Source organism: Pelodiscus sinensis, chromosome 7, assembly GCF_049634645.1.
Source record: "Pelodiscus sinensis isolate JC-2024 chromosome 7, ASM4963464v1, whole genome shotgun sequence".
NCBI classification, from domain to species: Eukaryota; Metazoa; Chordata; order Testudines; family Trionychidae; genus Pelodiscus; species Pelodiscus sinensis.
Genome location: NC_134717.1, coordinates 36,101,521 through 36,173,609, shown reverse-complemented (window position 1 = coordinate 36,173,609; position 72,089 = coordinate 36,101,521). Strand labels below are relative to the sequence as shown.

The 72,089-nt window shown below is 39.9% G+C and overlaps 1 pseudogene; it reads right to left on the bottom strand.

Annotated features, from left to right (window-relative positions):
• Positions 1 to 12,701: 12,701 nt before the first annotated feature.
• LOC112543754 (uncharacterized) lies at positions 12,702 to 62,009 on the bottom strand (annotated as a pseudogene).
• Between the last annotated feature and the right edge of the window lie 10,080 nt (positions 62,010 to 72,089).

Sequence of the window (72,089 nt, the reverse complement as noted above, 5' to 3'; positions counted from 1 at the left end):
TCATTTTGTGTTCTCTAAATACATTTCAGTTGTGTCCTTTACTTTCATGTGTCTAACTTGGGCAAAACTTGTAGCTGATAATTGTCAAAGTTCACAATTGCAATATTTTTATTCTTGGTCGGAAAGGGGAAAAAATGAGGGATTTTTCATGTCTCTCAGATATACTGGCCTATTCTCCAAATGACAGGTTCCTGACTGATCAACTATACCACCTGCTACTAAAGCTCAGTAATATTAGTCTGTGGAATGGTTTCATTCTCATCTCACACCTCAGAGATCTTGAGCTCAACCCCAGGCATCCCTTGTGTGTTTAAATCAGCTTAACGGCTCATACAGTGTGCTGATTTCCTTGTAGGCCTCTGTTTTCTCAAAAAGTGATCACCTTTTGCCAATGCCCTCAGGATTAAACAGGGCAGCCTGGTTTTCCTTTTCTGCATTGGCTATACCTTTGTAGTCAATAAAAGACTAACTAGAAAAGAATCAGCTGATGAGAGAATCAATCTTCTGGAAGCCTCCCCACAGTTTTCTCATCATTTTTGTGCCGTCTGTCATCTCAGATTGTAAAATGGAAACCAAAACTCAGTATGTGGGAAGACTTTTAGTGCTCCTTGTTAACAAAAACAGTAAGACCAGGGGTTTTGATCTTATGAGTGTATAGGTAAACAGTAAGCTGTAAGTGTGCACTCTTGAAGTGGCTTTTCCATGTTTCTAATGGAGGTTTGCAAAGAATTATCAAAGAAGTATCACAAAGGTCTCATAACATACTGTAGTGAAGATATCCATTCTGAGTAGGTCAGGTTAAATCTGAAGTTCTTCAGTATGACAATGCCAGGGTATTTTACAGTACAGCCATACAATTTACTGCTGTATAAATAGAAAAAATGTACAATATGTGTTAACTTTTTTCCTTTTAGCTGCTTGCTGTATTATGAGAAAAGTCTATCTTGACAACTATTATTTAACAAATTTTGAAATCTTTGAATAGCATTCTACACCAAGTTGGATTTTAATGATAGATGAGTCAATTTCATAAGATTTTTACAGTCCATTTCAGATTTTTTTAAATATGAATACTTTGCAATTCATTTGCATCTCCAAGTAGCTTCTAAACATTAATTTAATTTCACAACCCCAATCCAGAAGACAGGTAATTTTTCAGGTGAGTCAATTAAAGAACCAAAACCAGCAGCAGCCAATTAAGCTTCTATCAAAGTCAGTGATAGCCTTTCCATTCACTTTGAGGAAAATTAGGTAGGGTCCTTAGAGACTTTTCCAAAGTCACACAGCATATTAGTAGGGTTTGGGAATAGATTGCATATCTGATTCATAGTCTTTGCTTTTAATCAGAAGATCGTACCGGGCCTCAGTGTTTTAGGTAACCATCCAAACATTTTGATGCTAATGTGTTACCTTAGTCTGGCTAGGTTATAAGATCAAGCTATGTTGTCAAGTCATAGGTACTTCCTGTATTTATCTGTAATGTAAATCCACGAAGAACGTATTTTTTCATCACTGATAAAAGTGAATAGCAAAAGGACATGAAGTTTGTTTTCTGGATTCAGCTCAAATTTTGGATTAAGTTTTTAGTGGGTTACCTTCAGACGTGAATTCTGAATTCTAGATCTGAACATCCCAACTTTGAGGAAATTTTAATCTGGATATAAATTTTGTGGGATTGGTGATGATTCCCCAATTACTGTTTGCAGTTCAGATTTGGTCCAGGTAAATCATATAACATAATTTTCCAGTTGTGTTCCCTTGTGTTTCCTTGTGCTTGAAATATACGTGGCTCTAAATTGTGTTTTAACAATTGGGGTAAACTTAAATCTGGAAATAACATTTTGTTCCTTGTCTCACTGATCCAGACAAGTGATGCCAAGGTAAATTAGCCTCCTTGAATCACAACATATGAGAAGTTGGTTAGATAAGGAAACTTACTGTTTCACTGAGGATATTTAGTTCCAGAGGGTATGTCTACACTACCCCGCTAGTTCGAACTAGCGGGGTAATGTATGCATACCGCACTTGCTAATGAAGCCCGGGATTTGAATTTCCCGGGCTTCATTAGCATAAGCGGGGAGCCGCCATTTTTAAATCCCCGCTGCTTCGAACCCCGTGTAGCGCGGCTACACGGGGCTCGAACTAGGTAGTTCGGACTAGGGTGCCTATTCCGAACTACCGGTACACCTCGTTTCACGAGGAGTAACGGTAGTTCGGAATAGGACCCTAGTCCGAACTACCTAGTTCGAGCCCCGTGTAGCCGCGCTACACGGGGTTCGAAGCAGCGGGGATTTAAAAATGGCGGCTCCCCGCTTATGCTAATGAAGCCCGGGAAATTCAAATCCCGGGCTTCATTAGCAAGTGCGGTATGCATACATTACCCCGCTAGTTCGAACTAGCGGGGTAGTGTACACATACCCTGAGAGTCACAATTTCAAAGGTATGTAGCAACCAAAGATGCAAATAGGTGTCTAGTGGGATTTTCAGAAGTATTTACACAACTAATTTACATTGGAATGACTGCTGTAAATTGAGCAAATAGAAGACTCCTTCTTATAAAAGCTGTCTTTCTGCCTTAATGTAAGCTTGGCATCCTTTTCAGGCAATATTTATATTAGGCAATACCTAGATCTATCTATGACTCAGCACAGCACCATAAAAACATAGACTTAAAATATTAAAAATAATTCAAATTCATTAGATACAATTGAGAAGATTGTATACATTTATTTTTGGAGGCAGGATTTATGTGTGGGGGGATGACTACGACAACAATGCAAGATTCTTTCCCTTAGTGGTGTCTTGATTATCCAGCTGCCTAGACAGAAGAGTACAGAAAACTAAGGCAGAAACAAAACACACCCATAGATCTTGCAGCATATACCTCCAGATTTCACTAAAAATGTTTATATCCTTTGCAGCTCACAGTTGATTGCACCAAGACTATCCTCATCTACTCTTCTAATAAGGGAATTGTACTTGAAAACTATTCTTTGGGTGTGTCTAGACCACATCCTCTTTTGACAGAGGAATGTAAATTAGACAGTTTGAAATTGCAAATGATGCCAGGATTTGAATTTCCTGAACTTCATTTGCATATTAGCGTCATGGTGCCATTTTGAAAAAGTGCTATTTCGAAAGTGAAACCGTAGTCTAGACACAGTTTCACTTTCGAAAGAGTGCCATGATGCAAATATGCAAATTAAGCATGGGAAATTCAAATCCTGGCTTCATTTGCAATTTTAAAGTGTCTAATTTACATCCCTCTGTCAAAAGAGGGATGTGGTCTAGATGTACCCTTGGACTGAAAATGTACATATCTTCTCACCTGTGCTCAATACACGCTTATTGTGCCTATCTAGCAGATCCAAACTCCAAAACCCTTGTTTCCACACTTGATTATAATTTAAACATTTCAAATTATGTTGATCCCTTTTACTGTTGCCATGGGAAAACTGATGTTTATAGTATTAAAATTCATCAGGAAAAATAACCAACCAACCAAAACAGGATAAAACAAAACAAATAAGATACAAGATAATGGGGTTTAGGGCAACTGGAAAAGACAAAACATAAATTTCTTCTTTGAGTATGTGTCAGTGTGGTTCCCACTGTGCATATGCCTTACTATGTGCATGATCAGATTTTTTTATTAGCTGTGCCTAGGATGCTGCGTGCATCCTATGCCATTTCACGCTCTTATTTTTGCTATCAGTTTCTCCCTACCATCCATAGCAGTCATACGGAGCTGAACAAGTGTCTGATCACTATCTTCTTAGGAGACCTTAAACTTCATCAGTCTATTTGGTGGGAAAAAAATTATCTTCACAATTTTATAAGAATATAAGAATGGCCATACTGGGTCAGACCAAAGGCTAATGTAGCTTAGTATCCTGTCTGCCAACAGTGGCCAATGCCAGGTGCACCAGAGAGAATGAACAAAAATAGGCAATCATCAAGCGATCCCTCTCTTGTCATCCATTTCCAGCCCCTGACAAACAGAGGCTAGGGACACCATTCCTACCTGTTCTGGCTAGTAACTATTGATGGACCTAACCTTCATGAATTTCTCTAGTTCTTTTTTGAACCCTGTTAAAGTCCTGGTCTTCACAACATCAAAGTGACACAACCTTAAAAATAGAGGGGAAGGAGGAGAAGAAGAAATGGATCAATGACTCTCCTGCCAACTATCATGGCTTATGGGATATCCAGACTCAACTCCTAGGGTTCATGCCCTATCCATCTTGTTGCTTTTTAATCCCCACCAAGAAGAGCTACCGCCAATGCTGCTTCTGCTTTAAAAAATGCCACTTTCCAGGGAGGTGTTTTTTGTGAGGCATCAGAATCCTTAAATCCAATTACATGTGGCTCCAGCTATGTCTAGTTGTCCCTGGGTAGGGTGACCACCCATCCCTTAATTTAAGGGACCATCTCTTTTTTTATTTGGCCTTTAGGGAGACCACACATCCGTTATGTTATGGGAACATTCTTGTCCATTTAAAACATTACATTGAAGTTTATGATAATTTAATTGAATATTTGAGGGCAGTAGAAATATATACTTGGGAAAAATAATGCATGCTGCGTTAAGGGAAATAATGCATTCTGTTTGTCGGTTTCCCTCAAATGCTCTTTAAAATAAAGTATAGTCCTTTATTTTTCATGCAATTTTCTCTTATTTCCATTCAACAAAGATGCTTATCCTACCCCTTGTGGTCCATTGTGTCTGAAAGTGAAAGTTATGATCAGAGTGAGGCTCCTAAACTAGTAACAGTCAGCAGTCATTACACTCCAGGGTTGGGCAGTGGGGAGAAGTTGAAGAAGATGTCAACAGGTGATACAAGTGACAAAAATGTATAATTTTAACAGTCCTTGTACTAATGCCTCTGTATCAACAGTCCCAGCATGTCCACTTTGGCATAAAAACTCCAATGCCAATAACTTTGGCTCCTACACTAGCTGCCTCAACACTAGCCTCAACTCCTCATAGCTCCAAGGAAACCTTGCTCATAACTATAAGGCAGAGTTGGAGACTTGGCATTGATTCTGGTACTGATATTTGATGGAGTGAAGCACAAACTTCTGATACGTTGCAGAGGTATTTGTGTCTCTTTCAGAGACATTCTTGGTACTGAGAAGGCCCTGGTTCCATACTAGTCCTCAGAGTCATCCTTCAAAGAGGAGACAGATTCATTTTTGCCATCACCAACATATTCCTTCTTGACAAAATTACCTGCTCTTCTGATATGGAAGAAGGACTCCAAACAGGATATGGGGGAGATCTGTTTTAAGTGCCAGGCCAAGTGATGATGAAGTGGCACAGAGCCAGTCAATCTCAACAAGCCTAATACCAATGTAGCCATGTGTCTTACATCTTGGTCATGTCAGCTTTACTGGGAACTATCCTCCCATGGGCCTTGAAAAGGGAGATCATACTCTCCTATAGCTTCACTGGCTAGGCCACCCACACCCATAACTGGAAGTGGGCCCACAGGATGTGGCAGTAACAGAACGACAACAGCAACATCAATCTCTTCCTAAGGAATGCTTCTTATCTCTGGATGAAGTGGTAATACTGGCACTTTCTCTGGTCTAGTTTCTAGAGACCCTGGACACGGCAACTCTGTTCACAGTAACAGAGTCTCAGAAACCCTTTTGACAATCTGAGCAAGACAACACTGGGCTGTATTGTTCATCCTATTAATGAAGGGAATCTAGAACTGGCCTCAGGGTTATGGCAGATACTGGTCATTCTTCCTCCCACCCCAAGTACATGGAGAAAATGTATCTGGTGTCAACACCTGCTTTCAGAAGTTTTGTAAGTTGTATGCTGACCTAAATTCATATCTGCAGTACTAGAAGGAAATTAACCTCATAAAAGTTGTTCCTAGGGAGAGGGACACAAAGAAGTTTGACCTGTTTAGCTAAAACACGTGTTCATCAGCCTGTTTGCAGCTGGGGATGGTAAACAACTGGGCATTGTTTGCCAGGTATCATTGCTTTACATGAGGGAGTCACCTTCCCTCCCCCACCTCCCCGTTCTCCACCCCGTAAGAATTCTGAAGCTGGGATGAAATAAAAGAAATAAAAGAAATAATTAAGCAGGGGCAGATGGTTGCAAACACATTGTTGCAGTAATCACGGAGACATCTGATACAGCCATGAGGTCAAAAGCCATGGTCTCTTGGGGTGTGTCTAGACTACATGCCTCCTTCGACGGAGGCATGTAGATTAGCCAGATTGGAAGAGGGAAATGAAGCCGCGATTAAAATAATCGCGGCTTCATTTAAATTTAAATGGCTGCCCCGATCTGCCGATCAGCTGTTTGTCGGCAGATCGGGGGAGTCTGGACGCGATGCCCCGACAAAGAAGCCTTTCTTCATCGACACAGGTAAGCCTGGTTTCACGAGGCTTACCTGTGTCGATGAAGAAAGGCTTCTTTGTCGGGGCATCGCGTCCAGACTCCCCCGATCTGCCGACAAACAGCTGATCGGCAGATCGGGGCAGCCATTTAAATTTAAATGAAGCCGCGATTATTTTAATCGCGGCTTCATTTCCCTCTTCCGATCTGGCTAATCTACATGCCTCCGTCGAAGGAGGCATGTAGTCTAGACACACCCTTGGTTCCATGTGAAGTACAGGGCACAAAGGAAGAACTCCCCTTTGAGCAAGCCACCCTCCAAATATCAACCCTAGCAAAACCAGAGGACTCTTTCTTACTCCTGGAATATCCATAAAGGAAGAACCATTAGGAGGCACCCATCATCTGCCAGCTGTGAGGCAGCAGATTTGACAGAAATGTCCAGAGTCACACCAGAAGTGATCTGGAGCCTATCCCTACTTTGGGGAACTGGATCTGGAGACCCCAACAAATGGGCTTTAGAAATTCTTGCTTATGGCTGTGCCAGACAGTTCCCTTCACTACCCCCAACCAGCCCCTCTTCCCGCTCCCTGTAAATGAAGCCTTTTAGATCCTCAAAAGTAAGTTGGGAGCCCCTGGCAACAGCAGGCCCCAGCTCCCACAAAGCAGTCAATAAATACCATTTTCTGTAGGGCCACCTACTATAGACATTGAATTGTGAAGGAACAGAGGGAGAGTTGTGGTGGCTGAACCCTGTATGCCCAAGAGCATAAGGAGGTCCTGGGCACATGCATCACATCATTGACCACTGCTATTGAAACATATGTGGTCTTACACATGTGAGGCACATGTACGTCTACATTACTGTACTTTAGAGAACCACAGTTATTGAAGTGTCAGGCACAATTCAGTTTTTCTTATTCTGGGATTGTGAGCCCCAAGTATCTTCGCCCTACCCAGATCAAAGCAGGCCATCTCTAGTGCCTATATGCTTTGGAAAATTCCATTAGGTGCCTTATCGTCATCTTTAGACATCAAATACCTTTTAATAATCAGCCCCCATTCCCAGAAAACTTAACAGTTTCTGAAAAGGAATTATTTATTTTCTTCTTTCTTTTTCGCCAGCTCATTTGTCACTATGAATATTTTTCTCCGCTTTGTTTCAGAAACACTCTATGGCTGTAATAGCTGGACTATCCATGTATGAATTCATCCTAAAGGTTAAAATGTTAGTGGACAGTCTGTCATTGTTGACCTTCTCAGCTATATACATTTTCTGCCAGATTAATCTCTGCTTTAGGTGTGGAGAAATTGGAGAGGGTCCAGAGAAGAGCAACAGGAATGATTAAAGGTCTAGAAAACTTGACCTGTGAGGGAAGACTGAAAGAACTGGGCTTGTTTAGTTTAGAAAAGAGAAGACACAGAGGAGACATTATAGCAGTTTTCAGGTATCTAAAATGATGTTACAAGGAGGAGTGAGAAAAATTGTTCTCCTTGGCCTCTGATGACAGGACGAGAAGCAATCGTCTTAAATTGCAGCCAGGGAGATTTAGGTTGGACATCAAGAAAAACTTCATAACTATCAGGATGGTTGAATACTGGAATAAATTGCCAAGGGAGATTGTGGAATCTCCATCACTGGAGATATATAAGAGCAAGTTGGATGGACATTTATCAGGGATGATCTAGACTATGCTTGGTCCTGCGGTGAGGGCAGGGGACTTGATGACCTCTCGAGGTTCCTTCCAGTTCTAGTATTCTATGATTCTATGATTCTATAAATAGGAATGGCATCTTCTTTCTTCAACGTGAGTAGTGCCTTATTGTACCTGAGCTCAATTTGATTCTGTTTCTCTAAATCATTTTCCTTCAGGCATAGCTTCACTGAACAGGAGACTGAAAAATTCAGGGTTCTTGTCAAACCACACGAGGTGCAGTCCAGCTAAAAAATGAAAAATGTAGATACTCTGAGCTGTCATGAGAACAGTCATTCTTGAGAGACAGCCATTATTTGTTGTCAGATTGGAGTACCACAGGAAAGTCTGTCTCTCCCAGTTACATATCTAGAGAATTAGCTTTTATTATTTTCTTCCTTCCATGTAGTAAACAGTAACCGAAAGAAAATTCCAGGAGGCCTACTGTCCTTCTAATACCCCAAGGTTGTGGATTTTAAAATCAGGTTATACAAATACTTGTCAGGGATGGTGTAGCTCAGAAGTGAGGCTGGGGGTTGGATATGCCCCCCAGCTTTCCTGGATCCAGCCTCTGAGGCTCAGGGCTCCTTTCCCGAGGGCCATATTAGTGAGAGTTTGGTTGCTTCTCACTTGTGTGCGACCCCCAACTGATTTTTCAGTGAGTCAGCAGCCCCCAACCCAAAATAGGTGCCATGCTCCTGGCTTAGATGATGCTTAGTCCTAACATGAGCGTAGGTACTCGATTAAATGATCTCTCAAGGTCCCTTCTAGGCCTATGATTCTATGACATCTAAGTTACCCACAAATCACTCCTTCGAATCTTCAAACGCTAGCATCCAATTAAATGAAAAAGAAATGTTTACAGGTCCTAATTGCACATTGAATGTAGTGTCCAATTTGAAACAGACTACAGTGGAAGATTATATTGTGAGTCTTTTATATTGCATGCAAATTAGTGACCCACAAAAAAATACACAATCTCTAGGCATAGTTCAATTAATCTAGATTAGAAATGTATTCCTCAACATCCAATTCATTCATTTATTGGAGGTTATTTCTAGTATGACTGTCATTCCCTTAATTCATCACAGAGTAGCTGTCCAGGTGTATTCATTTCATTCTGGTCTCCTTTGGCAGAAGGGCATAGAATTAGGAGTGCAACAAACAGGTCATTTCTACACAGGAGAGAAAAATGAATAATGTGAAGAAACAACTGAATGGAGAAAGATTAGCATTTACTGTGTTACAGTCAGTCCGGATTGTAGAAAATAGTGGTGTATCTGTCAATCACTGGCTTGGCTAAAATGTTGTTTGCATCAACATCTGCCAGCATCATGTGGAACCTTTTTGGAACATTATGTAAAGTCTAGAAATCATTGCTTTGAAAGTGCCTTTTTCATCTGAGTATTTTCCACATAACTATAAAAGGAAAACTCAAAAAATGGAATGCACTAAGGATGGAGAAACTGAATGTAAAAAAGAGTCTAGGGAACACAGTATCTGGCATAAAATGAATTGTGGATTATAAAACTATGTCAAGGAGAATTTAAAAAAAAATGAAGTTACATGTAAATGAGAGAACATACAGAGTGTACCTTCAATGATAGCTGCTGATGCTGAATCCAGTCCTGCACCATGGAGGCAGGAAGGAACAGACTCTTAGTAAACAAATCATCCTGTAGTTCTTCTGTTCTATTCTCAGACAACTTGATATTAGACGGAATAGTGATCAAGAGTATCCTTGGTCAATATGCTTAACATTTTCCACTTTGGGGATGGTTTGCTGAGTAGGAAATGTGTTCTGTTATGTTACCATTCCTTGAGCTAACAGGAGAGAAAAAATGTTGTATCTCCTTTTTTTATGCAAATTTAACATGAAGTGTTCCTTAAAATCATAGTTATTTTTTCAAAGCAAACACATGCGGGAGGTTTCGACATACATAGAAAAACCTGTTTAATATCACTACAAATTTGCATTCTCCATTGATTCTTAAAAAGCATCAGCATTAGGAGGACATCCATCCACTGCCTCGTATTCTTTCTTATACTGAGACCTGTGAGAAGAGGGAAAGCATTTTTGTAGGCAGTAAGGAAGGTGTGCATGGGTAGGATAAAGAAATGTGTTCAATTCTTCTTTCCCTCTATATTGCATTAACACACTCCCTCCTTTCTCTTTCATCACTACCTTTTCCTATTTAGACTGACCATCTGGGAGATAAAGAGTCGAGTGTGAAAAAATGGTATTTCTGTCTTCTACCTCTTTTATGGTTTTTGTCCCAGTCCTGGTTCTTTCACTGCCCTTTACTCTCTGTTGCTGAGCAACCTGTTCTTTCCTAATTTCTTTTTGTTGCCCTGTATTCTGTCCCCAGTTATAGTTCTGTGTCTTCTTTTTGTTCCTATCCTCTGTCCTCTTTCTGGGGTTTTGTCATCCTCTGTTCTTTCATTTCTCCCTTTTAAAAATTCCTTTCAATTGTTCTTGGTTGTTTTACTTGTTATTTAGCTTTTTTCTCCTCACTGTCTTCTCCTGTTTAAGTCTGCACCCTGTTTCCTGCTAGTTCTCCCCCTCTGCTTTGCTTTGTTTACTCTCTGCAATGAATATTGCAAATGAAGAAGGGTGACACCGCAGGATGACTGGAAGGAAAGAGGAGAGAAGAAAAGAAGGCGAGAACATAAGAGTGGCCACGTAGTTGAGTCCTCTATGGAGGAATGCCTCTTGGATAGAAAAAGAGAAGGGGGAGGGGGGAGAAAAGGCCTGGAAGAAGAGATGTAGCCAAGAATCTTCTTCCTCTTGCTGCTTTCTCTGGGTAGCTACCAGCAACTTGGAGCAAGAGTAAAATAACACAAATGTAGAATTCATTCAGGTTCGTTTGGTAAGGTGATTTTTTTCTGAAGGACAGCACTTGCTCTACACTGGTCATTCTGCAAGATCATTTGAATTTTTTCTCAATTTCTGAGAAATTGTGTGTTGATCTCATAGTTATTCAGTGACTGTTATTTTTTCTATGTTTTACCTTTTGTGTTAATTTATTTTAAAACGTAATAAAATAAATGATAAAATGTTAGAAAGTGCTGAAATGGGGAGAAAATAGAAAATTTCAATTTTATTAGATTCTTCTTTTTTTGTCTTTGGCTGGACGCAGCTTTTCTAGATACATCTTTCTGTGTTCTCAAACACGAGTGGACGAGATGCTCAAAGATGCATAGGGAAATTTGGGTTTCATCTGCCATTGAAAACATTCCCTTAGGTATGTTGACTACAGATGGCATTTGCTACACACTGGAGAATAAGGTGTACGGCTCAATCCTCCATTGTCCAAGATAGACTAAATTTTGTTTATTGTATTTGGTTCTAAAATTTGTATTTTTACAAAATGACTCAAGGCTCCTGGCCGCAATTTAAAACAAATGACTGTAGAAAACAAAAGCTTCCCTTCAAATAGAGTTGCACGCTTTTATTTATTAGTATTACAGCATCATAGAGTGACCCAACTAAAACTAAAGTTTCTTTTTGCTAGGTCTGCACAAATACATGTAAATGGTTGGTCTCTGTCCTGAAGATCTTACTATCTTAACAAGCAGGATAAAAAAAGATAACAGCCAAGTGTAGACAGAGATGTTATGAGACTTGTCCAGTGTCACTCAGCCAGTCAGCGATAGAGCCAGGAATAAAATCCATGTCTCCAATCCATGGCAACACTCTTCCTCCCAACTTTTAATATAATAGGTCTTCTCTTTTCCATTATGTGGATATAAACTGCTATAAAGTGTGTAATACTATTTACAGTCTTTTGCGATAAAAGGCACTACATATATTAATGAAATGCATGCTATTTACTATTAATAATAACAAAGCTACAGTTTTATTATAAGAAAAGCAATCAAAAATATGAGAGAAGGAAAAATGTGGGACTACTCTGTAAAATGAGCAAAAAAATTTAAACCTATATCTTTGGTTTTCATAAACTTTTAAATAATGCTCTATTAACCATTGCTCTATCCTAAAATCTTTGATGAAAAACTTTACTTATGCTTTCTCTGGGGAATTTACTTTCTCTAATAGAGTAATTGTACATAAAAGTTCACTGTGGCTGCAAATTTCATGTTAGTTTGGCATGCTGGCATACAGCAAACATCTGTACGTAGCACATGTCCAGTGTTTGTGAGTTTATAATGTAACAGTTTTTGAGCTGGATGGAGTGCCAGATGTGTTTGTAGTATTTTATTAGGTAATGCTCTCCTACTCTTGTGGCTAGTTTAAAAAGAGGGTGTAACACCATACTACTGACTAAGAAGGGAGGGTCTCCTTTAGCTCAAGTGGTAAAAATCTGTTCTTTTGGAGCCAGAGTTTATGAGTTTTGTTAGTCAAGCCACACACATTTGGTTAACTGGTGACCACATATGTATGCATTCAGTCCTTGATTGTTACATATTAATAAGCTTTTCCTCTTGAAGATTTACTTTGTTCTGTTTTTATTTCTATAAAATTATCCATGTTCCCAGAAACTCATAAGCATACACAAACTAGAGCCACTTCACCTACTCTCAGAGAGATGACAAGCTTATTTTCAAGTGTACAGTTCTGCTACAGCTGCTGTACAAAAGATCATATTTATAAAGCAGATCTCTTATCTGAAGGAGTAGCTTCATTATTCTACCTCATTGCCTGATAGCCCCGACTTGGAGAGCTGCCTGAATGGTAACCACAAAGCTGTTCCATTATTTAACTCTAAGCTGCTCTCCATGACTCTCCCTGGGTAGATTTCATCTTTTTCCTCTGTGTAGGAGTTTTCAGTTTGTTCATAGCTGAAGAGAAAAATAAGAGGAAGAGAAAATGAAATAACCTGGTTGGCCCAATCTTGGGCCCTCCTGCAAAGCCATTCATTTGTGGCCCCCTTATCTAGTGAAGGTGATAGTTACCACGGTCACATTCTTTGTTGCTTGATGATCATTTATTTGGAAAAATAAGTCAATGCTGGCCTCAAAGTAGTTGTATAGAATTCAAAATGTATGTGTCATTAAATTTCATGTGGAAATATCTGAATTTTTTATTTTTCATGGTTGCACTTTTTTACTTTCTGTGAAATTTCCAGGAAATGGCTGTTTTTCATTTTCTAAGAAAGTTAAAAATAGGATTTTTGCATGATTTTCAGTGATATTTTCTTTCAAACTCACCTACTTTAAACTCAGAGCTGAATCTGTTCAAAAAGAAACAGTTCTTCTAACATGAACAAATTTATATTGTTATGAGTAAATTTACACCTGAATTTACATTTAGTTATGAGTAAATCTTCATCTGAAATACATCAATCACTGCTGCTTCATAATCAGGTAGCAGGATTTGAAAACCTGACATTCTACAATGGTACAGGTCATTTCTTACTAAAATTACCACCATCACAGATGCCCACGGTTGGAAAGGATTCGCTAAGAAATTATCACAAATTCATGGTTGTTGTTTTTTTAAATTTCCAATTTAGGACTTAATTGGATGTCAGAACTAATATTATTTTGCAAAGTGTTAGAATAAATGTCATAAAAGTGCCTGTACAGCCTGATTTATCATGTATATCAGCTCAGGACCAATCCTTACATTATGTATCTAAGGGTATGTCTACACTTGCTCCCTAGTCCGAACTAGGGATGCAAATGTAGCATACCAAAGTTGCTAATGAAGCTCAGGATTTAAATGTCCCGTGCTTGATTATCAGATTTGTGTCCGGTCGCCATTTTAAAAATCCACTACTCCGAATTAACTCGCCGCGTGTAGATGCGGTATTCCGAAAGAAACCCCTTCTGTTGGATTAACTGTTACTCCTTGTGAAATGAGGAGTAACAGTTTATTGGAGGGGAGGAGTTTCTTTCGGAATACCGCATCTACACGTGGCGAGTTAATTTGGAGTAGTGGATTTTTAAAATGGTGACTGGACGCGAATATGCTAATCAATCACAGGATATTTCAATCCTGCGCTTCATTAGCAACTTCGGTATGCTACATTTGCATTCCTAGTTCAGACTGGGGAGCAAGTGTAGACATACCCGAAGTGATTATACTCAAAATCTCAGGAACTGTTAATGTGAATAATAAAATGCTCTTCTGTGAGAGGTGGCTGATACTTATCAACAGACCATTGTCCTGTTAAAACTAATTGCTGTACATTTTATACTTGAACTGTAATTTATAAGCTTATCTTCTGCAACATTGACATAGGAGGCTAAAGTCTTCATTGTAACACCTCAGTCCAAGCATAGATGCAGAACTAGGGGAGCTTGGGAGATAGCAGCACCCACTGGCTTGAAATGGCTTCATTACAGGGTTTACCATTTGATTCAATGGCTCCTAGAGCCCCCACTATACAAATTGTTCCAGGGTTCCTGAGAAATGTCCACTCTTTCCTTTTACTGGTTTGTGGCTGACAAGAGAAACCCAGCCTTCATTTCCTCACAACAGCAAAGACTTGATTCTCTTCAAAGAGGGGAAAGTTCCATTTCTCACTTTGGCAGAGCAGTCCAAAAATAAGGAGGTAATGATAGTGGTCTCATAGAAAGTAAAAGCATCAAGAATTCTCTGACTAAATTTACATATAGTGGGGTATATATGTAAATAATGTATTAACATTCTGGGAATGGTGTGGCAGCTGAGCACTCCGCTTTCAACCTAACTTCTAGATTGTATGTAAATTTAAGGCCAGCAGTCTAACAGCAGTAGTAGGGTTTTACTTCATTCCAAGACTCCATGCAACCTCAGGGAAACTGGATAAGAGCTAAGACTAGCATAACAGCTCCCACCAGATTCAGAAGACTTTCCACCATAGAGAAGTTCTTGAGAGGTTCTATGTCTGTGTGTTTTGTTTGACTTAAACAAGCATGGCTCTTTCATAAATCTCACAATCCCTAATACATACATAATGCATTGCCTAATTTCATTTTTGGTTTAAATTTTAGAAATTACAGATTACATTCAAATGAATTTTAAAATGATAGCAAAAGTAAGAAGTAGGAATTCAAAGACTATTTCCATAGAATTGGGGAAATAAACAAGCAGTTCTGTGGCACCTTAGAAATGAACAAATACAATACATCATGAACTTTCATGGGTGAAACCTACTTCATCAGAGTGGAGCTATGTACCATAAATGACATGATAGTGGAAACTGCTGCTATACTTGCTTAATAGTTCTATTCTAAACCTCAGCTTTCAGTTGCTCATATGTTCCTGAATGTTTGATGCATGGAGGTGAGATTTTCCTGGATTGGACTCAGCCTAAGATGAATACATTTGGATAAGTTGAGCATCAGTTGCCCTAGGCTGAGAGTGGAGGGGGTCCGTGCTCCAGCAATATGTAGTGGGGCTTCCACCATCAAATTGTGGTAGAAGCCCAATACTGTGGAACCCTCAATATCACAAGTTTAAATAGGACCTTATCAGTGAATTATCATTTCATCTGCAGTGGACCTGTTGGCATTTAAACAGATGCTATTTCTGTATAAGCTAATTGTGCTGAGTACAGGAGAAACCTGTTTTTTTAAAAGTTGTTTTTCATATGGAGGAGCGGACCCTTCTAAACTGTATTGAATCAGTATTGTACAGGAGTTACAGATTTTAAGAGACTTTGGCCCCTATTCTACAATGACGTGTCTAGCTGTAAGCATGCAATTGATTTCATAGCACAGAGCGAGAGCTTAAGTTTTTGCAAGAATGAGTGTGGGGGAGGAATAGTGGTGTAAAGAGGGGTTTAATTTGATTTCATTATGAAACTTAGTGAGGAAAATTTCAAAATAAATAACTATTTTACCTGTAACTAAAATCATTTATTTTATAACAATGTATATTTCCCTAACCTGTAAACTTATAGAACAGATTGCTCAAACTCTCCAGCCTTCATCTTTTGGTACTCAATTTCCATTTTCTAAAAAGATATGCACAGCTTGTTGCAGCTGGAGAAAACAATTAAATGTTTTCTGTGATTGGATCCCAAAGCTGAATATATGTTGTCTGCATTGAATTCAAGCTTCTGTATCCTAAAGAAGAGGGTGAGTGAGAACCCAAATTTCTTTCCAAGTCATAGCGTCATCTTATGTAACTATCTGTACAATATTGCTTTTAAATTCAGAATTAGCTTCAGGTTATACATTTAAAAAGTTTTTAATAATTAGAGAATTTTTGAAGGAAATCATTACATGAGTTAGTGTAGCATACATAAATTAGAGTATGTATATTAGAGCATTGTTCTGCTGAAAGCGACTGAATGGCTGGTGTCAGGGGACTCTGATTCAAAGACAGTCACGGACCTCGTTAAAGCCAACGAGTGTGCCAAACACATTTTTAGACTCATCAGAAGATTTTACTGCTCCCGTGAGACTCCATAAGTGGGGCTTTTGGCAAGTTATCTGTGTTTTGTGTTTGTTTTCCATAATGCAAAAGTTTTAATAAAATGCTTCAATTTAAAACTATCTCTGTTTGGGAGTGTAACATTTGATCAGACCTGATCCTGAACCCCTATAAAAATTAATGGCAACCCTGCTCTTTACTTCAGGGGGCGTTGGATGAAGCTCAGAGTAAGTACAACATTGATTTGCGTGTTAGTAAGTAAAATTTAAACTTGCTAAATCTTGAAATGAGTGCTCATGCTTTAGATGAGTCAGTTTGTCTTTGAAATTAGCTTGGAGTTTTCTCTCAAGTGTAGGCTAGCAATTTTGAAGTACTTTTATAATAATTCTTCATAGGGAAGGATTCAGAATTTCACTATAAACTACATAGAGACAAACAATTATACAGAAAAGTGTTGTTTAAAAGGTTAAAGGAAATTGAAATGTTGTAAGGATGCATGTTAAAATTCATTAACATAATGATGGCTTACTTAACACTGTTTATATCAAAATTAATAAAGTGTATGGATTTCTAAAGATGAAATGTAGATGGAATAAATCTGGTAGACATTATTTTAAAATAATTTGTATTTAGTTGGATTACATTACAAGGACTGGTGCTTTGTTAAAATAAGCAAACAAAAAAGTATTCAATCTTCTCTCTCTTTTTCTCCCTCGTTATTCAGCTGATTAGACCCCTAGTCTAAGATTCTATATTTCTCTAGATTTGAAATAAGAGAAACCCATCATATTTCATTGCTGCCTGTACAAATTTCTCATATTTTGAATGACCACAAAACCTAGAAATAAATTCTCAAATGGCAAAAACTGTTTGAGTGTCACAAGTTGTCTTGTTTTAATTTTCTAAACTGAAGAGCTACAATTATCTATACTGACCATTTTTGACTGTTCAGTTAAGCTGTCTCTAACAGCTAGAGAACATGATCTGAATCTGAAAATGTGTTTTACCCAAAGGATTCGGCTTCTTCTCTTTTTTTTGCTACTGTAAGCATCTTACAGCCACTGTAAGAATGCCATTCTTGCTTTGGAAGGGTGGATCCATTAATTCAGTAACAATGTACAGTAAAACTCCAATAGTCCGGCACTCCTGATAGTCCGGCATCAAAATGGCAAGAGCCTAGTGAGTGAGCTTCGGCAAAAAATGAGTCACAAGGTAACAGCGGCAGCAACTGAACTGAGCGAAAAGGGTAAAAAAGGGTTAAAAAATCTAAAACATTACAGTATACTGTATACAGTTGTGACGGGGCACTTGTGCCCCGCACTGGGAGCGTGCCGGGAGGCGCCGGGCGGGGTGACAGGGCACTCGCACCCCGCACTGAGAGCGCGCCGGGAGGCGCCGAGCAGCCACACCGGGGGGCGGAGAACACGACCCAGCCCGCCGCGGTGAGCTCCCAGAACGCGCCGGCAGCCGGCGCGGGGAGCGTCGGGGGGCAGCGGGCGCCGAGCAGCAGGGCCCTAGAGGGAGGGGCCGGGGAGGCGCAGGGGTATGACGTCACGGGGGAAGGGTGGCTGGGAGGCGTCGCTCGGGAAGTGACGCAGAGGGGGAAAGGAGCCGGCGGGGGATTTAAACTCGGGGCTGGCGCGGTACAGGAGAGAACGGTGGACGGAGCAAGGGAAGGAGAAACGGAGGGAGAGGTGAGGCAGGAGAGGTCAAGGGAAGTGGGCCGGGAGGCCTGGTGGAGTAGGAAGCGGCCCAGGGCAGGGTCGTGGAGCCCGTGAGCGGGTGTGTTTTGGGGCATTCCCCCATCCGCTAGGGAGGGACCACGGGTCCCTGCCTTTAGGGCCCTGGGCCGGGGTTCGGAGAGGGGGCGGGCCCGAACCCCCCTACTCCGCCAGCAGGCCGATCCGGCTCGGGTGTAAACGCGAACTTGCGTAATAAAAAGGGCCACCGGCCTGGATGGTGGCTACCCAGGCTTAACCCTCTGTGGTCAGTTTAGCTCTTATTGGACTCCGAGGAATGAACTAGTTTACAACAGTATGTACAATAAAAAGGGTTAAGAACACTTTATATACAGTATATACTATATACAGTATATACATAACCAGTATATACTATATACAGTATATACAGTATATACATAATTTATAGTTCCTCCTGATACTCCGGCATATTTTATAATCCGGCACCACATAGGTCCCATAGGTTCCAGATTATCGGAAGTCTACTGTAGTTCTTTGGTTTCCGTGTTATGGAGGGATTAGTCATATGTTTTGATTCCTGGGTTGACTCTGCCTCTAGCTCCTTGCACAGAGTCCCTACAGAATTTTCTCTGCCTGCAAAGGTACAGCACACTCAAATCATAAGAACATAAGAATTGCCATACTGGGTCAGACCAAAGGTCCATCTAGCCCAGTATCCTGTCTGCTGACAGTGGCCAGTGCCAGGTACTCCAGAGGGGTGGACCGAAGACAATGATCAAGCAATTTGTCTCCTGCCATCCCTCTCCAACCTTTGACAAACAGGCTAGGGGCACCATTCCTTACCCCCTGGCTAATAGCCTTTTATGGACCTAACCTCCATGAATTTATCTAGCTCTTTTTAAAACTCTGTTATAGTTATAGCCTTTACAGCCTCCTCTGGAATGGAGTTCCACAGGTTGACTGTACTCAGTATTCAAGTTGTGGGCATACTATAGTTTTATATAGGGGCAATACGATATTCTTTGATTTATTTTCTATCTATTTTTTAGTAATTCCTAGCATCCTGTTTGCTTTTTTGACTGCCGCTGCACACTGCATGGACATTTCAGAGAACTATCCACAATAACTCCAAGATCTCTTTCCGGATTAGTTGTTGTTAAATTAGCCCCCATCATATTGTATGTATAGTTGGGATTATTTTTTCCAATGTGCATTACTTTACACTTATCCACATTAAATTTCATTTGCCATTTTGTTGTCCAGTCACTCAGTTTGGTGAGATCTTTTTGAAGTTCTTCACGGTCTGCTTTGGTCTTGACTATCTTGCACAGTTTAGTATCGTCCACAAACTTTGCCACCTCACTGCTTACCCCTTTCTCTAGATCATTTATGAATAAGTTGAATAGGATTGGTCCTAGGATTGACCCTTGGGGAACACCACTAGTTACCCCTCTCCATTCTGAAAATTTACCATTTATTCCTACCCTTTGTTTCCTGTCTTTTAACCAATTCTCAATCCATGAAAGGATCTTCCCCTTATCCCATGACAACCTAATTTACATAAGAGCCTTTGGTGAGGGACTTTGTCAAAGGCTTTCTGGAAATCTAAATAAACTATATCTACTGGATCCCCCTTGTCCACATGTTTGTTAACCCCTTCAAAGAACTCTAATAGATTAGTAAGACATGATTTCCCTTTACAGAAACCATGTTGACTTTTGCACAACAAATTATGTTCTTCTACGTGTCTGACAATTTTATTCTTTATTATTGTTTCAATTAATTTGCCCAGTACTGACGTTAGACTTACTGGTCTGTAATTGCTGGGGTCGCCTATGGAGCCCATTTTAAATATTGGCATTATGTTAGCTGTCTTGAAGTCCTTGGGTACAGAAGCTGATTTAAAGGATAGGTTACACACCACAATTAAGAGTTCCACAATTTCACATTTGAGTTCTTTCAGAACCCGTGGGTGAATGCCATCCAGTCCTGGTGATTTGTTACTGTTACATTTTTCCTATTTGTTCCAAAACCTCCTCTGAGGAACTATCCTGGACTGAAGTATCATTAGATTCATCACCCACAAAGGATGGTGCAGGTTTGGGAATCAGCCATGAAGACTGAAGCAAAGAAATCATTTAGTCTCTCCTTAATTACTTTATCATCCTTGATTGCTCCTTTTGTATCTCGATAATCCAGGGGCCCCACTGATTTTTTTAGTAGGCTTCCTGCTTCTAATGTACTTAAAAACGTTTTGCTATTACTTTTTGAGTTTTGGGCTAGCTGTTCCTCAAAATCTTTTTTGGCTTTACTTATTACATTTTTACACTTAATTTGGTATGTTTATGTTCCTTTCTATTTACCTCACTAGGATTGGACTTCCACTTTTTAAAAGATGCCTTTTTTATCTCTCATTGCTTCTTTATGTGGTTGTTAATCCAGGGTGGCTCTTTTTTAGGTCTCTTACTAAGTTTTTAAATTTGGGGTATATATTTAAGTTGGGCCTCTATTATGGTCTCTTTAAAAAGTTTCCATGCAGCTTGTAGGGATTTTACTCTAGTCACTGTATCTTTTAATTTCTGTTTAACTAACCTGCTCATTTTTGCATAATTCCCCTTTTTGAAATTAAATGCCGGAGTGTTGGACTGCTGAGGTGTTCTTCCCACCATAGGAATGTTAAATGTTATTATATTATGGTCACCACTATGATTATTTTTTTCTTTTCCCCTTATTTCAAGGATCCTACTCCTCCACCCTCAGCTCTCAGCAGTTTTAGTGCAAGGTTACTGGTATTTTGTGGGCCACAAAATTTACCTCTTTTAATTTTGGTAACTTTTATCAAACTTTCCCCTCAGATTAGCCCTAACAGGTGCCATTGTTGATCTTCCAAGGTTCAAATTAGCATGTCTAATGAAGACACGCTAATTTGAACTGAGAAGGGCACTCTGGTCAATGCTAGTAGTCCTGCTTCCACAAGGAATAAGAAAAATCAAAGGGATACTGTTCTCCCTTCAACTTCCTGCAATGTGGACAGTGCCAAAAGTCAGGATAAGAAACTTCAACTTCAGCTACACAAATAACGTAGCTGAAGTTGCGTATCGTAATTTGACATTATCCTGTAGTGCTGACATATCCATAATGGCCCATAAGCCCCATAAAAGAATGGTAAAAGTAGAGTAGGTTTTATACACTGTACTTTATTTATTTATTTATTTAAATATGTTTGCCCCTCCTTTCTATTTAGAATATTCAAGGTGGCTTACAAGAACAAACAAAAAAAATATAAATATATATAAAAATTTAAAACATGAGAACTTTAAAATATATGAGACCTCAGAGGGACATAACCAGCTAAAAACATATAGAGAGGAGGAACACACACATACAGACTCAAACATTAATAAAAGCATGAGTAAAAAGCACTTAGCACTCTCGGCTGAGTGTATTGTAGGAAAAAAGTATTCCTTCTGCTCACCCAGCCTTGGTGCTGCTGTGCTTAAGTTGCTGGCCTTGCAAACAGAACAGCATCGCGGATTTGCAGAGGCTACAGACAAATAGGTACCCAATAAGATACAGCACTGGGCCTCTTCTCCCATTTCCATATTTAACTTGTATGAAAGAATTAGGGAGTCAAAGGAATCCCTCTAATTACAAGAACATGCAATCACTTCATCTTAACTTGTTACTTGGAGGAAATCACAGTCATCTTGTGATTATTTGGTATATCATCCTATCCAACAAATGATCTGATTTGTACTTCAAAATTAATTTTTTATTTTGTTCCGATGCATTATTTATTTATTTAAAATGTAGACATCTGCAATCAATTTTTTCCCCTCCAGTCTCTAAATTTGGAATCTGCTGATAGTTACTGGAAGCTGTTTGGGGATTGGAACACTCAGCACTATTGTATTGTGATCAATAATTAAATTTAGTGCTGACATGCATCTAGTTTATGCAGCAGCCTCTGACAATCTCATCTCACAAAATTAATCCTATCCAATTTATTTAATAGAAGACTTGAACAATAAAATAATTCAGATGAGTATGAATGCAGGATTATTTCTGGTCAATACGACTCTATTATAAATTGGGTCCACATAGTCATTAGTAAATTAACTGTCAAATCTGAAAACAGCTTTTTTTTTTAGTTTTGCTTTTGTTTTTGTTTAAAGGTAATTATTGGTACTGAAGACAAGAAGGCACTTAACCCTGCTGTGCAGTTGTTCTTACCACAGTGGGTTTTTTTTTATTTCAGGCTATAACTAACCCATCAAAGCTGTAGAGGGAAAATAATTAGTGATATTAAATGGATGAAATATTAACCATTACAAAGCCAAGGCCACTTTGAGTAAGAGAAACTAGCTAATTAGAGAACTGTTATAAATCTTTCATATGTTGTTTATGCCAGTGATTCACAAAAGTGGGCCCTGGGCCCAATTTGGCAAAGCCGCTAGAAGGCTTCCAAAGCTTTGTTTACCTAAAGGGTCCACAGCCATGCAATCTCACAGCTCCCATTGGCTTTGGTTCACCATTTCCAGCCAAGGGTTGCTGTGGGAAGCAACACGGCCCCCTTTAGGTAAACAAAGCAGCACGGCTCCATTAGTGGCTTTCCCAAAGTGCTTCTGCAGTCCTCTTTGAGAAACACTGGTCTACGCTGTGAGCTAAGACTGTGATTTCTCTGCTCATGAGCATATACTTGCACTAGCTTGTATTGACCTAATTCTAGAATAAATAGCAGTGAAGCCACAGGGTTGTGGCAGAAGAGGCACAGCTTAGCCATCCTGAATATGGATGTAAGTGAGTAGTGCGCCAGGGCTGTGAGTTACCCCCTCTTCAGCTCTGCATTTTAAATGTAGTAAAAGGTGTCTGGCTTTTACTACATTTTAAATGCAGGAGCCACAGTGGTCCTGGCTCGCAGTTCTCTGGGACTTCCACTGGTGAGGCTCTGCGGTTTAAAAGTAGTACGAACCAGGTTGCCTGCACACCAGGCTTGCACTACATTTAAACTGAAGAGTCTCAGGAGGGGTAGCTCCTAGACCAGCACGTGCTGGGACAGAGCACCTTCCCTTATCAACTAATTGTTTATTCAATACAAATAACATCCTTAAGTCTGAGTACAAACCCTCCTTATATTGCTGGGTACATACTTAACATATTTAAGCCAAATTACTGCTCCACTGCAGATTATACTCATACTAGTGCAATGAAAGCTAGAGTCATTGTACATGACCAAGACAATCCTGACCCCAGTTGATAATGTAGACACAGCCTACATTATATATTTGCAGAAATATTTTTTCATCTAAATATTATCACCAGGTCTACTAAAATAAAAAATCCCACAGAAAAAATGTACAGGGAATAAACTGCAACTTCTGTTTAAAAAGGCAAAATACACATTGTAATTAAATTTGCTCTTTAGTATGTCTGGGCAAAATATTCCCAAAACTTCTTGGAGTCTTTCATTTCCCTGATACTATTATTTTAGTGAGTAATACTTCTCTGAGACCATCATGAAGTTCTTTAAAACTCTTGTGAATATGTTGTGAAACTGGATCTCCCCCCCACACACACTTTATTTCTAAAATAGTTCAACAAGTCATTCAGATTATTTCTATTAACATTTTCCATAGTTAGTTTAAATCACATTTATACAAAATGTTGCAGTGACTTACAAAACTGAAGAAAAGATTCTTTTTTATGTCAGTCTTCGTTCATTAAAAAGAGAGAGATCTCACTAGAAGCTTTGTTTACCACTATTGTGCTGATTCTGACCAGCACTAGTTTATTAAGCCTATGGGTTATTGTTGCTTAATTAAATATCCTAATTAGGCGTATTAGTTGATGGTATTATGCTACTAAGTAACATAACCATTTCATGGTTTCCTTCTCTGATCTCTTCCAGGATTATTTGCAGTAGAGAAATTGTCAACTCTCTCTTAACCAATTGGAAGTGTCCACCAACCCACTAACAATGCATTACGTGGGCAGATGGATACATGTGATCTGGTTGTTTTTGTGTTTTGTGCCAGTGAACATTCTGAAAACAATCCAAGACTGAAATGACTTGTCTTTTTCTTCTCTAGAATACCAGACATAAAAATGCGTCCTGTTGTTGAACTGAATGATTTCCAAATGTGCAATAAGTCAAACAATCTTAATTTCTAACCACTCTGTCAAAAGATAAGTGAAAGCATCAGAACTTGCTCCCTGTTCTTAATGGTTAAAATATCCTCACTGCCTTAGAGAACACCAGCAGGTTACATATGACTTTGGAAATGTTATACAAGCTATAAACTGAGAGTGTATGCCCTGCCCTGTAGGTTGTCAAATTTCAATAGCATTTTTTAAATAAAAACAATTGTGCTTTCAAGTCTGAAATTGATATGATTTGTCTGTAGATATAGTCATATCAACTACATATTAGATCCTTTCTATTAACTACACAGCCTATTGAAATCAATACAATGAAAATGCATCTTAACTTGTTAGATGGCTGGCCATTTGTTATTTGCAAGGAGGTTATACATGAACTAGAATGAAATATAGGGAAAGCTATTTATTATTTACATGTTGGTATGGCAGAGTACATTGAAATATTGTAAAAGCATTTACAAAAAGATTAAGGGTGAGCAAGTAAAATATATCTTAATTGGAATCTGTTGTTGTGCTTTGCATGTATATTATTAAACTTGCCATTTCTCAGTAATTAAATGGAGAAAATTTTTGTTTTAAACCTCACTATTTGTGTCCAAGTATTTTCTCACCTTCACAGAGTAGCTAATTTAAAAACGTTATTAGTGACAAATATGAATTTAGTCAGAAAACCAAGATGTGAATTTTTAACATGTTTCTCAAAAGGTGCACTCTTCAAATTATTACTGTGAAAGTAATTTATTCCAGCCAAACACCCTTCCTACATATTGTTAACAGTAGTCTGCACTCCAACACATTTAACAGCTTTTTAATTCAGTAGTTATTTCTTTTTAGGTGAGCCATTTCTTCGTCATTCCATAGTTAGTGATAAATGGTGCCAGAACATATGATAAATTCAACCACAAAGAACTATGTTAAAGTAATCTTAAAATGTAACTTAAAAGAAAGCAACATTTAGTATGTTCAGCATATCCTTTGGAAAGTTCACAGGGTAAGAAGAGCATCTTGCTAAATATAAAATGTGAAATTGATTTGGAAAGAATTTTTTGGGATACAGTTTTTTTTTCTTCTGTGATTACTGTTAGTAATGGCCAGCGTTTGTAAATTGGCATAATTAGTGACACTGGCTGAATTGAAAACCATTGTAAGAGGTTTACAAACCAGTTTCCTTCCTGTTTTAATTATGGGTTTAACAATTAGAAGGTATTTATTATTTAAAATCTTACATTAAACCTAACCATAGTAAATTGCCTCAGAAAGAGATATTAGTAATGCGACAAGATGGTGCCTGGTGGGTAATGAAACTTAACCCCAAAAGAGACACAAACTTCTGAGAAATCTAATTTGTGTGTAATCTCTAGGGGTATGTCTACAGTACAGCGCTAATTCGAACTAAGCTAATTCGAACTAATGCATCCAGACTAAAATACTAGTTCGAATTAGCGTTTTACTAATTTGAACTAGCATGTCCACATTAAGTGGACCCTGAACCGGGGTTAAGGATGGCCAGAAGCAGTCCCGGCAGGGCATTAGATGAGGACTTAGAGCTTGGAGCTGCTGCCTCAGGCTAGCTGAGGGCTGTGCTTAAAGGGATCCGACCCCCACCCCGGACAGACAGTTCTCAAGGGTGCCCCGCTTGCAAAGCAGTCCTGGCTTGGAGTGCTCTGAGTGCCCACACTGGGCACATCACAGCACTCGGCCATCAGACCGGCTGCACTTGCCGCAGGCTGCCATCTGGGGAGACGGGGCAATTGGGGGGCTGCAGGAGAGCTTCCACCCCCAGAAGCCCACAGAGCCAGCCCAGTCCTCCCCATCGGGGGCTCGTACCCCATTCCTCCCTCACCTCCTTCCACTTACCTTTCTCTAGCCCCCCTTCCTGATGTGCAAAATAAAGAAAACGTGTGGTCAAAAATAGAATCTCTCTTTATTGAACAAAACTCGGGGAGACTGGGAAAAGGAGGTGGGAGAGGGGAAGAGAGAGAGTGGGAGAGGGGAGGGCAACTAAAATGATCAGAGGTTTGGAACAGGTCCCATATGAAGAGAGGCTAAAGAGACTGGGACATTTCAGTTTAGAAAAGAGGAGACTGAGGGGGGATAGGATAGAGGTCTATAAAAACATGAGTGGGCTGGAGAGGGTGCATCAAGAAAAGTTCTTCATTAGTTCCCATAATAGAAGGACTAGAGGACACCAAAGGAAAGGAATGGGAAGCAGGCTTCAAACTAGTAACAGAAAGTTCTTCTTCACAAAGCAAAGAGTCAACTTGTGGAACTCCTTGCTGCAGGAGGCTGTGAAGGCTACAACTAGAACAGAGTTTAAAGAGAAGTGAGATAAAGTCATGGAGGTTGGCTCCATTGAGTGGTATTAGCCAGGGGGTAGGAGTGGTGTCCCTGCCCAAAGTTTGTGGAAGGCTGGAGAGGGATGGCACGAGACAAATGGCTTGGTCACTGTCTTCGGTCCATCCCCTCCAGGGTCCCTAGGGTTGGCCGCTGTCGGCAGACAGGCTACTGGGCTAGATGGACTTTGGTCTGACCCAGTACGGCCATTGTAAGCTCAGGGCTCAGGGTCGGGGGTCTCAGTGGACCACCTTGATTTTCATGCACACCTGCTCCTGGGTGGCCAGGCTAGCAGCTCTCCTGCCCTAGCCGGCCACTTTCCTGTGCCTAGTGCGGAGGTCGTGGATGAGGTCCACGATGTCCGCACTAGACCAGGCGGGTGCCCGCCTCTTGCGGTCCCGGGCAAGCTCCCGGGAGCCGCCAGCCTGGTCCCGGGAAGAGGGGGAGGGCTGGGGGGCATCGGGTGGCTGGCTCGAGCCGTGCCAGGTGCAGGGTCTGCTAGGTTGGTGCTGGCAGGCTTGCACCTGGCACGGTCATCGTAGCCAGCCCGTACCCCTTTAAGGGGTCTGGGGCTGGGAGGGGGGCAATAGAGTTTCCCTGGTGTTGGCCAGAGTGGCCACCAGGGAAAGCTGGGGAGGCCTAGCCTCCCACTAGTTCGAATTAAGGGGCTACACACCCCTTAATTTGAACTAGTAAATTCGAACTAGGCTTAGTCCTCGTAGAATGAGGTTTACCTAGTCCGAACTAAGCGCTCCGCTAGTTCGAATTAAGTTCGAACTAGCGGAGCGCTAGTGTAGCGCCTATCAAAGTTAATTCGAACTAACGTCTGTTAGTTCGAATTAACTTTGTAGTATAGACATATCCTAGAAGACCAGGGAATAATAATAATAAAAAATTCTTACACTGATCAATAGACTGTAGCTGTCACATAGACTTATGGGGATTATAGTGCAATAAGGTTATTATGAGGTAGTAATAGATGTGTCTATCAACATTACCAATAAAAAAAAATTACCGGTCAGTATTCCATTCAATAAATTAAGAGGATCAAATATAACCATGACAACTGTGGGTAACTATTGACTTTGTAATGGTGACCACTATGACTGCTCATTCAGATGTCTTTGGACTCATGGTAATACCTAAGATGAGCTTTTCAAAGTTCCCACAATGTTTATGTTACAAAATTTAGACTCCCTTGGATTATGAAACTCTTAGCCATTTGTCAATGTGTGTGAGAAGTTACACATCCCTCTACACTCTAAATTAAAGTAGGTTTTTTTTAACTTATGCCTTCTTCTAGCTCCTTATCATATAAGTTATAGTGACTAAACTCCTTTACACCATTTTACATATACGCATGATGTGCAAAGAGGGAGACAGGCTTAACTGACACCCACTATATATCTTTAACTAGAATGCCTGACAAAGGAATATGAGTCCCATCTATGAATGAACATTAACAGTCTACCTACGTGTTCATCAGTCACTATTAAAAAGGTCAACATTTATCAACAGTTATCACAATTATTTTCATTTCAAAATTTTAGGAAAACACTATAATCTCTCAATTAGTACAGTGTGGTGACTTGCTAAATACTGATTTTAATGGTGCCCAGTATATAAGGCTTGGGCCTTTTGTCTGTGTCACATTTTGAGAATACAGTGGAGTTTTATTAAAGTAAAAAGCAGTTTTTACTTGTAAGTGTGATTTCAGACAGACAGCATATTTCTTCCTAGACTCTTTTTACTTTCAGCTAATTCCTAAAGACTGTTGCTTACTCAGCTTCTGAATTTAAAAAATCACATTATTATGTGTGAAGTATATCACAATCTTACTCTCACCAGTGCTCCTGAAGCTAAACCTTTTTAATTACAGAGTTTTATTTGGTATGGTGAAGGGTAAACTTCAGGGTAATGGGTAACTTAGTTTTCATAATTAGACATGGACCTTTACATTAGGTTTAAATCCATTCAATAGTCATTTGAAGTTGTTTTATAAGATGTTATTCAGTAGCTTATGCAAAATGCATTGGTGGTTTTAGGCTGGTATCTAACAAACATGTCCACTTGAAAAAGGAGACCTCAATCACAGGAAAACTTGTAGGCAATATCAAATAGGAATGAGTACTTATGATGGCTGAAATGCTTTCTCAGAAATAGAGTGATGGGAGTTCCAGATTAGTGGAAGGATTAATGCTATATACTGATTACATATTAAATTGACCATCACTTTGTTGCATAAATTGCAAGGTTCGTCTCCTGGAGGCTAGTCTAATTTGCCCACAGAAGAGAGTCACACTTTTAGGCTGGGTCCAACTCAGTTTTATTAGTTGCAAACAATGTTCGGCCAAGGAGCTCAGTGCTCAAAGCAAAGCCGACGACGGGCGTTGGCTAAGCATCTTTTTATACTTTCTTTAACTTTCTTATCTAACTTGGCATGTCTTGATTTGTTAGCTTAGCTTCATGTTGCAGCGTTATTGGTTAGCATACTTCAACTTTATTCCACTCAGTAACAACCACCAGTATAGCTTACTTAGGCAATTAGCAAATTCCCTGACTCATGTAGTACGTGCAGCCTAGTCCTTGAGAAATGGGTTTGAACAGCTAGTTCCTTTTTTACTACAAATCCCCCCCTCACGATGCTTTCTTTCAACTATACTCTGTCTGTTTCTTCTCTTGCCAATCGTTGATAGTGCACAATCATTTCGCTATTTACAACAAATAGTACAGTTCGGCGTACAAGAGCGGTTATACAGGGTATTATACAAGGCAATAAGCGTAATATTATTATAACAAAGCAAACCACTAAAAAAAACTTCTTTAACTCCTCTAAAATTTGGTAACCAGGAAGTTAGCCAGCTTCCACCCCAATCCCAGCCCTTCCAGGTTTGGACTGGCACATGGGCCACACGCCGAATATCTGTTGCTAATTCTTTAATTACCTTGCCATTATCATCTATCTGTAAGCAACAATCGGTCCAATTAAATTTTTGACACAGCCCCCCCTCAGCTGCTAATAGATAATCGAGACCCATTCGGTTCTGGAGGACGGTTGTCCGTAATTGGGTAAGCTCGTCAACTACTAACTCTAAAGCATCAGCCGTGCGATTTGCAAATATCTCTACCACCGCATGGAGTCGGATTATCCTGTTGGTTAAGTAAGTGGGTTCCTGTCTGACTACGTTGGATTCCCAAATAGCGGGTCCATAATATTTTATAATTCTTTCTGCCGGCCATTCGTCTTTCCCCCATCGTTGGGTAGCGGATAGATCAGAGGCGGTAAGAGACCTCTTGATTCGCTTATACATGCGATGCAAGAGGTGAGCTTTCTTGGGGAGTAAACTAAAGGGAGGTCAGAGAATAGCAAGATAACATACACCTGTCCAATTTGCAGGCAACTGAGTATATGCATACGTCCCACACACCCAGTAGTGGCCTGTTATTGCGGGCCATGGACTGCTTCTACTACCGTCTGCAAATTTACTGAAAAACCCTTAGAAGGGGCAGAAGGGTAGTTCTGCCCCCATTGTTTGGGTGCCATTTAGAAAACAGGTTTTTCTGCCGGTATTGTTTAAGGCAACACAGTAGTAGGGGTGGTTTGGGTTCCCTGGCATGGGCAGCGGAGTGCAATGTATGGGAGACCCAGATCTCCCATAGTTGAAGAAAGAGAAGAAATCTCTGTACAGGAGACAGTACCTGCGGTTTGGAGTATGATAATTATGCCAGGCCCATCTATCTAAAAAGTAATTCTTGCAAGTGCTGTTTCCTACAAAATGTGTGGCACTGGATGATTTATTTCTTGGGAAGCACCATTCGCCTATCTGGGTTTGAACTTTCCATGACGGAGTTTCGCGGGCTAGCTGGTCATCTTTCCAGCTAGTATTACTTAGATGTACTCTGTATGCTAGATCTATCATGGTGGTCAAATTTAATGGTTGGGGTATCCATTGCCCGAGATGACCCTGATCCCTAGCCTGCACACATACCCAGCAATGGGACAGATTAAAATACTTTGCTATATTTTCAGCTAGGAACAAGACACTGTTTTCGGACTCTTGTCCTGAGGTGCAGTTTAGGATTTGAATGAGGGCGGCGGACCGATATATTAGGGCTGATTTAAGGTTCATGTTTCTTTTTACTAATTGTCAGCTTTAACCCTTCCCCCAGTGTGCTGATCCAATGGTCAGCTTCTTGTTCTGAGGAGTGGCCAGCCTCCGGAGTGACCACTTCCTGGGAGTTGTTGTCTTGCTTCTTTGACAAATATTTCTTGATTCGCGAACAATGAGACCACTTATCTCTACCTGCTAGTTTCACCGCCGAATGGGTTGTTAGCAGTACTTGGTAAGGTCCCTCCCACTTTTCCGTTAGTGGATCCCTTTTCCATTTCTGGACTAGCACTTGATCCCCTGGCTGGAAGGCATGAATTGGAGTGTTCAATGGCAAGCTTTGGAACGGTACGGCAAACCTGTGGAGAGATGACAAAACAGACTGCAAGGCAATAACATGTTCCCTGAGTTCAGTTTTCCCTAAATCAACAGTTATTTGTTCTCTCCACCCTGCTGGCAAGACTCTGGGAGGCATTCCAAACATAATTCAAAGGGGGACAATTTTATCCCTCTACGTAGCATACTACGGATGCTAGTTAAAGCCAGTGGGAGCACATGTGGCCATTTTAAATGTGTTTCAATACAGATCTTGGTTAACATTGTTTTTAAGGTTCTATTCATGCGCTTCACCTGAACTCTGTGGTCTCCATGGTGTATGGAGTTTCCACTTAATGTCTAAAGCTTTGGCTACTTCCTGCACTACCTTCCCTACAAAATGACTACCTTGATCTGACTCAATTGACTCTGGCAGCAAAAATCATGGTATCAGGTCCTGCAGTAGGATACGTGCTACTGTCGATGCTGTAGCTGTCCTGGTGGGATATGCCTCCCCCATCCTGTTAGCTGATCCACTAACACCAGTAAATATTGGTATCGTCCGGACTTCGGAAGTTCAGCAAAGTCAATCTGCCATGCTTGGCCAGGGTAATAAGCCCATTGTCTTCCTCCCATGGGAGTGGGGGGTCATGGTGGCTTAGGGTTTACCTTCTGACAGGTTGGACACTGCGCCGCTATTCGCTGTGCTTCTAGGTACAATCCTGGTTCTACCACCTGCTGCACTAGCAAGTCTCCCATTGCCATGCCCCCCATGTGGGTGGAGGCATGTAGATGTAGGAGCACTTCTATCAGCAAGGGTCGCGGTACCATAACTTTTCCTCCCGGCGCTATCCACCAGCCATTCTTATTCTTTACTGTGTTGTTCTCCTTTGCTGCAGCATCGTCTGTGGGGGAGTAATGTACTATGCAGTCTTCAAGGGAGAATGTAACTTCGTGTGCGGAGCCCTGAAATCCTACATCACCTCCCATTAGTGCTGCTTCTTTGGCGGCTGCATCTGCCTTTGCATTTCCCTTCTTCTGGCGTTCATCAGCAGCTCTTCCGTGTGCCTTCACATGGACCACCGCTACTTCTCTAGGCAGTCTGAGAGCTTCCAACAGCTTTACAATTTGTGGTCCGTTTGCTATTTTCTGCCCTGCAGCTGTAATGAAACCACGCTCCTTCCATAGTAATCCATGGGCATGCACGGTGGCGAAGGCATAGCGAGAGTCAGTGAAGATGTTCACCCTTTTGTCTCTTCCCATTTCTAGGGCACGGGTTAGGGCTGTTAGTTCTGCTGCTTGTACTGACCAGTTTGCAGGAAGCTTTTCTTTCCACACTGTCTCTGTTAAGGTTACCACTGCGCAGCCCATGTGCCTAGTTCCCTTTATCATACTGCTGGAGCCGTCTACAAAAAATTCTTCCTCTGGATTTTCAAGTGGATCGTCCTTCAGATCTGGCCGAATCAGCACGGTTTGAGATAGCACTTCCAAACAATCATGACATGGTGGTCCCAGTTTGGGCAACAAGGTGGCTGGGTTTAGAGCAGTGGTGTGTTTGAAAGTAAGCCCGGGATTAGACAATAGGAAAATTTCATACCTAGACTGTCTGGATGGGTTCTAAAACTTCCCCCCTTCTCCTCCAAGAATTTGGGGTACCCCGTGCGGGGTATGTATTTCCATATCAGTTCCCATTACGATCTTTTGGGCTTCTTCTACAATGGTAGCAGTAGCTGCAACAGCTCTTAGGCACGCCTGCCACCCCTTTGCTACCCCTTTGCCACCGGGTCTAATACTTTTGAATAGTAGCCTACCGGTTTCCAAGTGAGTCCTACTGGCTGGGTAAGGACCCCTGAAGCTATACCTTTATTCTCATGCACATAGAGTCTATAGGGCTTATGCCCATTGGGGATCATCAAGGCCGGGGGCTGTATTAAAGCAGTTTTTAGTAATTTGAAAGCATGTTGATGTTCTTTAGTCCATTTCCAATTTGTGAGACCTTCCTTAGGCTATGTCTAGACTGCAAGCCTCTTTTGAAAGAGAGCGTCTAGACTGCATGCGGAATTTCGAAAAAGCAAGCCGCTTTTTCGAAAGAAAGCACCCAGTGAGTCTGGATGCTCTCTTTGTAAAAAGCCTGTTTGCTTTCAAGAACGCCTTCTTTCGAAAGAGCACTTTCGAAAGAAGGCGTTCTTCCTCGTGGAATTAGGTGTACCACCGTCGAAAGAAAAGCCGTATTCTTTCGATTTAATTTTGAAAGAACGTGGCTGCAGTCTAGACGCAGGTGAAGTTTTTTCGAAAAAAGGCTACTTTTTCCGAAAAAAACCCTGAGTCTGGACACAGCCTTAGTGAGAGATTCATACAAAGGTTTGGCTTTACCCTCATAGTCAGGAATCCACATTCTACAGAATCCAGTTAAGCCTAGGAAAGCTTGTAGTTCTTTTGGAGTGGTTGGGACAGGCATGTCCTATATTGCTTGGATTCGATCTCTGCTTAAAGCCCGTACTCCCTTTTCAATCTCATAGTCTAAGAAAGTGACCTTTGGCTGACATATTTGGGCTTTCTTTTGTGAAACTTTATATCCCTTCTTTCCTAGGGCATTCAACAGAGACTCCGTTGCCCTTTTTCCCTTTTGCATATCAGGACTGGCAATCAACAAATCATCAACATACTGGAGCAGAGCTACCTCAGGGTGTTGTTTTTTCCAATCCTCTAAGTCCTTTTGTAATGTCGTCCCAAAGATATGGGGCAAAACAGTCCATAGTAGCTGGGTTTTGTGATGGGTGTCCGGATCTTCCCATTCAAAAGCAAATAACTTCCAACTGTCTTTATGTAAGGGTATTGAAAAGAAAGCATCTTTCAAATCTTACACTGTGAACACCCTTGCCTCCGCTGGAACTTGTGTCAAGATTGTATGCGGGTTAGGGACCATAGGGTGATCTACAAGAACTTTCTTATTTACTGCCCTTAAGTCCTGCACGATATGAGATGCCGTCTGGTTTGAGCACCCCTAAGATAGGGGTGTTGAAAGGAGAGGAGCCTTCTACTAATCAGCCATATCTTTTGAATTGTTCGATTAATGGCTTTAAGCCTATCCGGCTGGCTTTCTTCAGGGGATATTGCTTTACACGCACAGGGCCTTCTCCTTCAATGAGAGGAATTCTTACTGGAGTCACAAACTTTGCTCAGGCAGGGGTCTCATCTGCCCATATACATGGATTGATGCCTTCTAAGACCTCAGTCCCTTTTGCCTCTAACAGCGTCTCAGCTGCACAGAGGGCTATCTGGTAATTTGAGCTCTGTTTCACCGGCAGCTGCACTACAATCTGATCACCACGGAAGAAAATTTCAGCCTGCAGCTTAGTTAGCATATCTCGCCCTAGTAAGGCAACTGGGCATGCAGATGAAACAACAAAGGCATGCTCCAGCATATTATTTCCAATCTTCGTGAGGAGGGGTCTACATACGGGTAGCATGCTTCTTCTTCCCTCAATTCCTTCCACTATCACATGCTTTCTACTTTTCTTAACTGAGGGTTTTTTTTTTCTCCATCTTGCTGATCATACGGAGGAGGGGAATGCGTGGGAGAGGATCGTGGAGTTAGTACTAACAAGTTGTCATTATTATTTCCTCCCCCCTCATGCTGCCTTATTACTGGGGCTCTCCTCTGTCTGCCTTGAGTCATTTAAAACTTTGGGGCCCGAGTTACTTTTGCCTCCCAGCGTTCTTGCTTTTCCAGCCATTACTTTACACGTTCCCATTCTACACTTCAGCAGCTATTTTGGTCGATCCTGGGCGTGGAATAACCAATAATCAATATATGGGAACTGATCCTAGTGTCTATCCCGAGTCACAACTTCATATATTAAGGATACTAATTTCTTATCAAAAGACCTGGTGTCTGGCCATTCTACTCTAAAAGTTGGCCATTCGTGTTGACAAAATTTAATTAACTCATCTTTTGCCATTTTTACTCTATAGTCACTTTTAAATTTACTAAAATTCTGTAACATGCATCCCAATGGGGTTGTGGAGTTTTCTATCCGGGAACTTCCCGAACCCATATCTATGTATTTATTACGCACACACACACACGCAACAAGCTTTTACCATGGCTCCGTGTGTCAATGGAATGACACCACGCCAGCTTTTAACGTCCGAACTCAGAGGGTCTAGCGCATGGCTGCCTCACTAGAGACACCGGTGTGCCCTTGTGGAACCGTGACACTTAAGACAGGTCTATTAGACAGCAACAAATATAGACAAACAGGGGGCTTGGAGACTCGCTGGGTCACAAGGTTCAGCTGACCCCCCTTGCAATCAAGATATCCTGGTCATCGGGTATCCCCTTGCAGGATTCTTGGGGTGGCTGGAGTCAGCTTAAGTCTCAGACCTGGTCAGCGACAGTCATTCCTCACATAAACTTTTGGTTTCACAATTTAGGTTTCCAACAAATCATTAATATCAAAAACAGAAGTACTCCTACTAAAAACAAAAGCAATCCCTGGGGTTGTTCTAATTCCCCATAATTTCCCCACACAGTCCACGGATTCATGGTGTTCCCTAAGGGGCTTACAGAGGTTTCTACCATTCGGGTGCGACCCGACTCCACAATACCGTGTTTCTTCGATGTTCAGACTTAGTCTGAACGCAAGAGTCCTCGAAGGACAATACCGTGTTTCTTCGATGTTCAGACCTAGTCTGAATGCAAGAGTCCTCTAAGGACAGTCCTCGAAGGACTAACACTACCAAAAACACAGGGAATAGGTATACTCACTCCGTCTACGCCCCGGCGCCTTCTCTTCGGACCTCACAGCCTAGTTGACTCGTTCAATAGAGACTCCTTTAACTTTCCGGATGTCCCGACTCACGCTTTCAGTGCCGTGACGGACTCAAACAGTCCGGTGCGCACTTCACGGTCACCTACGACGGTCTTGTCGTCCGACTCCGGAGTAGTCCAAGGGAAGTCCCTTCGTGGTCGCCAAATTTGTTGCGTAAATTGCAAGGTTCGTCCCCTGGAGGCTAGTCTAATTTGCCCACAGAAGAGAGTCACACTTTTAGGCTGGGTCCAACTCAATTTTATTGGTTGCAAACAATGTTTGGCCAAGGAGCTCAGTGCTCAAAGCAAAGCCGACGACGGGCGTTGGCTAAGCATCTTTTTATACTTTCTTTAACTTTCTTGTCTAACTTGGCATGTCTTGATTTGTTAGCTTAGCTTCGTGTTGCAGCGTTATTGGTTAGCATACTTCAACTTTATTCCACTCAGTAACAACCACCAGTATACCTTACTTAGGCAATTAGCAAATTTCCTGACTCATGTAGTACGTGCAGCCTAGTCCTTGAGAAATGGGTTTGAACAGCTAGTTCCTCTTTTACTACAACTTTGAAGGGTTTTTTGGAGTTGGGGTGTTTAGGATACACATTCATTATCAACAATGTTAACATGAAAAATTAAAAATTAGTAATATAAAGTGGGTGAGGTAATAACTTTTTTTGGATCAAATTCTATTGGTGAGAGAAACAAGTTTTTGACAAAGCTCTTCTTCAGAAAGCTTGTACCTTAGCTACCTTCTTTACTCTTCTGGGGCCAAATGACTACAATAACATTGGATAGATAGTCTTGTATAGCACAATTGTTATGTTATATCTGGAGAATATTTTTTTAATTAAAAGAGTGTTTTTAAAATATGTTTCTATTAAAATGACTTGAACAGCAAACCGTTTTTAACCAAATTGACATAAGAATTGGAAATATTTTGTAATCATGTAAGCAAACTGGTAGAAGATTGAAAAATCTCCTTCAGTACACTCATGTCAATCTTTCTTGCTCAAGAAATCAATGGGATAATAGACAAAGACAATTTTCTGTGATTTGGAATTTTGATAGAGTGCATTTTCTTCTTTGAAAACTGGGTTTTCAGTGTATAGCCAGGGAAAAGAAATATTACCACTTCTTGGGTAGTTTAAAATATTGTCTGTCTTAAACTTAGAATAGGATCCTTTACTTTGAGCAAATGTTGAATGGCTTTCTGCAATAGTAGTAAAATTCATCCAACCTTGCACAAGCCCTAAGTGTCTTAATCCTCCCCCCCCCCCCCTGCATTTAATCCCCAGGTTAAGGGGTTTTATTTGGCAGGGGCCCCTGTGCAGGGCCTCTACACACAGCAAATTTCATCCTATATTAGCAACAAGTTATTCAATGCATTCAGTAATACGATGCACTAATGTGTAGTTAACATACCAGCATGTAATTTTGTGTCAGAGCTGAATCTAGAGCCCAAACAAAAGCCCACTGCCTAGCCCGTATGCTATTAAAACACAGAGAGGTTAGAAAGGAGGAATATTCCTTTTACCCTACAAAAGAACAGCCAAAGGAGCCAGTCTTGAGAAAAATAGTTCCAACGACTGGGTGAGCCTAGTTTGGCCTTTATGTGCAATCATATCAATGAGAAGGAAGATTGCATGATTCCCACAATGACAGATCTGCTTCTTTCCTACTTTCTGCCAAGCTGTACATCCACAAAGAAGGATTCAGTAACACATAGAACATGAGAATTCATCTTGAATTCACACTTGTCCTTTCTGTGCATGAGATCACCCTGGCTTGGCTACCTAGAGGACCTCTCCAACTCAGGGAGATGGGGCAGCTTTTGCTGCTAATACAAAGTTTGCTTAATGGCAAACAGTGTTGAGTTCAGAAATGTTTCTGCATCCTGAAATACCAAAATCTGAATGAAAAAGAGGATTACTGATCAGATCAGAAAAGTCACTGCATCAAAGTTTAAACTTTGGCCATTGGAGAGAAAATATTGCTTTGGCTATATTGAATGTGTTAGCAATATAACCTTGTATTCTGAACAAATGTTACCCAAATCTTCTGCTGGGGAAAATTTTGTTCTTAAATTGTAAGTTCTTAGGGCAGGGATTGTATTTCACTGTGTTTGTAAAATGCCCAGCACAGTGGGGCCCCAACCAGGTTGAGGCCTCTAGATGTTAACACTATATAATAAAAAGTTTGGCATTTTAATGATCATTACCACCCACCTTTTATAATAATGTAAGCTCATTTGTAGCATTTTGACTTCACTTGTAATGTTCACAAGAGATTAAGACAGTTGGTGTATGTCCACACTGCCTCTGGGAATGAGCCTTTCATCCCTGGTTCACAGACTTATGGCAGTAGAGTTTGCTCTGTAGACAGTGTGGCTCTGGCTGCAGCTTGTTGGTGAAGCTTGAGTGGTGATTTTACTGAAACTTAATGGGACACAGATGCCATGTTTCCTGCTACATTTTGAAAATGTGACTGAAGCTGCTAAATCACTTGGGTAAATTTTCCAAAAGCACATAAGAATAATAAGTATACCACCTGTGTGATCTTCGTTTTCATTTTATATCTGGTTTGTGGCAAAAGCCTTACAGTCCTTAGTCTGTTACCCATTTTATAGACCTCCACCCACCTTCCGAACATCTTAGTAAATTAGTAGATGTCCTGTAAGAGCCTCTTAACCAGTGATCTACCTAGGAGAGAATAGAATGAATGTAGCCGCTTGTGATATGAATGATGCAAAGTGTGCCTATATGTTATATGACCACTGTATAAATTCTTGTAATAGAGAAATTTCTAGAAATCACAAGTATTGCTTGAAGCCTAACACAGGTGTCTGTGTCATGAGAAACAGAGCTGTGGTGGCATTATGTTGGCAATCTCAATAGAGAGATCTTGGGAGTCCTGGGCAAGCAGAGTGACCTATGCGCTCAACTTTAGAAAGAGCTGCCTTCAAGGTGGAGGCATGTTAGTAGAGTCTAAGGGGATCTTGTGCTGCCACTCACTGAGCTGTACATGTTATGTCAATAATCAGAGAGCTTCAGTCTCTATGATTGTCAACCTGACACCTCTCATCATCATCAAAATTCACACAGAACATTATTTTTGCCATAACATGAATTTTCTGCAGTTCTGTGCTCATGAGCTGTGTGCTGGGAATACAAGAGGATGTGCAGATTTTAAAACATATTATTGAAAGGAAATAAATTCTTCTTAACTTTCAGAAAGTTAGTAAATTTTGGACAGAATGAGGCCAAAATTTCCATCTACTGTAGCTCTCTAACTGGACAGATACACCCCACAATATATTTTTTTTCCTATTCAAGATTTATTTTTGAATTCTTATTACTTATTACTGTGTCTCCTCTTGGTAAGTTTTTTTCACTAAGAGAAACTGTGCAAGAAATGTCTACCTAAGTTCTTTTAGTCTCCAATTCTCCCTCACTTTAAGTTCATGCCCCCTTATTATTCTATTTAACACTAGCTCAGATAGCCTGCAGCAACCCTCTTCTGTGTTCCCTTCAGGATTGCTTACACCTTAATCGAGATCCCTTTTAAACTCCTTCTCTTTCCATCTGCCACAGAATTTCCCATACCTTTATAAATAACTAAGATTTCCCAACCCCAATCTCACTCTGGAAAATTGCTCCCTTTTGTTGCCCTCTTGGCATCTTTAAACTATTCTTTTTCCAGTGCAAGTGTGGCCACACTTACTCACATCATCCCACATGTGATCTTTTTGCTTGTTCCTTATGGAGGGGCTTTTTTTGTCTTATGCTGGTTTTCTGACTCAGAATTTGACTTGTTTTTTTCCCCACTGTTGTGAAGCACTGGAATATGTGTAGAACTGTAATGTACGCACATCCGCTACTTAGTGTGGTCTCTTGATCCTGCTTCTACTGCATTTTGTATTGAGGAGGATTTATTTTGATGTGATATTTTGTCATCTCTTACCTAATTATTATATATTACAATGGTGGCTATAAGCCTGTTTTGATTCCCTCAGACTCCTACTCAGTCTTATGCCATTGTGACCTGCATTTCTCTTCACCTTTGTATTGACTGACTTCCTCGCCTCATTTTTGTATCAGCAAAAAATGAATCACCTTTCTACACAGTTCTTCTCCTTGTCATTGACATATAAAAGAAGGAAACCATTCTAAATTTTGATGCTTATGGCAGCATTGCACTTATCAACTCCCTACATTCCCACAAGTAACCTTTGTCTTAGATATCCAGGCCAGTTCTCTAGTGCCATAGTTGCTGACCTTTATAGAGCAGACTTTTCTGCAGCAGTGTATTGGAAGCATTCCTCAAGTCCAGATTATTTGTGTGTACAGATTCTCTCATCAACATTTTTTGTTACTTTAACAAAAAATGGTTATAATTTCCTTTTCTCATTATTCCATTCTGAAAATCATTTGGAAAGGCATATATTTTCCTTTTCTCTTTTCTCTAGACCTGGTGGTTGTGTAGTAACCTGATAATCTGGGGTGGCAACAAATATCACAGAACTATTTGCCATATGAGCCAATTTGGTCCCATCTCTTTAAGAGTTGCCACTAATCTTTGCTGTGCCGTGTCATAATATCCAATACTCTGCCGCCTATGCTAATATGCCTTAAAGGCATGCACTGGCAGTGGAAAGCACTTTGTCTTAACTTGATTGCCAAACACCAACGTTAGATATGTCTTTAGTGCACATTATCACATTGCCCAAAGTATCTTACATTTTAATTATCATTACCAAACAATTAGAGAAAACTGTAAGCTTGTTTGTTGATTTTGATTTCACTCCTGATATGAATTACCTGCAGTGCTGTGGTTTGACATCTAGTAATTCCCAGCGAACTCTATTACATTTCTAAAGAATCCCCTATGGATTACATTCTCTAGGACTTTTAAATATGGGTATGCCAGGAAGCATGAATCCGTGATTTGTCCCAATATGATACGAGAAGCTAACTGAGAAAGGTTAGCTATGAACGAATAGGACCTTGTCTTTCTGGAAATAGGAGACCCCTTTATACTTTTACAGTTGCTGTATTATCTGATTTTAAAATAACATATAATAGTTTAACACCTGTTCTTGTGTTAAATCTGTGTGGCATATAGTGTCATAATGTGTGGTACCAAGATTCTTTGATTATGTGTTAACACGCCATATGCTCAATTTATATAGTCTTCTTCACACGGCACTCTAGTGCATGTTTGCTGTAAAAAATAATATATAAAACTTTTCAATATATAAACAAAATCTATTCCAAACCATCTTTTTCTTCTCTCCCTAGCAGATCTCTTTTCTCTCTTACTTATGAAGAGCTAGGTACTAGACTTGCTCCTGTCTATGTGGGAAGCAAACTTTAGTTTCCCGAGTCTTTTGTGTAAAGCCTTCACCACTCCTAACCCATTGCCTACAGATATCACTGGTAGAGATGTTGCAATATGCTTGTGACTTCACCTGAGGGGTATATAACATCAAACTTTATTTTTGTTAAATACCGGGTTTTTTTTTTTTGCTCTCGGGATGCTTAAACAATTTTGCTATTTGAAGAAACAAAACATATCATGGACACAGCACACTTGTTTAGACAAGTTGAAAAAAAAAAAGCTTGGTTCTCTTTGTTCTAAATTATTGTTAAAAGAAAAGGCCCAATACTAAAGATGTGTGGTGATTTTTTTCTTTTCACAGCTTTCTTTCTACATTGGTTTTTTTTCATAAATAGGGTCTAGAGTATTAAAACTTGAACACAAAATCCCCACTAAAATTGACTGCATTGAGATTCTCTTGGAAAAGGCTTTCCTTTAAAATAAGACATTGATATTCAAAATATTCTTTGCTCATTTGACTAATGAGCCTTTTGTTAGTTTCATGTGCTAAAGACAGTGGCTCTTCAACTGCTTATTAAAAAGGTCTGACTGACTGACTTACACATTAATGATAGAGAGGAAAGTCTCCTTTCAAGAGACATGCCTGTGAAGAAGAAACTAGACATCAAATCCTTATGCTGGTGTTAAAGCATTTTCTGAAAAAAATCATGTGAGGTTCTGTAGTGTGGAGATGGCTATGGGCCTTTGAAAAAAAATTCTAAGATCTGCGAGACTGATTTTTTTTTTTTTTAGCTGTCACAATTTTTCTAAAGATTTCCAGCGGACACAGAACAGGATTTGGTGGAAATGTATCAATAGGATTAGAGTAATAAAATAAACCGAGGCTCTATAATCTTTAAAAATGGGGGGAAGGAATCATGTGTGGAATCTAATCGCTTCCACATAAAAATGCAGTGAAAGAACAAGAGTGCAAAAGCTGCCAAAGTCAAATACTGTATCAGTTTTATACTAGTTTCACTAAAACAACCAATTTTTCTAATGTTTCTCAAATATCATAACATATATAGGTAATTTTTAAACTAAATGCATTCCTTTAGTTTATATAAAAACAAAAGGATTCATGATTCCGAAGGCTTTGGCATTTAACTTAAACCAGTCCTAAATAGTTTAGACTCCTCAAATATCAGCATAACAATAACCTCTATTTTGGAACTTTGGAATAAAACTATCATTATTTTTAAAACAATTCTTTTGTACTAACTTCATTCTACACATGTTTAAAGCAGTTAACAGTGATTTATAATCCTTCATGATTGTCACAACATGTCTATTTAATATATAGGGAATATTATGGAAAATCTCAAATGCTGTGAATTTAGAAAGGGTTATCATTCCGAAACATGCAGGTGTTTTAGCTAGTCCAGAATGTAGTGTCCAATTTAAGTGGCTCAAGATACTGTGCTTGTTAAGGTTGTGTAAAAGATTTGCATTTTCTGCAGTAGCTAGAGAAAGGAGACTGAATGTACCATTATAATGTTCTGACACTGCTGCAGGTACCCCGGCAGGCAAATTAACATATGTCACCATAGCATTAGCATTATATGCTCTGCATTGTCGTCTTTTCACGTTGGGGTGGCTATTATGCTATTCAAAGCCCTAATCAACTGAGACCCAGCTATCTGAGAGATCACCTTTCCCTCTGTGTCTCATTCCCACAGTGGCTCTTCATATATTGAATCACTCATGTCTTCAGGACTCTGAGTTAAGCTCTCCAAACCCCGTAGCAAAGTATTTTCATGGGAGAACCATGAATGAGGAAAGAATGTGCTCCCTCCAGATATCTAGGAGATCCTATGTATAAAAGCCCATTTATTAATGAATAAATACATTTATTTAGGTTGATTTATGAATTAATGTCACCAGAAGGAATAATTGGGTACGTGTGTGGGGAGGGTTTAAGTTAGATTAGGTTAATTTTTAGTTTTATTGTTTTATGAATGGTTAGGACTTTTTTCATTATATTATTCTGAAAGGGTGGAAATTAGCCCTCTCCAGAGGATACCCACCAGATCTATTTTCCTATTAATTCCCCCTTAAGCCTTTTAACTTAAGTGGTGCAAAAGGCCAGTGGACTTTACACAGAGATATATTTTATCCTATAAGTTTGTTTGCAATTATGTATTTTTTCAAATGCTTTTAATAATGGTCACACGCATAAACTAACTCCCAAATTGCCTAAGATTATGCACCTGATATTTTATGCTGAAATAGGGATTTAGTCTGACAGATTTTTAGGCCCCTGAATTTGAATTGTTTGACCTAAATGTTCATCTAGACTCATCTAGTTCCCTTTTCCGCCACAGGACTGCATTGCTCATTGAAGTCCAGGAGTGTTGTAGCCTTGTAAGGCTATGTCTACACTGCACAGTTATTTCAGAATAAACTATTCTGAAATAGTTATTCCGAAATAGCTTATTTTGAAATAGCACGTCTATACTACAGGGAAGCCTCAGAATTAGTCAGAGGCAGGTTTCCTTAATGTAGATGTGCTATCTTGATTTACAGCCCCACGAGAAATAACTTAGAATGGCCCTGGTGAAGGGCTATTTCAAAATAGCAGATATGGAACATCTATACACACCTTATTTCGAAATAGCTATTTTGGAATAGGTGTTATTCTTCTTAGAATGAGGTTTAAAGAAGTCAGAATAAGCTGTCCGTTATTTCAGAATTATATCAAAATAACAGAATTGCTGTGTAGATGCTCGCATAGTTATTTGGAAATAATGGCCGTGCTGTATAGACACCTTAAATGAGACTTGAATAGGCCTTTATGTTTAATTAAAGACTTTTCATTTGTGTACAGCCCACCCATTAATACAAGCTGTTTTTTTAAAAATAGTGTTCATCTTTAAACTAAAAGTGCTTTTGCTATTTAGAACATGGAAAATGTGTGATCTAGTATGAAAAATCAGTCAGGTATTTTTAAAAATTGAACTGAAATCTCCAGGTAGTTAAATCAACATGTGAATGAAAGGAGACATTGGTGACATAGGTGTGAGCATAGGGAAGGTGTGAAGGGAAGGCAATCAACCAAATATCTGACTTTCAGTGTCATTTACAAAAGTTACAGTAGTCTGGAGGATTATGGCACACTGGTTTTACCTTATTACTTTTTAGATTTCACTTTGAGTTTACAGGCCTCTATATTCACTAGTCAGTGTTGAGTTGCACCCCCCCTTTACCCTTGTCAGTGCCCCCTCATCATCCCCCAGAGCCCTTGGGCACAGGACTGGCAGCCTGTTGGGACCCAGGGATGAGCAGTTCATGAGGGGCTGGCAGCCTAGTAGGGTTCAGGGAGGCTGGCGGTGGGGCAGAGTTAGGGGGTAGAGTAGAGAGATGTGGGGCTGAGATGGGGATCACAGGGATAAAGGGTCAATGGCCAGGAGCCCATGCAGCAGATCCATGCATCTGGGATGCCCAATATCTGGGGGTGCTAGAGCATCCGCCACACCTCTATGTCATGAGTAGTGATATTTATATAGTATTTTAACTGAAAATGGTGTCCAATGGTAATAATGTGATGATGGGCTTCCTTTGCCTGAACATCTGGATTCCTTAACAGAAATAACCCAATTTATAGCACACTGGCAACATGCTGTATTTAAATCCCAAAGTGGGAATCAAGTCTGGAAATCCCTGCCAACAATACAAAATACATAGCCGCTTCATTAAAAAAAAAAAAAAAAAAAAAAACACAGCCAAATCTTAAGATGAAAACAAAGTCTTAAGGATGCTCTTTTTTGTACTTCTGTATAGTCTCAGGTATGATTTATATTACAATACTTTGTGTATTGCTTCTCATAAAACAATACAGAAAAGAGACAGAATCACCAGGGAGGTGAAAGGGGCTGCCTGAGGTCACCCCAGACCCGCTTCGGAACTGCCCCACTCCTGATCCTTCCACCCTCCAGGCACCCTTTAGGAAGGGTAGGGAGTATGAAGTTCCCCACTCTGATAGGTACAGGAAAATTGCTGTTGTTACCCTTTGTCAGGGAATGAGAGGAAAGTGCACAGGTTGCTGCATTCCTCACTCTATCTGGGGAGCTCATTCTATCTGGGGCAGATGAATCTGGATCTCCTCCAGCCAGGGGGCATGCACCTGCCATGGAGCTGCAGCTGCTGTGTAGGAGTGCTTTTCACCTGGACCCAAGCTTCTGCAGTGAGAGAGGACTAGGGTTCTCCTCTCTCCCCTAAACAGCCTGCATACTGAACCGCTCCTCCCCACTCCATCCCAGAGTAATGATTTAAGTGAAGCATGTAGATTTTCATTTTATTTTCCAAAAAACAAAACTTAAGTACCTGAGCAGTGCTGGGTATATCTTTTAGTAATGCATAAAGATTGAGATGGTCACTTAATCTACAAAGTCTGGAGGTACTGCCAAAATGTTTTCAATACACTGTTATTAATAAGAGGATCAATCTGCATGTGGTGCTCAGCAGCTGTTGAGCATAGGGATGTAAGCAACAAGTTGACTACTGACTTGACTAGATGCTTCCCTGCCTTTCTGTCTCTATCAGAGAGAGGCAGCAAGGGAGGAGAGCAGGAACTGGTACTGGAGGGGAGCCATCTTAAAAGCCAATTCACCCCCATCACCATCTCGGGGAAGGGGCAGGGAAGGCAGAGGTGTAGTGGGGACCTGGCACAAGCCAGGAATCAGCTGATTCCTGGCTCATGCCCAGTCCTCTCCACTGCACTTGTGCTTTTTAAATGTATTAAGAGCTGTCAAAATCTTAATACATTTAAAAAGCTGAAGCACAGCTGGGGGGGACCAATAGCAAATTAGGAATCAGCTGTCCCAGTTTATGCCTGGTCCCTCCTGCTGCACTTGTGCTTCTGAAATGTATTGACAGCCTTGTGGCTGCAGTTTCCCCCTTATCAACTAATTGACTAGTCAATGGAAATTCCATTATCTAAATAAATGCCATTTAACATCACTAGTTGAGCATCCACAACTATAGTGGCAGCTACTGCTGCTCAACACTTGTTTGGCATAGGTCAGGATTTGACCTAAGAAGTTTTATTTTCTACTTAGTCATATTGGCTACGTCGAGACTGCAGCTCTTGTCCGGGATACTGGAGGCATCCCAGTAAAGCAATGCCACATCCAAGGAACCTGTGCGCTTTTCCAAAAAAATTTCGGAAAAGTGGATGTGCTCTTTTGCCATCCCTGTAAACCTCATTCTATGAGGAAGAAGGAATGTGTCGAAAGAGCAGGTTTTTCTGAAATTTGGTGCCATGTAGACACACCAGATTTCCAGAAAAGCCTTTCAATAGAAAAGTGGAAAAAGATACACAAATTGCAAATCGCAATTTGTGTATCTTTTTCCAACTTACCTTTGTAGTATAGACATAGCCATTGGCATGGTACGTTGTTTTTCATAGCAAGATAGACTTTAATTTTCTAACTTCTACTTTTTGAGAGTGCTGGAAAGAGCTCTGAGCTATAGATTTGAACAATGGTTTACAAATCCTTCCAGTCTTCTGTGCTTTAGATCCAAGATTTTAATGCCCTTTATCCACTTGGCAATAATAAAGGCCAAATCAAGGATTGTACTACTATCTGCTTCAAAGTGGGGAACTAGCAAAGGTGCCAGTGCATCACAGTAATTGCCAGCCTTTTATTTTGTTCAATGGTTTTTGTTGTTTTTTTTTTATTTGGTCAGGATATTGTGTGTTTATGTGTAATCCAAGGCTTCAGCATGATAGAGATAGAGGAGAAAGGAGCTTCAAAGGAACTCTAAGAACCCAAAAGAGGAAGGACTGCTGTGCTTATTTTATCTTTAAGCATCAGAAATATTCTAATTAAGCTCTTCCTGAGTTCATCTGAGTTTGGTACAGCTTACCCACAACATGGGTTTTCTTAGGTCTTGAGACTCATTTTTAATTATACTGCTTCTAGAGAGATGTCGGAGGAGAACCACTGAAAACAAACAATGTTGTATCATAGAATCATAGAACTGGAAGGGACCTCGAGAGGTCATAGAATCCAGTCCCCAGCCCTCATGGCAGGACTGTCTGGATCACCCCTGATAGATGTCTCTCCAACCTCCTCTTAAATATCTCCAGTGACGGAGATTCCACAACCTCTGTAGGCTATGGAGATTCCACAAAGTCCCTATTCCAGTATTTAACCACCCTGACAATTAGGAAGTTTTTTCTAATGTCCAACCTAAACCTCCCTTGCTGCAATTTAAGCCTGTTGCTTCTTGTCCTATCATCAGAGGCCAAGGAGAACAATTTTTCTCCATCCTCCTTGTAACACCCCTTTAGATACTTGAAAACTGCTTTCATGTCCCCCTACATGTAAATGTAGTGTCTCAGTTTCTCTTCTGTAAAATAGGGATAATAATACTTTACCTCACAGAACTGTGGTACTTAGGTACTATGATAATTAGGTTCATAGAAAAGTCAATTAATTAATTTAATCGGTTACTAATTGTAAAGGAAAGACTTGAGAACTGAAAGCAGTAGACTATAAAAGATACGTATTATTGTTAAGTGTGTCTTTTTTTAAGGAATTCAACTTGATGACATAACTATGTAAAAATGAGTCTCCTCTCACTATTGAAAATATCTCTGAATAATAACTGTAGCTTAAAAAAAGACAAAAGACAAAATAATTAGATTCTACAATATAAGAACGTATAGTACATTTTCTCCTTATAAAATACTTATCTATTCATTTCAATTACATTCTTACAAAGAATTTATGTTGGTATACGGAGTAGGCAGAGAGGTGCAATTTTAGATCAAAATACCCCAGCTACTTTGAAGAAGTTGCATGACTTGTGAAATTATATTTAAATCAGCTTCTTTGAAATGACACACGTATAGGTAAACAGATACATTTATCTATTTATTTTTTAATAAACCTCTGTTAAGGTTTCTTGAAATACTAGATTATTGTGTCAATGATTTACTTACATGGATATTGTTAATATTTTCTTCTTAACGCAATCATATTAAATTTTAATGACATGGATTGTAATATCTAACTGGTATCTAGAAGCTTGTGGATAGCCCAAAGGTTTTATACAAATTTATATGTATAAAGCTCTCCCTGATATACTTTGCCAGTAGATATTGTACCTTGAGTAGTCAGCTTTGCAAATCCCCTCTCACAAAAGATTAAAAACATCCTCCTATTACATCTAGAGATTTCTTTTTGTTATTCAAAGTCATGAATATATTTAGAAAAATGTATATGATTGTAATGCCTTAAACCTGAAAGCTACCTTGATTCCTATTAAAAATTGGAATATTTAATGTTTTTGCTTCTTCTGTGACTGTTTTTGATATTGTAAAGAAGAACAAAAAAGATTTCTGAGAACATATAAAACAAAAAAACTGTGTTTGAAGTATTATAATAAAACAACCTTCTTTTAATGCTAAGTCCCTTTTTAATGAAGATCCTCTGGCAGCTCTTGAATGTATAACTAGTTTATATCATGGGATGAAGCTGTCTGTTCTGATGATTGACATGAGCCCACATTACATTGTGATTCTGAAAATTAGTCCATAGAGGTCCTTTTCAGGTACTTCTCTGACTGAGAGCTGCCCTCCAACTACAGTAAAGCCTTTTTAACCCCACTCATTGGTATTCTAATCTGGAAGTGCTGTCCTGCTTTTTAAATAACTCAGGCATTCAGGCTAGTACCCCCCTTGACACATTACTTAGCCAAAGGATTCAAATGAGATTCAAGAAACATGCAGTACAGCACAAAGGGATTGGGATATGCACAATTAATAATCACACAGTTAATTCATTTTTAATGCAGGGAGGTTTTCTGAAATTTCACATTCAAATCTGTAGTTGCTATCTATCCCCATTATGCTGCCAAAACACTAAAATGTGAGAAATTTCCTTAAATATTTTTCTTGGTACATTTTTTTTTTTAAAACAATGCACAGATTTAAATATCACTAAGGTTATGATAGAAACTCATAGAATCCAGAAGATTCTATGTTAAGGCTCAGCCCATTGTTGGGGGAGGAAGACAGTGGGCATTAGAGAGAGTAAGAAGGGCACGATAGCCTTAAATGGTGAATTTCAAATGACTACTGTCAGTTTGTTTGAAATCAGAATATATTTTAATCGGTTATTTGTGGTTTTTTCCCTCTTGTTATTGTTTTGTGTTAGTTTGACTGATAGATTTCTACCTTATTGAGTGCAACAGGTTTTTCGAGTGATGATCTATATTTGTCTCAAATGAATAACTCATTGTGTTAAAAATTGTAAAGTAGGCGATTGCCTATTAGGGAAATTCAAAAAAATTAGAAAGTAGGTTGGTAATCAACCAATAAAGCTCCTAACAAAAGGCTTTATCTTGTTAAAAACATATTTTTTTTGCACATAGGGTACATCTATCCAGCAGGGCTAAAGTCAAATTAAGCTATACAACTTTAGCTATGTCAATTGAGTAGCTGAAGTCGAAATAGCTTCATTTGGCTTTTGACGCTGTCTAAGCAGCAGGAAGTCAAAGGAAGAACACTCTTCCTTCAACTTCACTTACTCCTTGTAAAATGAGGGTTATCATGAGTGGGAGTAAAAAGTCCTCTAGTTGGACATTATTTTAAAATAAAGGCCTGTAGCATAGAAGCACTATGTTATTTCGGAATAACACAAAATCTAAGCACTATAAAAATGGCACATAAATCCTATTTTGAAAATGTACATGACACATAAGTAGGCCCTGCCAAATTCTCATTCCAATTTTCTCAATGTTACAGTCATGTGCTTTTAAAAACTATAAATATCATGATTTAAAATGTTTAAATGTTACATTTCAAAGTGTTGTAATTGTAAGGGTTCTGACCCAAAAAGGAATTGGGGGGGGGGGGCAGGAGTGTCAAAAGACTATTGTAGGGGGATTGTGGTACTGCAACTCTTACTTCTGTACAATCTTCAGAGCTGGACTGTGGTGGATGATGGCTGGAGCCCAGATCTGAAGGTAGAGTTAGCACCAGTGGCAGCACAAAAGTAAGGATAACATGGTATGGTATTGCCACCCTTCCTTCTGCACGGCTGCTTATAGTACTGGGCCCTCAGTCAGAACTCGGAAAGCAGAAGCTCAGAAGTTAGGTATAACAGCAGCTCAGGTATGCTGGCAGGGTGCGGCCTTCAGAAGTGGGAGTCTGGCTAACAGCTGCCACTCTCCAACCCCCAGCTCTGAAGGCAGGACAGAAGTAAGGGTACCAATACCATGCTTACCCTAAAATGGTAACTCCCCAGCAAATCTCTTTTGGGTCAGGATCATCAGTTTTCTGCTCTCCCCCGTGAAATCTGTATAGTGTAGGGTAAAAGCATACAATAGACCTAATTTTAAAAAAGGTGAGTTGGGAAGAGACCAAATTTCACAGTCCATAGCATGTTTTTCATGGCTGTGAATTTGGCAGGGCACAAAACATAAGCTTTATGCTGTTCCTGTGCACACGGATAAATTTCATCCTAATGATTAGATGTGCAAAGGTCTGTGTGAACAGGTGAATATAAATGCTGCTTTTGCAACATATACAAGTGTCCTTTTTTTAAAGGGAAAATATAAACCACTTTTTTATATACTTTGCAGAACTTGGCTTGTGGATAGGATACAAATTCATTACTTAGTCTACTAGACAAAAATTATCCAGATAATCGCAGTAAAACTGATAGTAGGAAGTCAATGTGTGAACAAATATACAAAAATAGTAGGAAGCCAATATATGTGAATAAGTAATTCAGACACAAAACAAAACAAAATTAAAACAAAGGGACTGGATCTTCTCACTTTTAAACACTCAAAGTTTGTGTTGAGTTAATATTAAAATGTATTCTGAATCAGCAATGCTCCACGCAAGCAAAGGAATTTCCAGTTCTATGCAGACTACATCAAACCAAAGCAGGCAATTTTAGGAACTAATACAGGTTGGATCTTCCTGGTACAGCACCCTTGAGACCTGACTGGTCCCAGATGAGGGATTGTTCTAGACCAGGGGAGCTCATTTCTGGCCTCCCTGCCCTACTCAAGGCTCCCTCCTGCAGCCAAGATGTGCCATGTACCGCTCCCCCCAGCCTAGCTGAACCACCCTCTGCATAGTGCTGGGCTTCCAGTTGCCGCAACCCCCGGTGTGCCAGGACTCGCTGATCCTGGAACATCCATGGGCCTTCTGGACCACAGATGTTGCCAGAACAAAGAATTCTGGTTTATAGAGGTACAACATGAACAGAAAATAGAGTTAGATGACGAGCTAACTAATGGCATTGAAAATAATTTTATTTTCAGCCTGTACTCTAACCACTAGTGACCATACACATATTATACCCACCAACTGCATGCATAATTTTCAAGAGGAGAAGAGAAGGGGTTTGTAGTTATAAGTTCTTATCGGGGGTGGGGGATACATACATGCATATATGTCTCCTATCCATGGCCATGCTTCACAATGCCTATTGCTGGCTTTTATAAGCACAGGACATGAATGGATGTTGAGGGGAGCAACATAGGAATGGAAAGTCCTGTTCCCACTCTTGGCCCTTTATTCACCAACCCATTTCTTTAAGAGATGAAAAAATGCTTCCATTGTAAATTAGTATTTGCAGTTTGATTGTTAACTTGGTCTTAACAATTTGTGTTTATTTTCAGTTCATATGTAAGGCTGTCATTGTGGACTAAATGGGTAGAAAGATCCTGGGGTGTGAGTGTATGTGTATATAGAAATAAAATCGGATTGAGCTCATATTGAGGAGTCCAAGAAATTGTATTTTTATATGTATTTTATATATATATGCATGTGTGTGTGTGTGTGTGTGTTAGACTTGAAGGGGCCACAGGACTACTCATTGTTTTTAAATTTACAAGCTAACATAGCTACCCTTCTGAGATTCAAATTGGTCAGTTATTTGGAGTGGTGGTGTAGTTGGGTGGGACACAAGGTGGATGAGGTTAATACTTTTTTATTGGACCAACTTATGTTGGTGGAACAGATAAAGTTTCAAGCTATACAGAGCAATCCTGAAGAAGAGCTCTGTATAGCATGAAAGTTTTTCTTTCATCAACAGAAGCATGTCCAATAAAAGATATGTCCCCAATCTTCTCTCTGTAGTTCATCAATGATGTATATACAAATATAGAGCGACATGAGGGTTTTGTGGTGTTAACCCCTTTTTATCTTTTGTGCTGTTGTAAATCAATATCACTTGTTTCTAAAATGATATTGATTATTTGTTCATAATGTAGACCAATCAAATGCCTTTGGACAATGTGAGAGATAGCACACATTCACAGAAATGAGCTAGACATAGGCATTTTTGCTATATAGTATTATCTCCATTAAGTGTCTCAAAAAAGAGGTTCACACAATGGAGTTAATGTGGGTTTGAAGGAGAATCACAGCCAAGAGTGTCAATAATCCATAGATAACGCCATCCCTATACAGGATTTGGCATATCCATAAAGCCTAAGTGTTCTTTCTTCTATGTCTGTAACACATATGAGACCATGCATTTGCCCTGATACCACAGGGTGTATTTGCCACAAAGCAGTAGCTGTATTTTGTTCTTGCAATGAAATTAAAAGTAAGGAGAACTGATCCTGATACACTGCTGAAGGAGCATTGTGTCCAATCCCTTCTTGGTTTTAGGTTCTCTTGATTATAGTGTCAGATTCTGTCCTTCGATGCCTGCATATGGTCCTACTGATTTTAATGAAAATGATGTATGCATGTCACAGGGAAGAATTAAAATGGTAGTTTTAAAAAATGTGGGGATGGCAGTAGGACTCCAAGAAATAACCATCCATTACGAAACCATGTACAGTAACATTGACTCTGCATAGCAGAACGCTTGCGCCAGGCCTGAGGAGGCAGAAAATCAGCCAAGAAATGGGGGCATTATACTGTCAACTATTTATTTCCCCCACTCTGACAGGCAGCACTGAAAATAGGCAGAATTGGATCAAAAATGGGGAGTTGCATACCTTCAGCACCTCTTCTGGGCAGCCTTCTTGGGGCTTCTTTGGAGTGTCAGGAGAAAGATAAAGTCACTTTGCCCCCAAATGAAACCTCCTCTCCATGGTCTTCCCTCAGGGTGAATCCTGTCTGTCTCAGCTGCCCAATGGAGATGAATCTGATCCCATTAAATTCAGGGCCAAAAATGAACTTCAGTACTTAGCATCACTTCTACATAGTGATAGTTGAGGGTATGTCTACACTACCCCGCTAGTTCGAACTAGCGGGGTAATGTAGGCATACCGCACTTGCAAATGAAGCCTGGGATTTGAATTTCCCGGGCTTCATTTGCATAAGCGGGGAGCCGCCATTTTTAAATCCCCGCTGCTTCGAACCCCGTGCAGCACGGCTACACGGGGCTCGAACTAGGTAGTTCGGACTAGGGTGCCTATTCTGAACTACCGGTACACCTCATTTCACGAGGAGTAACGGTAGTTCGGAATAGGAACCTAGTCCGAACTACCTAGTTTGAGCCCCGTGTAGCCGCGCTGCACGGGGTTCGAACCAGCGGGGATTTAAAAATGGCGGCTCCCCGCTTATGCAAATGAAGCCCGGGAAATTCAAATCCCGGGCTTCATTTGCAAGTGCGGTATGCCTACATTACCCTCCTAGTTCGAACTAGGAGGGTAGTGTAGACATACCCTGAGTGTTTGAACCCCAGTTCCAAGAGGTGACAAGGGAATAGTGTAAGACAAATTCTAATAGAAGGGAGAACTTCAAGTTTCCAATATTCACCCTGAAGACATTCCAGAATATGATCTCTCTTATGAAATATACTGAATGAAGCTCTCAAAGTTTCATATACCAAAGTAAGAAATAGGTAGACTTGTCTGGCTAGGCTATACATTTTTTTTGCATTTGTGGATTTAAGTTATATGTATAATGTGACAGCTTTTCAGGTGTAAAAATCATGAAGATAGAAAAGAAGCTATAGTACTTAATGAGAACATAATTGTTTTTGTTTTGCTGGAGTGGGGGTAAAGGTATTGTTTTGTTTAAAAAGAATAATATAGCAAGATGATGGAGTGAAAAGGCCAAGGAAATGTAACAGTTCAGTATGTAATTCTTTCAGTTCCACAGGTTGCTGTTGAGTACAGTTTTCCACATGAAGCAATTATTTCATCATTATTCAGATGGCAGGTACCGTAGGATATTTCTGATCTTGGCATAATATCAACACTCCTTTTTCTTTTAAACTGCTGCAGAATAATCTGACCAGTTCTAAAATGTTGGTCCTCTGCAGGACCCAGAAGCTAATCCTGAAGGAAATTTTCTCCTGTGATAGCACCAGAGGCTATGTCTAGAGTACGGAGTTTTTCTGGGATGCTAGAGGTATCCCGGAAAAACTCTGCCACGTCCAGGAAACGCATCTGCTCTTCTGATATCTTTTGCTACAAGAAAGAAGGGCTCTACCGAAAGAGGAGGTTTTTCTGAAATTTGGCCCAGTTTAGACTGGCCAAATTTTAGAAAAGCCTCTTCCGACAAAACTATCAGAAAAAGGTACACAAATTGTGGAGTGCAATTTGCATACCTTTTTCTGATAAAACTCCTGAGTGCCAATGCTTCTATGCTGGCCCTTTCCCAGGCTTTAGCTGTTGATCTTGTCAGCCTAATGTTCCTGTTCTGAATTGTCCTCTTGATGTCCTTTTCCACTGGCTGTGAGGAAGTAACTTGCTGTTACTTATTTGGCAATAAGGTTTTGAACACCTTTTGTCTGACAAGCATATGTATGATCAAAATGTCCTCCTCCCCCGCCATGCTCATTTATGTTCACACTATAAATCTGCTTTCTGGCCTTAGAGCTGATCTCATCAGAAGTAAATCCAGACCATCACTTTAGACAGTTATATTGAGAGTGCAGCCCTGGGTCTGTATTAGCTTCTTTCCTTTGTGAAGCAAGGTTTAAACGCTACATCAACAGATTTAAATAGACAGTTATTGAGATCAGCAACATAGTCTTGAGAGAGAAATCCATACGTTTTCTGCTGAAAATCTTTTGAACATGAGACCATTTTCCTAGGTATGAACTGCTACTTGGGGCAGTATTTTTGTAATGAACTCTTACTTCATTCACAGCTTTTCATTTTTCTGTGGCAGAAGTGGCCATTTATTGGTCTCTGGACAAATTTTGGCAGGTCAGGTGTTCTAGAACATTTCTTAAAGGATTAATAAGGGCCAGGCAATGGACTCCCATACTATGGTTCCTCCTTAAACTGTGGCATTATACAAGGTGTCTGGGTAGCTTGAATCCTGGTCTCTTGTACTCCACTGAAGTAGTCTGCTGTTATTAAATAGCAGGGTGATGGCATATAATTTCTTCTTCCACTGAGGTGGATTTCCTGCAATTGCAAATAATCTCCCGTTTCCATGATTATGAAGTTGTTAGGGCTTTAATCCCTGGGTATTCACATCCCTATTGCACTTCTGTGCCTTTGGTTAAGTAGAGACAGTAAGTATCAGTCCCTCAGTGACTAAAATGCCAAACCACACACGACACTCTCTGTGCACTCCCTATTAAAATTTTACAGGTCAAAAATCCAAAACCCTCTTAATAAAAATTGTTCTTTGTCGTAAGTGACAAGAGAGAACAGGTCAATCCATGGAATAATGGTGCAGTAATTAGAACCTTTGTAGTTGATAAAGTGTGACTGTTAATCAATGTTTGGCTAATTAATCAATATTTTAATCATTAGACCTTTTAAATTTGTTTTAATGAGCATTTCCTCTAATTCCCTTGATTCTGTTGCTTCTAATGCTTCTACTATCTCTATTAAATAGCAAAGCAAATATTCATATGTTCACAATATGCTGTGGTTTTAAAATGTTTTGTTAATTATTGTAAAATATCTGAAGATGAATTGATTCAGATTCTTAAGCCAAAAAGGTACTTTTATGTTGTATGCCTTTTGAATATTCATGTAAGTGTGTTTCAGGAAATGGACTTCATGACCACATTCTGTCTACGAATGTTCTGAAATCCTGTTTTTCTTATGTTAAGAAAACAATAGGAAAATTTGGGGTACATTTAATTGTAACGGTGTTCATGTAAATTTTCACTTCACGGTTCTTTATGCTCTGAAAATCCTTCCTCTTTTTCCCTATATTCTCTTTACAGACAGGTATACAGGGATTGCTTATTTCATCATACACTAACAAACCTGAAGGATTTTCTTCCCTTTCTTTACTATAGTTTTAGCTTCCCTGTTTGATTATTGCAGTTCCCTTTTCCTACAGAGTGTATAACATGTACAGTAATCACTGCAGTGGCTGTTTGATTACTTTCTGACATTTACATTTGGATCCTCTAGTAATTCATGAAATTTTGACAGGTATTTATACTATCCTGCCCTTTTCGGGAAACAAAAGCAATGATATAGTTCACCAGAGATTAAATTGAATACTTCAGCTAGTACTAAGTATTAAACCCCCTCTACTCATAGGAAGACTTCTACCACAAACCCAGTCTGGCTAATGCAGCAATATAAACTGTCTTCATGGGCTCCTGTGTGGCATGAGAATGAGTGGGATCCCACGGAGAGAGACTGGGCTATGTATTAAGATGCTGTTTGTTCACATAGGAATAGTATATGCATCCACCATCTGCCAGCTAGTATGTGCTGCTGACCTCACACGTGGGCTCTCATAGCTGAAGCTAGTTAGATGAGGGTGTCAGAAATCACGCCTTCGGTAAATGTCTCTTGGAAATTATATAAATAACAATTGGCAAAAATTCTGCTATAATCCCTAGTTCATTCAACTGCTATGGCAGGGTTATTTCCTATAGCATATTCTTGTTAAATAATATCAATATTTATCATATAAAAATGTCCCTTTTTCTCATGTTGCTATTTATTTAGCTCTCATGGTACTTAGTTTCTGCCTTTGGTTGCCTTAATCAAGCTTTTCCTGCCGTTCAAGTTTGGGGAGAGATTTCTCTGGTTTAGGATTGCAATTGTTAGAGCATATTCTACTCTTTCAAAGATAGAGGTGTTACTGAATTCCATGCCTTTTAGCCTGTAACAACTACTTAGATGTTTTTTGAGTCTCCTAACTCTAGCTTTTATTCTTCCGTCCTCTGTTTGTCGATCTTTCCTTCATCCTTGGCTAGGTGTCAGTGAGGGATTGGGAAATAACTTGTTCCAGACGTTTAGAAATCCATGGTTACAGAACTCAAGCTGATCCTCTACTTTAGCTTAAGCCAGAGGTTCTCTAAATCATGCCATTCAAGAAATCTGATCCGCCTGCTCGACAAAAACTTTAGTCTCCTACTAATTTTAACTGATGTGGGGTTTTAGTGGTTTTGTTTCTACAGACTCACAAAGACTTCAAAAGCCTTTAATAACAATATCATACTCACCCTTTGTTTATTTTTACCTGAAAGGTTTTATATTGAGTTGAATTGCTCAGTTATTAAAATGCTTGTTCATATCTTTCTAAGTAATCCAGAATGCCTCCCAATATTTAGGTCTCAGTTTTAAATTATGATTTGTTCATGAAACACACAGTGGCATTTTGGAATCACTGGCTTGGATGAAACATCTTCACTGTTTGAGAGCTGCTTAGTTTTATTTATTAATGGAATGAAAAATGAATGACAAAAGTACAGTCAAAATTGAAGGAAGGTCCAGGCATTAGGACTACAGAACAGGGTCCCTAGTGTGCTGATAGGGTAAGAACTTGTTGCAAATAGCAGTTAATGATCTGCAGACAAACCTCCAAAAGAGTAAATTTATAACATTACTTTCTTGTTTGGATTAGAACATTGCATAGCCAGCTCCTAAAATTATTATGAGTAATCTCTAGTCTATTCTTTCTTCTTGTTGTTAATCTTGTGGCATGGGATGCCACTGTGATGTATACATGATTGTACAAAAAATGTGGTGATGGATTCTTTTGGGCAAAATCTTGGTGTGACCCAGGGGTAGTTGGGGCAGCACCAGCTGATAATGCTAATCTGTATGGTGATGTTACTCAAAAACATAGCATAAGTTAGAAAATTCAGAAATGCAATACATATCTATGACTCATAATATAAAGGTGATACAAATTTATATACAAGATTATAATTCCTGGCAAACTAAAACATTTTTGCAGGTGCTTGCCACAACATCACCCTTGGACCCTTTGAAATCGGTAGAAAAACTCATATGGACCTCAGTGGGCCTGGTGTCACTGTCAAGTTGAAATTGCCAAACTCTTCTGTCCAGTCCCTTCATATAGAGTCATCCTGTGCATGTGTCAGCTTGAGCTGGCATCTGGTGGAAAAAGTCTGCCCAGTTGTGACATGTGAAGATGCTTGTAATTTCCCCTCCATGAGGGGACCTGAAGCCAGCCACTCAAGTGGATAGGTCTAAGCAGGGAGGATGGCATGGCTAGGACAGCCATACATTGATTCTTTGCATCCCTGCTGCAGCCTTAAACAGTAATGCTCCTATGGGCCCAAAAGAGAAAACAGCAGAAGAAACACACACTGCCTTATCTAAGGAGTGATTTTCCTGCAGAGCATTCTGTCTTTCACTGGTGCAGGTGCATTTTATATTTCTCTGCACTTGGGGGAGGGAACCTAGTCCAATATCCTACAACAGTAGTAACATTCTGTACACTGGGATCATCGCATGCAAGTGATTAACAATTTTCTTGTCTTTAAAAGAAACCCTGTACTATCTGTATATAAGATCCCATGGCTTCTATTCATATTATGAAATATATTTCAATATATTTTTTTACCTTACAATTTCCCACCCTTGCATGGCATGCTAAATCAGCGAGTCTGAATTAGGGAGACTGTGTACTCCCTGAAGGAGACCTCTTGTTGGACAGATAGCCTTAAAACTAGGACTCAAATAAAATAAAAATGTGATTTTTTTATCAAAAATGCTTATTTTCCTCATAGTGAGTTCACATAGGTTGTTAAGACACCATTAGTAAATTGTTATTTTTATGAGACTATTTCACTTAGGAAATTTCTTAATTCATTACATTTTATTAGATCAGTAGTAATGAACCAAAAACAATATCATTTATTTTTATTACTACTGTAGGTTAAATCACAATGATTTATACAGGCAGACTGAAGCAATGACTATGTAATTACTCTGTTATTGTCAACTATATATTTTTCTTAAATAAGACACTTTAACCACATGTAAAGTCCATAAATGTGGATACTTCTAAGTGTAAAAGATGTGCATGACACTACTGTAATGAAAAATGTCAATTTTCATTACAATAATTTCATGTAGAAGCATTTTAGCTAGTGCACACATGCTCGTACACTTAATTAGATTACTATTCTATTTCTGGTCATTATTTCTTGAAGGGGTATTAGTGAGTATGGGCCTTATCTATCCTCCTTTGTCATTTTCTGAATTGCCTCTCCATACCATCTCTTCTGCTTCACCAATATTCCCAGTGTTGTCTCCCAATTTATCAGCTTCTGACATGATTACTGGCATGCCTCCTTCTGCAGGGACTCTTGTACATAATATGGCCTCTCTGTACTCATGCAAAAGGCTCCTACCCTGAACACATCTGAGTTTCAAATGCTTTACTTCAGTTGTGCTGCTCACAGTAAATTGTGTCGACTTAGAATTACTTTGCTTATTGTTCTTTCCCCTCCTTTTATTTCCTTTTACTTATTGGTCTGGTCTTGATTTGTAATTGTCTCTTTTCCCTGAAGTGTTTGGATGCTGCCTATGTCATACTGGGCATTAGCATAAATAAACTAATAGTAATAATTATTAGAGAGTCTTAGGATAGATGAAAAATGTTTGGGTGCCATTCGTAACATCTCAAGTACCTATCTCTGCTAACAGTCCAACTCTCCATCCTTCTGTTGCAATAATGAAGAAGCCTGAAGGAAGTTAGAAGGAAAATTGAGAAGCTTAGGATGATAGAAAAGTAGAGAAGATTGAAAATGAGATGTAAGAACAGAAGGGATCAGATAGGTTTGGGGAGGACTAAGGAAAATTGCAGTGAAAATGGAGAACTTTAGAGGAGACCAATAAGAATAGATATCTTCTAAGATGAGATTACTTAAAAGCTGATGTGGTGGAAAGATAGTATCAGAAAGAGGCTTTGTAGATGTTAGCAAAAGGAAAACAAATGACAGAGCAAACATAAATCAGAACAAAGACATATTTCTTCATTATTTCCAACACCAAGAAAACAGTAATATCTCGACTGATTAGTTGTTCTACAATTTGGTAGGGCAAGCCTTGTGCTCCACCTCCCCATAACTCTTTGTTTTCCCCAGACTCTGCAGATGGGTAATTAGATTGGGTGGTGTCAGAGCCCTCTAAAAGAGATGTCAGTGTGGCCTGCAATTGCCTCAAAAGCCAATGCTCAGCAGATGTGCGCAGAAAAAAAGTCTCCCTGTCTTCATCTGAAGAGAAGAGATATTTAATACACAGAAATGCCTTGAGTGTTGCTGCTCTTCACCACACACTAGGCTAGAAATAACACTAAATAAAAATATGAACCCTTGGATCATTATTGTTTTCAAAAATGAGGGTGGGATGGTATTATAATGAGGGAGTTCAGTATTTAGTAAGTCTAGAATATCCAATAATGCAAAAATATTTTCTTTTGACAATTTCAATGACATGTGGCACCTTCTTTTTCTTTCTGGTTTGCAGGAGTTGAGTTTAGTTGCTTGAAGAAAATGATGGCTTTAAGAGCAGTACTACAGACAGAAAATATAATTAATGAAAGATTCAAATGTAAATGTTCTCTATAGGAGAGTAAGCACATCATAATATTGCACTTATATCATGTTCAATTTCTTGCATTTAGTTTTCATTTTAGGATCTCAACGTGCTTTATAGAGAGAATGTAATTAACCCAGGTGAAGAAAGCACTGTAAGTTATATCTGTATTTTCTAGATGAGGAAACGGAGACATGGAGAAATTAAGTGACTTGCCTAAGTCTCCTAGCAAGTCTGTGGAAGAATGAAACTCAAATATCTTGACTCCTAATTCTGTGTTCTAAAATAAAAAGCAGGTATCGAAAATAATTATATTCAAAGGGTATTTTATGTTTCAACTATTCTACACTTAGCAATAATTTTCATTGATGTGTTTTCAATGATGTGTCACTTCCATATTTCCCCTGTTGTACATTGCACATCTTTTGAAATAGGTGTCCTTGTAATTTCATGGTTTTGTTTTGAAACCAGTTAGTTTAAAAATTGCAATTACACAGATCATATTAGCTGGAAACTAAAAGAAAAAAAACAATCCTACCTAAATCTAATTAATTATTAATTTATGGTTATATTCATTCTTTTGTCTGGTGACTGGCAGATCTAGTATCCAATATTGTTCTGCTAAATGTTTGGTGATAAGTGGAGAGAGAGAGTGAGATTGCTCACGAGAAAGTAATTGGTGATCATTTTATGTGCTGAAGAAAAATGGTAGATTTTATTTTATAAAAGAGAAATATTACTAAAATTCTCTCTAATTTTTTCTACCAATCAATTTCACTCTTATTTTTCCTCAGCTTTGGGAAATTATTCCTTTTATATCAGCATGTTTGTGTCTGTGTAAAATTACCAGTTGGGACTGTCTTCTCTTTGCCCATATTGAATATAATCGGTTTGCAATCACTGGTCCCATGGCAACGACCAACCTCCAGTCCAGTGATTAATTCATCTTTATCTACCATAATGAGGTCCAATATAGAATTATCCCATGTTGGTTGCAATACCTCCTGTGTTAGAAACTCATCTATCATTTTTAGAAACCCTATTAATGTTTCGCTGCTGTCTGCATGAGACCTCCAACAGATGTCTCCTAGACTTAAGTCCATTATGACAGACAGATTTTTCTTTCCACATAGTACAAGAAATAACTCCTCCTGTTCTATGGGGTGACTTGGTACCGTGCAAGAGACTCTTTTTTATTGTGGCTCCAAGGATGTTTCTTAAGAAATGGCCATCAGGTGTGCACTGGGAGATTAGGAAGTCTGACATGGATGGATTCTACAAATATTAGACACACAGAGATCTCACATTGCTATGCTCCCCCACGTATGACAATGTGCACAACAATTGCCAGACACTGTGGACTTCTGAATCTAGAGCTGGCCCTTCTGTGCACGCCCTGGAACCCTGGTAGGATTACTCCTGATGACACATTTCCAAGTGTTTAGTCTAGTTGAGTCCCAAGTGATGGGGGTTCCCTTTAAGCTGTATGGCTAAGCTCCATTCAGGGGCTCAGGGCTGCTGCAGCCTCCTCTCCTCCTGCTGTGGCAGCTCCCTCCTGGGACTGGAGGAGCGCATCTCTCCCTCAACTGTGGCCGAGGCCAGAGGTCAGACATGTTCCTCTGGCCCCAGCAGGGAGCTGCTGTGGCTGTGGAAGAGGTGCTCTTCTAGCCCCAGAAGCAGGGCCAGATTAAGAAAGGGGCTTTAGAGCCTGAAGCCCAAGGTTAAGGGTGAGGGCCTTTAGCCCAGGGCACAGGGCTGTAGCCACTAAAGCCCTTGTGTTCTGGGCTAGCCTTCCTGGCTGAGGGGAAGGGAATCACTCTGAGCACTGCTGTTTCTCTCCACCCAATTGTCACATCACTACGGCTATGTCTAGACTGCAAGCCTCTTTCGAAAGAGGCTCTTTCGAAAGATACTTTTGAAAGAGCCTCTTTCGAAAGAGAGCGTCTAGACTGCACGTTGAACTTTCGAAAAAGCGGCTTGCTTTTTCGAAAGAAAGCATCCAGTGAGTCTGGATGCTCTCTTTTGAAGAAGCCCTATTTACATTGAAGAACGCCTTCTTTCGAAAGAGGAACTTTCGAAAGAAGGCGTTCTTCCTCGTGAAATGAGGTTTACCACCATCAAAAGAAAAGCCGCGTTCTTTCGATTTAATTTCGAAAGAACGCGGCTTGAGTCTGGACGCAGGGGAAGTTTTTTCGGAAAAAGGCTACTTTTCCCGAAAAAAACCCTGAGTCTGGACACAGCCTACGTGTCTTAGAAAACTCTGTCCCTGTGCTGTCCTTGCCTGGAAGCTCCACCCCTGCAACTCCCATTGGCTGTGAATCCTGGCCAATGGGAGCTGCGGGGGCAGTGACTGCAGGGACAGTGCTGGCCATGTAGAACCAACTCTTCCTCGCTCCACCAAATGGGAACTGTTGCACGAGTGCTCTGCACCCCAGTCCCTTCCCCCAGTCATGAGCCCAGGACTTCCGAACTCCCTCCCAGACCTTTCATATCCCAAACACATCACCCTTAGCCCCACACCAGAGCCCACACTACCAGCCAGAGACATCTTCCCCAACCCTAAGCCACCTCCCACACTCCAAACCTCTTAACCCCATCCCCACCACAGATTGTTCATGTGCAAAATGAATTTTGTTATGTGGACCAATAGGGAGGTGAGATGTCACACATCTCTTCCATGCATGGACATAAAACATTAGAAGGAACACTGGTTCCTCCACCTCTTTGGTCCTTTAGCATCCTGATCATTCTTGGAGCGCCACTGAACCCCATCAATAGCCTGCTGTGTTAACATTATTTAGGTAGTTATTTGATTGATCAAGTAGAGCTAGTATGCTCGGTGCTGCACAGGAAATGAACACAGACCTTACAGAATTGTGAAGCGGTAGTGAAGCCTGTGCAGTACTGAAGAGATTGAACTCCCTGGTCTCTTGCACAGAGTGCATTGGCATGTGTGCTGCAATAGCATATTAGCCTCTGATACTGCTTTGCAACCCATTACCCAACCCCTCAAATGGGGCAAAGATAGGACCCAGAAAATGGTGCTAGATGAAGTCATTGGGCAGTTTCATTCCTACTGAGATGCCTGGGAGGGGGGGGGGAGTCTTTTGCCCCTCCCCCCACCCAAGGATGCAGACTTTTTAGTAATTGCAGACCACTGACATGAGGGGTAGAACCCAATGTGCCAGCTAAATTATTTGGATAAATTTGGATAACTAGTCTGAAGTCAACCAGATGAAATTCAATTAAGACAAGTGAAAAGTATTACGGGTCAAGAAGGAAAAAAAATCAAATGCACAAATAGCAGACTGGGAGGAACTGGCGAGGCAATAGTGCTGCAGGTAATTGTTCTGCACAGGTAAAACCTCAGTCGTGCACTGCATTTTAAGAAAGATGTGGACAACCTGGAAAGTATCTGGAGGAGAGTAACAAAAATGATCAAATGCATAGAGAACATATGAGGAAAGGGAATTGGGAATATTAAGTCTGGAGAAGAGAAAGCTGGAGTGTGGTGGCATAAGAGCCTCTAACACTTTCTAGCTGAGTCAGTTTTCAGTGAAAGAACTCTGTTCTGATGTGCACAACTCTGCATAGAATTAGTTATAGTTACCTGAGACAACATTTCTCCTTCTGTGATAGAGACCTTCCACAATAGCTATATTCTTCTGGAACCATAAAATAGTCAGTTAATGAAGGGAGGTTTATGAAGACTGTGGAACTCACTCCCACAAGAGGTAAAGATATTGTACACTCTCCACATTCATAATTAAATGTAAAACTAATTTCTTGGCATTTTTTACTTGGTAATTTCTTCCCACACCATGTCCACCTTCCCTCTCATCCACTCCTAATCATATTTAAAGATGCAGACAAAGAAAAGCCTTTATTCTACAGTCAGTAAAGGAAGAAAGATAATTTATATTTCTGTTCTTAAGTGCTTGGGAAACCTTCAGATGCTACACTGATGGATGCCGAGTATCTAGATAAACATAGTCACGTAACAGATTCTCAGCCAGTTCCTCATTTGAGGAGCTGGCACAATATTGTATGGAGGCACACACTTGAGTACAGAAGTGTCACAGCTCACTGGGTGTTATTACAAAAAGCATGTATTTCGTGCTAGCATTGACTCTCAAAAACAAGCTGCACTTAGCACCTTTGAGTTTTATAAAGATCACACAACAACAAACATGCTATCAAAGCCTCAGGAACAAATAAATAAGCAGTTTATCTCTCAAGGTCTTTCCCCCTGATTTTATTATAAGTGACAATGGAACTGTTGTTACAAAAACAGCATAAAATCTCAGATCCACATATGTGCCATGTTGGATAGGTATTTTGCACATTGTCTGAACCTGCTGTTGTAGGATTTTCCTCAAAGAATGGCAATAATTATTATTATAGATCTGTGGCAGAGTTTCAGCTGGAAGAATGAACCTAGGCACAAATTTTTAAAAGGAAACACCAGTTTTACAAAGCTTTTTGCTTTTCCTCTCTCCTGAAAAAGCTTTCCAGAGTCATATCTATTATGTATTTTAGACAGCGACTATTTGAGTAAGAATTCCTCATAAATGGTACGAGCGAGGACAATCAAATTTGGTATACAGCTTTCTCTTATAACTTAAAGTGAGGACAGGGTTTGGTTGTGCCAGGAAAATGGGATGTACCTAGAATGGGATTACTTCTTTTAAAACCAAACAAAAAAGAGACAATCACCAAGATCAAGTACAGTGCTCAAAATTGACATAACTGAGCAAATGTTGAAAGAGACTGAACCAAGATGAGCCAGAAAAATGGGAAAAAACAACAAATGGTCTGGTAGCACTTTATAGACTAACGAAACATGTAGATCAGTGGTCCTCAACCTTTAGAGGCTCCCGGGCGCCCGGGGGGTGGGGCCACTCATGCGCCGGGCACCCAGGGGTGGGGCCACTCATGCGCTGGGCACCCGGGGGGTGGGGCCACTCATGCGCCGGGCGCCCGGGGGGGGGGGGGGGGGCGGCGCGCGTCCTGGGGCATGCCAGGGCCGGGGATGCCCTTGCACCCGGCGCCGGCATGTGCTCCAGGGCCGGGGCCGCCCGAGCACCTTGTGCCGTGGGCCCGGGGCCGGCACCGCCGCCCGAGCCACGCGCCTGGGGCCGGCACCAGCGCCACGCACCTGCATGTGCCTCGGGGCTGGGGCCACCCGAGCACCGCACACCAGGCGCCAGTGCGTGTCGCACGCCTGGGGCCGGCGCCTCCAGTGCGCTGCGCGCCGGGGGCGGGGCTGGCCCAGGTTGTCGGTGGGTGCACACAAATGCCCCGGCAGGTGCCATGGCGCCCGCGGGCACCGCCTTGGGGACCACTGATGTAGATGGTATCATGAGCTTTCATGGGCACAGCCCACTTCTTCAGAGATGTGCCTGGATTAGGATTGCTTCTCAATAAACCTTATAGAAGAGATAACATAGAGAAATTTGGAGTAGCACTCTGTTTTGTCATAGTTACGTTAATGATTAAGGTTTGAAAACTAGAAGAGAGTGTAGGAAACCATACCGCCAGATGGACTACAGCCCTTTTTGTTAAAACATAGGGAATGGTAAGAGCTTCTGAGAATGAAGAAAAAAATACACTTGATGAAATTCTCATTTAAAAAAATTACTAAAGTTAACTTTATAAAAATAGCACTATTTTTGAAAAATACAGTCATTTTAATAAAGCATGTATATTTTCCTTTTATTCATCCTCTCTGAAAATTAATTGAATTAAGGATTCAGGCCACAATGGACAAATCTGCTAGTATGCTTAGAAAAGAGGAATTTAGTAAAGTTACATCTTTAACCTATTGAAAGCACCACGTTGTATGAGTGAAAATCAAGTAATTCCAGTCATTCCTTGAGAAACATACTGAAAATCGTGAGGCATGATTCTGACTACCATTTGAGATAGGTGTATAATTTTTTACACACCGGAAATGATGACAACATCAGATTTCTCAATTACTTCTCTATCTGTAAGTACAGGCAGTCCCCGGGTTACGTACAAGATAGGGACTGTGGGTTTGTTCTTAAGTTGAATTTGTATGTAAGTTGGAACTGGTACATATTGTAGGGGATACTCTAGCCAAACATTTCTCCAGAGCTCAGTTTTATTCTCCCACACTTCACTTCCTTTAGTCCTTTATTCTCAAGCTGAGGTGTCTGCTGAGAAAAGCCATTCCGCGTCTCCCTGGTCTGCTGGGGGCGGGCGCTAGCTTCGCGTCTCCCTGGTCTGCTGGGGGGGAAGCAGCTAGTGCGGGGTTGCCTCACCCCGTTTGTAAGTAGGGATCCGATGTAAGTCGGATCCATGTAACCCGGGGACTGCCTGTACTGTCAAAGAGTGATGTCCACAGCTCTAGTTCTAACAGATCTGGTTAAATTAATGAATTAACAAAGTGTGGTGATTGAACATCATCAGTAGCAGTAAGATCTGTTCAGCAGGGGAAATCATTATAAATACAAATCAAGCAAGATACAAGCAAAAAGAGTTGGGAAAAAAAACACTAGTGAGATTTCATAAGCTAGGATCAGAAACCTGCTTTTCCCTACTTCTCTCTCTTCTGATGGCCTTTTTCTTTTTGTATTGGTGACTAGGTAATGCTTCTTCACCATGTTGCATCATCATAGATATTCCACATGTGAAATCAGTAAAGATGTTTTTTTATGAGATTTATGAGACCTTTACAGGAATAGCTTCTTGTGTATCATGTGTCTGAATAATCTAAAATGAGTTGCCACATTTGAGGTAGTCAGTGCTCTGTGTTCTGGACAAGAGTAACAAATTGGCAAAGACCTGAGATGTAGGTTCACTTATGGGTAGGCCAGGTGAGGTGACTAGTTTTAGAAGGATAGGTGTGTTAATCTGTATCCGCAAAAATAATGAAGGAGTGGGGTTTTTGCCCATGAAAGTTTATGCCCAGATAAATCTGTTAGTCTTTAAGCTGATACAAGACTCATTTTTTCAGGAGAGGTTGTTGAGGCAAAGGCTAGAAGGAAAATCCATATACTGAATTAGGTCTTTAGAAAACTAGATCGTATAGAGGCAAAAGGAAAAACTTGAAAAGTGGATGTAAAAAAATTGTTGCTGGAGGAAAAAAGAAAATGAATGAGGAAGCTTCATCCTGAGCCAGAGACTGCTGAGGGTTTCAGGAGGGTGGAAAAACGAGACAAGCAGATAGCCATAGGTTGAGGATAGGGAATATGGTTATCTATGAGATATCAGCATATGCCCTGCCACAAAGCAGACCTATGGCAGAGAAGGAGAGTTTTAGAAATGACCCTACAGAGTAGCACTTGGTTCATTGGTGGTGGTGATATAAACTTCCCTCTTGAAGAAGGGAGTCCAGATGAATGTGCAGTAGGTAAATTTTGGCTTTGGTGAAAGACATTCAAAAGTGGGTTGAGTAGTATATCTTTAATGGGTTTTAGTCATTCGGACATTGGCCATAGTTCTATGGACTACTGAGGTTTGAGGTATATCATTGTACTTAGGGGATTTGGTCAACATTTAGGCTGATAGGCTGGTATTCACCTCGTGCCCTCAAATGTTTTACAACTAAGGCTATGTCTATACTAAATGGAGGCTCGATGCTGCAGAAGTCAGTCTACTGTTCAATTTAGTGAGTCTAGCAAAGGCCCACTAAACTGAATGCCAAGGATGCCACTATTGACTTTGGAACTCCTTGAGGTGGTGAAGGATAAGGGAAGTTGATGGGAAAGTTTCTGCCATTGATCACCCACTGTTGGGCCGCTGGAGAAATTCGGACTAAGGTACATCAAATACACCTACATTATTTATGCTGCTATGTTATATATACTATTATAGAAGCAGTTCTGTGGGCAGTTGCTAGATGGGTTACACAGTTATTTCTGTATTCTACTCTGGGACTTCTGAGGTCTTGCATCTTGATATGTAGGGAAGAAATGTCTGGACCATACAGATATCCAATTTTATATATTATTTAAACTAAATAACTAAGCAAAATGTATAAAATAAAATAAATATAAACAAATCAAATAAAAATGGTTTAATATAGAATCATCCAATTAATTAAATGATCAGATTAATTAGACTATATCAAATAAGCCAGCAATTCTTTATAAGATTTATCTAATAATTTCAGAATACAGCAGTCTGGTTTAGCTATCAGCTCCCCAAACAATGGTGCATTATCAATTACATTGCCAGTGAGAACACTTATTCCAGTCAAATGGTTGAGGCAGCAAGACTCAAATTGAAGCCAATTTTGAGACTACATCTCTGATGCCAATTAAGGTTTAGGTTGGACACATGCCAAATTATAGCTGTTTAGTCATCAATCGCTCCCCTCAATCCTTCCAAGCAGAAGGTTGTTGTACAATTCAAGATAATATAGGCTTTTTACATTAAACATTTAAATAACAAATTTAACTGAAAATAATTTCTCAGAATTTAAGTTTATACACTCACTCCAAAGAATGTATGATCATTTACAAAAGGATTTTATTAACCTAAAGCTATTTTAAGTATTTGAGAAACTATTTTATAGGCACTGTTTTCAGATCATTCTTTGGGTCCTATCTACTTGCATACCTGCAAATGCTCATTAGCAACTATCTGCTGGAATTTTTTTTTTTGCAAGAATGCTAAGGTAGAGAATTCCCTTTTAGGCCTATGGAATTACCTGAACAAATGCAATCTATGGGGAAAAAATTAGAGTCAGTATGTCTGTCTTTGTGAAAGGGACCAAGTGAGAACAGAGCCTCGACATCTTTTATTAATCACCTAAAAGGCTGTGACTCACAAATACATCATCTTCATCATTATAGTGATCATTTTGTTTCCTTGAGGGAGGTTGCTCCCTGTTTTCATCACCCTACTGTACTCATGAGTGAAAATCCAGCTTCTCACCTGTGCCCCTACAACAAAAGAAGAAATATTTCCTTTCTGTCAGTGCTTTACTACTGCATGATAATAAAATGCCATGAGACTGCACCTTATTCTGAAGAATTCCCCACAAACAGTAACAATTAGGGAAAATTTCCCATTGTGACAAACTTGAAATTAAAAAACCCAAAAAGCATCCTCTGTATTTTTTTTTTGGCTTTCCCACAAGCATGTCACAAGGACTAGAAACTGTTTTCATCTCAAACTGTAGGTACTTTTTCTTTCTAAAATCCTAGTAGGTAGGACCTTAAAGTTGTCTGTTTTCTCTTTGCGTGTGTCTACTCAGCAGGGCTTAACTCGAAATAAGCTATTCAATTTGAGCTACGTCAATTGTTTAACTTATTTTTAAAGTGGGAGCAGCTACACAGCACTTATTTTAAAATGGAGCACTCGTCTTCCGACTTCCCTTACTCCTTGTACAATGATGGTTACAGGAGCTGGAGTAAGAAGTCCTCCAGCTTGAGAGTATTTTGAAATTATTTCAAAATAACTGCCTGCTGTGTAGATGTGGATTAAGTTATTTTGAAATAATGTCACTGTGTAGATGTACCCTTGCTTTGCCAACTGTTGCAAAGCAGTCTGGTCTTGTAAGCAAGCAAGTGAAAGAGTGCTATAGCACCCATAGGTCCTCAGTGAAAGGAATGGAAAACTCATCCCCAAGACTCAACTACTTTTCAGGATTGTGGTCTATCCTCTATTTGCATTCTTCTACATCAGAAAATATGCAACTATGTGGAACTTTATACGTCTAAATAATTTAAAAGGTTCCACTATATCCTTAACTTTTGATGCAGCTCTATTGAAGCCATATTGCTCAGGTCTGAGAATACCTCACTTTACTAGAAGTTATAAATATCTTGTTAATCCATGGTAAATCTCTTTATGATATGGCAGAGCCACACTATTATGACAAATGGCTTTAAACAAGTTCAACTCCATTATTATGGAAAAGGTTACATTGTTCTACAATTATCCTTTTAATCAATCTCACAGGATAATCATTCTGCCTAAAAATCTGTTTCTCAATACCAATTTCATTATCTAGGTGATTCTCATCACTAATCATTAGAGTGTAATTCACTATATTCTTAACAACTCCTGTTTTAACTTTAAATGGGTAATTAGACTCAATATACAGGATATTACCTACACGATAATCTTTATAATACATTCTCCTTCCCAACTGTCAGGCCTTCTTTCCACTAATAAATGTAAAAAAAAGCTTTTCTTATTAACATCCTTTTCCACAGTAAATCATATATTCAAATGGACATACCTAATGAAAAAGAGAACAAAAGTTTTTTCTCTACTATTCCATCAAACAGAGTGGTTCCTTCCAAAGAATCCTTAAAATTGTGTTGGGAAACAGTCGGTGCCAATAGAACTTCATAGTTATTCTACTAAAAAGGACTTCTAAAAACTGAAATAAATAGTATTGAGTCCAAAAAGTCATTAATTGCACTATAACACTAATTAGAAAGCAAGAAAGAGTGGCAAGGAGGTAGAAATTGATGAGGGAATTTATTTTTGAAGAGCCAGGCAAACTGGATAAAAATATCTGGTGTTTGGTTAAAACAAATGACTGGAAGTCAGGACTTTGAAATTCTATTGTTGGCTCTTTCACTGATTCTTTGTGTGAACTTGGACAAGTTACTCAATTTCCTTAACCTCATTTTATACATCTGTAAAACCGGTATACTATTTAGCTACTTATAGGCTTATGAACATTTAAATAATGTTATAAAGATCATCAGATGAATGGTGATATTCAAATACAAACTATTACTTTTTAAAACCACCATTATAATTGTGCATCCAGTACTGTGGTCTCTATTGTACTCAATCCAAGCAGTACTTTCTAGTTTAAATGTACACTGCATCTCATCATGTGCCACCAACTGACCTAGCAAGGAATTGCAAGTTTTCATTTATCTATTAAAAATTCAGGTCAAGAACCTGAGAAGATGGAATTTTTCTGAGTTGAAAGAATGCATATTAAAATTTACAAATAGACCTGGGAAAATAATTACTATGGGTCATGCTTTATCCATGTCGTCTTATAGTTGGTGCTTCACTGTTAGAAAGGATAACTCAAAAGGATAACTCCGTTTAGCCATATTGCTTAATTGCAAACTGTAACATTCTTTGAAGACTATTTGTTCACCATAGGAGTTAAACTCTATCCCAGATCTGTGTAACACTGACCCTGACAAGGTTCCTGTTGTGAGGGAAAACTTTCT